The 72,089-nt window shown below is 40.7% G+C and overlaps 3 protein-coding genes and 1 pseudogene across 5 annotated transcripts; 3 read left to right on the top strand and 1 right to left on the bottom strand.

Moving 5' to 3' along the window:
• Window positions 1-12,986: 12,986 nt before the first annotated feature.
• On the top strand, window positions 12,987-14,281 carry LOC119653394 (farnesol dehydrogenase-like). Its single transcript, XM_038057960.1, has 3 exons — window positions 12,987-13,726; window positions 13,926-14,063; window positions 14,118-14,281. The coding sequence occupies exons 1-3, from the start codon at window positions 13,154-13,156 to the stop codon at window positions 14,157-14,159; spliced, it is 753 nt and encodes a 250-aa protein (XP_037913888.1). The 5' UTR covers window positions 12,987-13,153; the 3' UTR covers window positions 14,160-14,281.
• A 23,267-nt stretch (window positions 14,282-37,548) lies between these two features.
• On the top strand, window positions 37,549-61,896 carry LOC119653334 (farnesol dehydrogenase-like). Of its 3 annotated transcripts, XM_038057906.1 has the most exons (4): window positions 37,549-38,121; window positions 38,437-38,574; window positions 61,517-61,654; window positions 61,711-61,896. In XM_038057906.1, the coding sequence occupies exons 1-4, from the start codon at window positions 37,549-37,551 to the stop codon at window positions 61,750-61,752; spliced, it is 891 nt and encodes a 296-aa protein (XP_037913834.1). In that variant the 3' UTR covers window positions 61,753-61,896. The 3 variants fall into 3 exon arrangements, with proteins under 3 accessions (XP_037913834.1, XP_037913836.1, XP_037913835.1); XM_038057908.1 differs by lacking the exons at window positions 61,517-61,654; window positions 61,711-61,896 and adding an exon at window positions 38,629-38,734; XM_038057907.1 differs by lacking the exons at window positions 37,549-38,121; window positions 38,437-38,574 and adding an exon at window positions 60,470-61,256 and having other exon boundaries at window positions 61,711-61,803.
• On the bottom strand, window positions 48,780-50,021 carry LOC119653378 (farnesol dehydrogenase-like). The gene is made up of 3 exons (XM_038057926.1): window positions 49,449-50,021; window positions 48,940-49,077; window positions 48,780-48,878 (listed from the first exon to the last, which is right to left on the bottom strand). The coding sequence occupies exons 1-3, from the start codon at window positions 50,019-50,021 to the stop codon at window positions 48,837-48,839; spliced, it is 753 nt and encodes a 250-aa protein (XP_037913854.1). The 3' UTR covers window positions 48,780-48,836.
• Window positions 61,897-69,000: 7,104 nt separating the features above from the next.
• Window positions 69,001-70,036, top strand: LOC119653419 (annotated as a pseudogene).
• The last annotated feature ends 2,053 nt before the right edge of the window (window positions 70,037-72,089 follow it).

Raw genomic sequence — 72,089 nt, 5'->3', positions numbered from 1 at the left:
ATCTTTTGGAGGAATTAATAAGTGAAAATAGCAAAGTCTTAAGTAATTTAAAAAAAAAGTTCAAGAGCTCTATATACTTTTGAGACATTGCTCACTAAATTGAATGAACTAAAATTAAGAAAACAAAAATTCAACCAAATTTTGAAAGGTATAACTGTAGAGGATTCGAAATTACTAGACCTAAAAATCAAATTTAAAGCTGAAACTGCAATTCTCGAAGGACACATTTGGCTACAGCTAGGTAAACAAGGATATTCAGTGGAAGATATCCAACAAGACGGTATAACCGAAGAGTTAGAAACTAGTTTGCCAAATTTACAAGAAAATTTCATCATGGCTGATTTCAATTTAGAAACAGCAATAAAGATAATTCCAATCTTTGATGGAAAGTATAAGGAACTAGAACCATTCCTTACAATTGTCGAACTACTATATACGACACTAGCAACAACAGGGAAGACTACACTGATAAACTTCGTCACTAATGTGAAACTCAGTGCCACTGTTAGATTATCATTATGTAACGCCTCCATAACAGATTTTAATTCTTTAAAATCCGAATTGCTAGGGAAATATAAAAATAACCGAACAATCCCGCAAATACATTCAGTGCTAAACAGCACTTACCAAAATAAATCAGGCGTCACGGTATACAAAGACAAAATTTTGTCTCTAGTCGATGAGTTGAATCAACTTCAGATTCAAGAATTGGGAAACCAAGCGACTTTGAGCGAAAAAAAGGTCATCACGCGCATGAACGAGACATACGCGTTAACCATCTTTAAAAAGGGATTAAATGATCAGCTCAGAAGTACTGTATTTTCAGCAAGACCCACAACCTTTTCTGATGCTGTATCTTTAGCACAAGAATTGGAGAATGTAGAGCTACAGGCCACATCCAACATGTTGCACATTAAAGGCAACTGGAGAGGTAAAAGGAAAAATCAAAAACCAAATGATAATTATAAAAATGGTTATAATAAAAATAATAAACAACAAAATAACCGTAGCAATAGTGGAAACAATAACTACAGCTACAATAACAATAACCGCAATAATAATAATAATGGGAATAATAACCATAGAAACAGCAACAGTAATAGAAGCTATAGAAACAGAAACAACTATAATGATAGACGAAACGTACACATTACCACCAACCAGGGAAACGTAATAGGTTCCGGAGAGGATATACAGAACCTCCCGGAAATAAATATGTAAATAATATTTTCAATATTAGTGGTAACTGTACTAATTTCATTAAAATATACAGTTACGATGCAAAGAGGCATCTATCGTTCCTAATAGACACAGGTGCAGACGTGTCTATATGTAAAAATAATGTTAGTAGGAACTTAGAATATAGAATAGATAGTGAGAATAGAATTAAACTCACTGGTATAACACAAGAAGTCACTACATCGTTAGGAACTTCTTGTCTAGATCTATTAATTGGGAATCAACAAATCAGGGAATCATTCCACATTGTGGACAGTAACTTCCCGATAAATACGGATGGTATTATCGGTAGAGATTTGATGGTCAGTTTTTTGTGCAAAATTGATTATGAAACGTTTACAATTACCTTCAATGTAAACGATGAAGAAATTGTGTTACCTATGGACACAAAAAAGTACGATCATTCAGAGGTCAACATATCTGCTAGAACTGAAATGATAGTTCCAGTCAATATAAATGTGGATGAAGACAGTATAGTGTTGAACACAGAAATACAAAAAGGTGTTTTTATTGCAAATACTATCATACCTGTAAAAGGTGTCCAACACTTAAAATTTCTCAACACCACCGACGAAGATGTTGTTATCAAACACTTTAATGTTAAAACCGAACCATTAGGAAACTACAACATCTTCAGAGGAGAGAAACAAACATACAATGAAACTAGATACAAAAAAATTTTGGAACTAATAAATAAAGACAATTTAGATCAACCCGCAATGATTAGCTTGCTAGAGATAATTAGAGAATATCAAGATGTATTTCACTTGGAAGGAGAGAAACTTTCCACAAATAATTTTTATAAACAAAGACTAAGGACTATAGACAACAACCCAGTCTACATAAAAAATTATAGACTACCTCAAGCCCAAAACACCGAAATCTTACAACAAGTAAAAGACTTGGAAACAAGTGACATTATTGAACCATCTATAAGTCCATATAATTCACCACTGTTAGTTGTACCAAAAAAAAGTACAGATGGCAAGTCAAAATGGCGACTTGTAGTAGATTTTCGGAGACTGAACGACAAAATTGTCAATGACAAATTTCCCTTGACAAGACTAGAAGACGTTCTAGATAAGCTTGGTAGAGCAAAGTATTTCTCAACTTTGGACATGACCAGCTCTTTCCACCAGATTGAACTTCAGAAAGAGTCTAGGCCATTAACAGCATTTTCGACCAGCGACGGTCACTATCAATTTAAAAGATTACCATTTGGATTGAAGATATCATCCAACAGCTTTCAGCGTATGCTTACTATAGCTTTAAGTGGCTTAAGTCATGAAGCATTTCTGTATGTAGATGACATTATTGTCTTTGGATGCAGTATTAAACATCATAATACCAACCTTTGCAAAGTATTACAAAGACTACGACGGCACAATTTGAAATTAAACCCAAGTAAATGTCAATTTTTGAAATCGGAAGTTGTATATCTCGGTCATCTAATAACCGATGAGGGAATCAAGACCGACCCATCAAAATACAAAACAATTAAAAACTATCCAATTCCAAAAAATTCGATGAAGTACGTAGATTTGTAGCATTCTGCAACTACTATAGGCGTTTTATTCCGAATTTTGCCGAAATCGCTAAAAGTTTAAATTCATTATTAAAAAAAAATGTTACCTTTAATTGGACAGACCAATGTCAAAAGGCATACGAAACATTAAAAAACAAATTGATAGAACCACCAATTCTCCAATACCCAGATTTTGATAAACCATTTATCTTAACTACGGATGCATCAAACTACGCTCTAGGCGCAGTATTATCTCAAGGCGAAATTGGCAACGATTTACCCATTTCATACGCAAGCAAATCACTAGCTAAACACGATATCAACAAACCTGTTATCGAAAAAGAACTTTTAGCTATACACTGGGGAATAAATTTTTTTAGACCATATCTATATGGACGGAAATTCATAGTCGTGACAGATCACAGACCATTAGTTTCTTTATTCACCCATAAAAATCCTTCATCCAAACTTACTCGAATTAGAGTCGACCTATCTGATTATGATTTTACGATCGTATACAAAAAAGGCAGCATGAATACGAATGCTGATGCCTTGTCAAGAATCGAACTAGATTCTGACTCCTTAAAAGCAATGGTACCTCCAGAAATAGACATTAATGCGAAACGCAAGTTATTAGCAATTACAAGGGGAATGGCAAAAAATCAAAAGGATAACAAACCAGAAGTCTGTAATAAGGGCATCCACACAAAAATAGAATCTGATCAACTCTATTGTTGGGATTGCACCAGCTTATCCGACATCACCGGTGTAACAAAATTAAAATTTATCCTGCGCAGTGAAAACAATAAAAATCATGAAAATGATAAAATTAATATCGTACGTACAAATAAAATGGTAGTAGTACATTATAGCGATAAATCTGATGAGAAATCCGTTTCCATCAATGATAAGCGACCAATGGAAAATAATACCAGATATGGCACAAATAATGAGAAGAATAGTGATAATCCACATTCAAAATATGTTTTGATTATGGAGAAACTATTAAAATTCGCGAAACATAATAACATATATGAACTCTCATTATCTGATAAAGATGTCATATTTAAGTCTATAGACAAACAAATATTTAAAAGAATATTTAATAAGTTGCAACAAAAAGAAAGTACGCGTACAAAATTGAAGATAATAATATACAAGCCACCCACAATAATAACTAATGCAAATGAACAGACAAAGCTAATAGAGGAATATCATAACTCACCCCACGGAGGACATTTAGGGATTCGTAAAACTTTATTGAAGTTAAAACAACGATATTGTTGGAAAAATATGAACAATATGATTAAATCCCACATAAGAAATTGCACAGCATGCCAGATAAACAAACAAGTTAGGCATACTAAAGAAAAAATGATTAAAACTGACACTCCATCAACAAGTTTCGAAACTGTACAAATAGATACAGTAGGTCCATTAAAAATCTCGAATGGATATAGATACATATTAACCCTGCAATGTGAATTAACAAAATTTGTTGTAGCATTCCCAATAGAGAATAAAGAAGCAAATACTATAGCTTTAGGCATAGTTAATGAATTTATACTAAAGTATGGACATTTTAAAACACTTAAATCGAATCTAGGAACCGAATTTACTAATAAGCTAATGAGCGACATATGTGCATTGCTCAAAATAAAACAAATATTTTCTACCCCGTATCATCACCAAACTTTGGGAACAGTTGAAAGAAACCACCGAGTACTAAATGAATACATGTGTTCTTTCGCAGATGATAACCAATGGGATAAATGGGTACCATATTATACATTTGCGTATAACACCACCCCAAATATAGATACTAACTACACTCCATATGAATTAATTTTCGGAAAACTACCATGCTTTCCAAATGACATATTGGAAGATAACAACCCGGTATATAATTTAGACAATTATGCCAACGAACTAAAAGTTAGGTTGAAAATGTCAATAACTAAAGCGCGTAAAATTATTGAAAATGTCAAAATAAAAAGGACAAACAAACAAAATTATATAAATCCCTTGAACATAAAAATCGGAGATCAAGTATTAGTCAAAAATGAAAGTAGGAAAAAACATCAACCCCCTTACAAAGGTCCATACACTGTAGTAGAAGTTGACAAATGCAACACTTTAATTGATATATCAGGAAATTTGAAATCCATACATAAGGATAGACTAAAATTATATAATAAAATATAAAGTACAAATTTGGAACATAACATATACCTACATAAGGATATATTAAAATTATATGTATATAACATAAATTTAACACATAAGATATTCATATATGAAATGTATTTCATGATTCGTTTTAAATGCAACACCTATAAACCGAATCAAAAAAGGGTAGAGGTGTAGTGTACTGTACTACAAGGTATCGCAATAATATTTCCGTGCACTGTAAGCTATCAAATCATAAACATTCATTCCAACCCGCGTCATCATCAAAACAATAAATTACGTAATCGAGTAAACAAAACTTTACAAGATATCATTCCAAGGTACTTGAACTCGATACGACCTAGAAATAAATATTCTAAAAAACGCCAGTGTGAATAAATCACATGCATTGCATTTCTTGCATGCATTTCTAGCTCGAATAAAATGTGTGCATATGGATATGAGTAATGCATATGCACACGGAATGAAATGTGAGATTTGAGAGCACGCGCCTCATGAGAATTATTAGTAAGTGCAGTGTTCGAAGTAATTTGGTGTTGAATTACTTTCGAACCAATTAGGTCAATATTGTTGTTGGTAGATTTAGAGTTATTTTAGGTTTAAGAAATTGTATAAAAGAAAATGAAAAGATGCAATATACGTTCTTATTGATTCTAACTTTGGGCAGTTTACTTTCTGCATGCCGTATCCTCGCGGCAAGGTATAGATCATAAGATACCAGTAGTAACCACGGCAAGTGTTCAGGGATGAACATATTGCCATTCTATCTGCGGTCTCACCGCTTTGTTAGGTAAGGAACATTAAATTCCTTTTGTTCCTTTTCACTGTCGAACTCTCTCGCTAGCTCCCTACCAGCATCTGAGGATAACTCAGACGGCTCCATCAACAGCTCTACTACCCTGCAACCTTCAACCTTACATGGCGAACCGACCATCGAACCTTTGTTATTACATGGCGATCCTGCCATCCAACTTTTATCATTACATGGCGATCCTGCCATCCAACTTTTATTATTACAATCTCAACCACGCTGATGGCATCTGTTTACTTTTTCGCCGAGTCATGGACCTTAGTGAAATGGCTCTGGATTTGGAAAGAGAAGCAAAAGCAAGTACAGGCGGACTGAAGGCAAACACCAACAAAATCATGGTTTTCAGCCTAACGTATCGCGGTCTATTTGTACTAATGCAATGCATCGTTGGCGTCGATCAATTTGTGTGGTTTCTGTAGGTGGCAGCACCAAACTGGATGTCGCTTTCGCTGCGTTGTCATGATCAAATTGAGACTATTCCGCGCTAGTGTTCTTTCTGTGTTGCTATATGCTAGTCACAATCCGAGTCATTATTTGCCACGGTGACTGGTCAAAAGGTGTATTAGTTCTCAGCGGAGAAGGCTAGCACACCTTCTTCGGCGCAGTATTTTGTTGTTTCGGCAATCAGGTAATGATCAACGCCTACTGCACAAAGCAAACTATTCGTTAGCATATCAAAGATCCACTTAATAAAAGTATCCACCATTCTTTCTGGCGGCATCACAGAGTTTTTGGGAAGGCGTATACTAAAAGGCTCCTTCAAAGTTCAAGAACCTCACCATCGCGTACTCGCCTTTCCGAATTACTTTCTCTGTCTTAAAAATCATCAAATGGACAAAAGACTTACAGGACTGGCAAGCAGCGTGGGAAGTCGGTTTTCATTTCGTGAGTTTAACCTGAGCATTTCCTCTCCAGATATTTCAGTCAGAATGATGTTAAGCTGATCAGTATCATGTTTTCTGGGTTTCAATGCTCATCTCCCATTTCCCAGGTTTCACAGTGAACTTCAACTTTTTTCATGTATCCCAGGGTAAAATATAAAAAAAAAAATATTTCTTAGAGGTCACTCTAGGCGCCCTACACCTCACTTTGGCATCAGAAGCTCTTTGAATTTCATTGGTTAATACTTCCCTTGCAGTTTCATCCTGAAAGGTTTGCAGGAACCGCCAACTCTCTCCTGCCACTTCTGTTATCTGTTATTCTGGATGGTGTACTTTCTAGAGAGTGAGCACTAATTCTGGATACACCAACCTGGTCGACTCTACCAAGCCTTGAAGTATCTCTTTCTCCGCAGTACGATTTGGAGGAGTCTCGCTTCCAACAGAAAAAAAGAATTCCTGAAGTTTAACCACCTTTCATTATTATAGCTTTTACAAGCACGATTCGGAAGATTTCCCGAGTTTTTGGTTCTACTAGGGAATCGTTTTAGCGTTTGCCTCAGTTAATAGGACAAGCCTCTTAAAAGTCCTCTGAGAGTGTGCAATCCGGAGGTTCTAATTGGGCTTCTATTGCTAAAGGAGTCTTGAGTCGCCCAGTCATGTACCCCTTATTTCCCAGAAGCTTATTAAACCTCGCCCAATCGATTTTAATAGGATTCCGCTTTTATGTCATAATCTGTTTGCCGGTAGTAGTTAGAATAAATTCTCAGCAACGATGGTTCAACCGTGAGACTTCGTCTAGCCACCACCAGTCTGTATTCCAGTCTAACATTCTATAATAGAAGCACAAATCGTTAGGGCAATTAATTCACTTCTCTTTGGCCTGAGGACCTCAGTGGCGCACCTCACATTCACGGTCATGAGACCAGCTGAAGAAAGAGAATCAAATAGTTTCTCTCATCTCGTATTCGGTGTTATTTCTCCAACAAATATGGTATGTTGAGCGTTCACATCACACCCTATTAAGAGTTCAAGACTATTTGAGCATGCGCTCCTAAATCCCTCGGTTCTTGCATCGGGACGTAAGGTAACTACGACACTTTTCCCCTTAGCAATAAAGTGGTCTAGTAAAATGACCGCAGCGAGATCCTGGGCGCAGAATCCACTGACCATAGCGACTTGAAACAAATTTGATATAAGAGCACAGGCTCTTGGTCTTCTGGACCTCTCATTTTAGAAGATCCTGGCCTCCTTTACTGATGCAATGAAAATGATAGAGTAAGTTTGGTTTAATCGAACCTTTGGCTCTTGTATCAAAAAGATATAAGGGTAGTTCTGTAACTTTGTCAACCTTGCTGCATTAGAGAAGAAGAAGTTTTACCATGCTGTATGCTAATTTAACTAGCTTTTGCATTTGTATAATGTAGTCTAGGAAGTTCCGCAAAACTGCCGTTAACTGAAGAATCTGCTGCGCCCAACGTGGGTGTCATCACAATCACCATATTGTCCCTACTTTTCCCCGAGAGTTCCGTTTCTTTGTACCCGATCTCTCTGGATATTGGCACACTTTCTGGTGCAGAAACGTCATACTTTCATTACCAAGAAGCTTTAATTTCTTTCGCATTCTCCACCGCCATCGGCTGGAACCTTCCCCGGTTCTCCAGTTTTCCTTTCTTTTGCTTTTCCTGATCGAGGCGGAAGAGGAGGTTCTGACACGCATCTAGCATATAGTCCCCTCATTTATGGTTAAGGTTTCCTTATTCCAAGCTTCCGTTTCCATTTTCTGGAAGAATTGGAGAACAGTGCGCGGACAGACCGTAGTCTGATTTCGAATTTCTCTTGTTTTAAGTATGCTATACTTTTCTTTCTGCCTAACTACGCCGTGGAACCAAATGCCGGCTTTCTACTGAAAAGGGAAGGAGATTTCGCACGGATTTCTTCGTAGGCGCATGTAAATAAAGGTGAGGCCTCCAAAATCTGTAACTAGACCACACTTTGATTGCTCAAGGGGGTTCGAAGTCCGTGATTCCTTACTACTTGATGAGTCAAAATCCGTAGCTTCCATATTCATGCGCTGGACACACACCTGTCTCAGACACTATCCAAGATTTCAAAATACATCATATTTCGGTTTCCCCTCAAATAAAGTTAATAATGTTATTATCGAAATTTAATAAGAACTCACATTTAAATTCATCCTAGATTTAGAAAATATTACGGAAGTGTAAAATATATTATAAGGCACAAAGTTGAAAGGTTTGAAAGAAATTCTACTGTCATTAAAAAGTGATAATAATTGACTGAAGATCCGTCCCATCTCCTGTCCAGTGTCTGTATGAAAATCGGGAGCGCTATTTTCCTTTTTTCATGAAGGCTGCTAGGGTTTTTGTGCTCTTGAAGTCACCAGAGAATGATAAGAGTAATCCTCCGTTATACTGCACTAAATGTCTTCTCTCGGCTTTTAGCAAAGTCATGGGAGTGAAAACATCCCATCTGCCATCAGACAGACGGCTTGTGAACTAGCAGGCTTACAGACGACGCTTTCATTCGGGTGAAAAAGTTTGCTGTCCGTTGCGGTAACAAATACGTCCTTGGTATCTTTGTAGATTTCAAAGGCGACCGAAGTTAGTTATCTGTTTTGTCACAACTTGGTAAGTATGGCTGCCAAGAATTAACTCTGCTTGTTGGATTTAAAATGCTGGGTAAGCTTAGCTTGGTGGTTCGCTGCGTTCCTTACGCGAATGATCTCCTCGATGTTGTTTTGGGGAACATCCGACTTGAGCTCGGGGCACTGAGTGCAAGGGCATTGTCAATGTGTGGTCTCTTGAAGTCGGTGTCGTTGCCTTGACGGGATAAGCCGTCACGATATTGCTGAAAGGCAACCCTTGTCGTCCCTTGTCCAATGGGTGTCACAATCACACTCAGGGCTCGTTTAATCAAATTCGTATGTATGTTGAGATGTGTGTGTGTCCTCTCACTTTCTGGGTCCTCTCTCTTGCATGGGTATATAATGACGCTGCAGGACACGAAACTGCTCTACCTTTTTCAGCGTGTGGCGTGGTTAGCATATCTTCATAGTATGTCGAATGATTTCCTTTGACGCCATGCAGGTATTGTGGCGTGTTCCTCCTCAAGAGCAAGAGGTAGTTCCTGTGTGCCACGGCATATGAAATAATGACGGGCGCACCTTAAAGGCAAACCAATTTAGTTAGTGGTTCATATGATCAGGTCGAGGGTTAGGACAGCTTTCGGTCAACAAGTTGTTAGATGAGTGTGTTACATTTAAATGACGACTTAAATTGAATGAGTGTTGGAGAGGCCAGATAACATTTGAGAAGGTGAAATGCATGTCTGCCTGAGGAAGTTCAGTTCGGCTTCGGTAGCGTAGTAGCATGATTGAGTTTTTCTAGACGACACGGGCCTTTATATAGTAGAAGGTGTCTTTGATTTTAGACAGAGCCTTGCTGGCACTACTGCCACCTTGACTGGTGGAAAGAATGCTTTGCGAAGTTCGCACCTGCCTAAACTGAGTCTGCAAGGGGCTCGTCTAAAGTTGCTTTTGCCACGAATCTTCTGTAGGCATATGCACCGGGAAAATTCAGGGGCGTGTGGCTAACCGAATTCCACCTATCGTGCCTGCATGAATAAAGATTGGTCCTTTCTTCAATGTAAAGTATTTGGGTATAATCCTTGATTCAAAGCTAAATTGGAGATTGAACATAGAACTGCGGGTTAAGGAAGCCTGCAAGAGAAATTTTGCAAAGAAACGGGGTCTCCGGCCGAGGATGGCTCTCTGGATATATACAACTGTGTTGCGTCCCTTCCTAACGAGTGACTCTATTGTATGGGGGCAAGCTATGCCCAAAAGTACAATAGAACGAAGCTTAATAGGATTCAAAGAACCACGTGTGCAGATGCTACCGGGGCTTTGCAGTCCGGCCTGGCAGATGCTCTGTAGGAGTACATCTACACCTGCTTTTCCTAGATCTCCACATTAAATACATTGTAACGTGCCGTTCCGCATTCTGGAGAGCGAAGCCCTACCGCCATAGTAATATTCTGGATGAAATACCTGGAGAAATATAGCATTCCACACGGACTACGCCACACGCAAACTGAATATCACAAGAAATTTTGCGGTGGACTTTCCAACCAGAGAAGAGTTGAAGACCGGTAGATATTCTTCACCGACGAATCGAAAATGACCTGTGGAGTCGGTGCGGAAGTTTTCTCGAATACGCATAGTGTATCCGAGTCGTACGCTCTTCAAAGTTTTGCCAATGTATTTCAAGCGGAGCTACTGATGATACTAGAAGCCTGTCGCTGGCTGGAGCATGATCCAAACCCCAAGTGAAACATAATCATTCCACCCATTCTCCAGTCTGGGCGGCACGCTCACCTTCACTTTCCTCTGGGTTTTCAGTCATAGGAACATTATGTGGAATGAGCAGGCTAGCGAGCTGGCCAGTCGGGACTCTGATCTTGGCAGTCCTTCGTCGGATACAACCTGTGTCCCGCTGGTGATTGTCAAGGGTGAAATCTACTCACACTACCTAGCAGCCGTAGTCTTCAGATGCCAAGGCTCACCATCTGTGTCAATTCAAGGAAGATTTGCTTCGCTTTTAACAAAACTCGATCGCGAAAGTTACAGAATCGTGCAAATGCATATAAGATTACAGCGGTCTGCAAATCTTCGATAGGAGACGATCTCGCTAGACTCGGAATACCATACAATTCACATTGCCGAAGCTCTTTTGCGGTTGCCCAGCTCTAGGTAGAGCCAGGCTACGGACAATCGGCAAACCATTCTTTAGGGACTTCAGTAAGATCTCTTGCTGCTTCAGTAGATCTCTAGCTGGGCCGAATCGGAAGATCTAAGCCGACTAGACAGCAGTGACGCTCTTAGGAGTTTGTACCTATAAAAAGGCGGACCACAGTGAAGTTTCAAGTCCGAACAGAGGTGAAAAGAATAAAGTCTCGATACGCTTTTAATTGTTTCACGTTATCCGGGCCTTCTATTTACACCGAATTACTAAGACGTGGGTGAAAAAGATTCGTTTATTTCTAAAACCTCAAGCTTGCTAACTAACAATCGTTGGCTACAGAAATCTTTTATAGACTGAAAATGTTATTATTATGAGATCTCTTGTTTAGTCTGCAAGATCACATTGTTATTGTTATGAGATCTCTTGATTCCAATAAGTCGTCTGCAGGATAAGATTGCTATTGTTATGATAAGTACTGGAAAGCTACATCGGTTTGTGTAATTAAATGGAAAACCAAGTCAGCGTTAATTTACTTGTTTAAGATTAGGAAATTTAATATCGCTGACTTCCGAGCACGATTGAAGGGTATGTGAGTCATGTGTGTGTGCATGATACTTAACTCCACAGCGTTAATTGCGCTTCTCGGAGGGGCCACTGATAACTACTTACCTTACCCCTTGGTTATCGCAGAGGTGTGGGATAGGCCTCACATCTACGAATGAATGCTGAATCTGCACTTATACACTAGTACCGCTGTGCCGGCCACGACGGCGGCGGAACAGAACGTTGGGATTATGGCAGCATGGTAGGTACTCATTTTAAACTCCCAGGACCCTGATGTACTTTAAGGCATTATAGAATCTCTGTATCAACTGAAAGTAAATTGTCTGACACATAAGACACACCAACGTACTTTCATATGAAATGCACAAAACCTTTCATGCCTGCGCGGAGAGCTTCCCATATCCAATTTGTTTTTATTCAGAGATCAAATCTAGGAGGATATTAAACTGCTGATAAATTCTCGATTATGAAAATACTATCTTGATTCCTAACAATTCTCTACTTTCCCCCTTGAGGAATCAATGAAAAGGTTTCACGTTATTGTTATTAAGAAAATATGCTATTATATTTAAGGTGATTGTCATTATTGCCCCGAATAGAGATAATTTGGAAACCAGCTGATCCCTCCTTTAATGCTGTCAGCTTATCATCTTGTGAATTGAAATCCAATTATTTTTATCAAGGTCGCTCACTAATTTAAACGCTAGACTCAAGCTAATTAGCATTCTGTGCGCAAGCGATGACTATCAAGTTGCTTTTTACAAACAAAGTGGCTGGATGTGATACCCAACAGAAATGTTCGACCCCACAATAAACATTTTTTACGTATCTAAAAATACTTTCAAAGATGATTTTTTCCGCATCTTATTAAAGTGATCCAAGCATTATTTCTGATCTACCCGTACTAAATCATAGATTGTTCTCTATCGCATAGATAAGGGGCTGCAACTACTCCCCTTTGGTGAAGCAGCTCTGCTAGCAGTTCCAATTCATTTTTCGTTTTGAACACGAGTATTTGGTTTGTGCTTTGTGAGCATGACTTGCTGATTGGTCTCTGTCTGTCTGATAGATATCAAACGCCGTTCTTTGGGTGCTTTTTATATAAAAGAATTATTAGTGAACGGGGTTGCCTCAGATTATCCAATTAAAGCATTTGATCAGTTTGTAAAGTGGAAGCAGAATGGAACGTTGGCAAAACAAAGTAGCGGTTGTAACTGGAGCCAGTGCCGGTATTGGAGCGGCGATTGCCGCGGATTTGGTAAAAAATGGTTTTGTTGTGGTTGCTTTGGCTCGACGTGAAGAACGCCTTCAAGAAAATCGACGTAAACTTCCGGAAAATCTACAATCCCGGTACCATCCTAGAAGATGTGATGTTAGCAATGAAGACGAGGTAAAAGATACCTTCGCCTGGATCGAGGCAAAATTAGGAGGAACTGATGTCCTTGTTAACAACGCCGGAATTGGTACGATTGGTGTGGAGCTTTCAGCCCCTGATAATACCCAGCCGATTCGAAATGTTGTGGAGACGAATATAATGGGTGTCGTGTATTGTGTACGGGAGGCGTTCAATTCGATGAAAAAGCGGAACTTTGACGGACATATCGTAATAATAAATAGTGTCGCAGGACATTATGTTCCTATCGTGCCTTTTGGCTCGGTGAATATCTACCCTGCTTCCAAGTTCGCAGTAACGGCAATGGTTGAGACTTATCGCCAGGAATTCGCGAATGCTGGAACGAAAGTTAAAGTTACGGTAAGTTTTGTGTTATCGAGCTTATTATATATAAACAGTAGAGGGTTTCAATTTTTGCTGAAGGAGGAAGAGTAGAGTAGAAGGAGGGCTAGTTTTAGCAATCCCTATAAGCTTGAATTGTCGAACTTCCCAGAATGCACATATTGCAATCATTTATGGAAGAAATAAGCATAACAAAATGATAACATTTTCATTCCAGAGTATCAGTCCTGGAGGTGTCTTAACTGAAATAATGCCAAATATGGAAGCGTATAGAGATGCAGGTAATCCACTTTTGGACGCAGAGGATATATCAAATGGTGTATTATATGTCTTAAGCACACCGCCCCATGTCCAGGTAAGAAAATATTTTCTAACTTAGGCAAAAGTTGAAAGAAGTTCTTCTTTTCAGGTTCATGAATTGACTGTAAGACCTATTGGAGAGAAACTGTGAGCCGCTAATTATCAGCCAGCTGCACCTATGTTTGTTTGTTGTTTTTTAGAAAAATATTCTTGCATTTATAATTTTTTATTGTTATTGTTTTCGTTTTGAAAATACATATGTGACTAAGCCTTTTTAACTGGATTACATTTTGAGAGTAGCGAGGTCGGTTGTGGGTAATTTAAAGTTAGCGTTACAGTGCGACTCGACTCGACATAAAACAATGAGAATTGTTGCATGTCCAACTGGAGATAGAAACGTTGAGTATAAGCTGAGGAACGGGTTGGTCTAGTTGGTCGCCTCCATATTTAACCAGTCCGGCTGTAATTCTACCAGCTCCTGCGACTAGTGGTTTTTAACCCGATAAATTCTATGGACTTTGGACTATTCTTCCGTGGTTGGCGGTGACAGCATTTATCCGTCGTCTTGAGTTGGTGGAACCAACTTGCTGATATGCTATTTATGCAGTTCATCAAAATATTCAATTCACCGCTCCAATATGCCTTCAGAATACTCCTTCCATATAAAGCCAAGATATCATGAAAAAGGCAAGTATCGTTGACAGAATATATTCCTGCCATACTTCAAAATCCCTTTCAAATTTTCCTTCAATTTAAAGATGAAATTATTAGCTTCTACGGAGCCCTTCTCTTGTCGAAAGCGCTCCAGACTTCTTCATTGTCGAAAGCCCTCTCAAAACCAGCAGAGTCGAGGTAAAACTCCAAAAGAATATGGGGAGTAAATCAGTCGACTTTTCCTCAGTTAAGCTTTTCAGATAAATTCAAGGATTCATCTAACTTCGGTTAGAGGTAGATTTTCTTTGTAAAACAAAACCTTATTAAAATCGGTGCAATGCTCTTTTGTCTTTCAATTGACACGAAATTTGGTAAGAAAGTACGAGCAGTGAATGTCCACATATGCAGTATGTTACACTTTTCAATTTTGAGTTTAAAGAGGGGTGTCATACATACAAAACGGGGTGTTCACCGAATATAATCATTTCGGGTATCAAATGAGAAACTCCGCCATGTTTTTAACATAGTATGGTGGTCCCAAGCCCAGGTATAGGAGGAGGGTTTGAGGCAACGTACTTTGTACTATCATCTGTAAAACAAAAATAAAATGCTGAGATCAGGGAAAGAGATAAATAAAGTATAATTGGAGTTATTCCACTATGCTAAATCCCACCCCCCCTTGGTGACAGGTCCCGCGACAGGCCGACCAAGAAAACGCATCCAATGTCGTTAGAAACAAGATGATCGGATTGAGTAACAAGCCTCGGAAAAATGCTCAGTCGACGCGGCAGGACGGGGCCCAGTCATGTCGAGAAAATGGCAGGGGTTCTTGACGCATGGACGCGTCAGGACGTAAGTAAGTTAGTCCGGACAAACAAATACGTGTCTGCACGCTAAATGTTGGCACCCTAACTGAAAAGACCGAGGAACTCCCAACAGCCCTTCGAAAAAGGCGCATTGATATCTACGCTCTGCAAGAAACCCGATGGTCTGGTGCCAAAAGCTGCAACATAGAACGCGAACGCGATAAAAATGGCTAAAAACTTCTCTATTTTGGTAACCCACACACTCAATAAGGTGTTGGCGTGATGCCATTAACGAAATTGGACGGTTTGATGATCTGCTGATGAAGTGCACCATTATATCAGCTGATCGCACTATTCACTTCTTCACCGCGTACACACCACAGACAGGTCGACCTGATGCCAAGAAAGATGCTTTCTGGTCACTTCTCGATGAAAAGACTGATCATATGCCGGCAGATGACTACATCATCATTGCCGGTGACCTTGAATACATGGTTCATCAAACGATTGCCTCATCTTCCTACATTTTATAGGGGGAACAGTAAAACGCAAATCGACTATATTCTCATAACACGCGAACATTTTCCTACCGTCACTGACTGCAAAGCCGTTCTCTATGAGACCATCGTACCTCAACATTGGCCGTTGATTTTGGCGCATTAAATGGTGGCGATTTCGTGAAAAGAAAGAAGAAATAATCTCATTACGAAAATGGAAGAATTGTGGAACCAAATGAAAGACACGATCCACAAAACGGCCTCTGATAATTTCGCGGTACATCAACCGAGATACTTGGCTTTGTAATGATGATGTTGAAACGATCATGGTCCGTGAAAGAAATGCCTCTACCACAAGTTTCTCAACTATAAAAGGTTGACCAATTGGCAAATTTATAAGAATACCAACCGGAAAGCAAAGAAAATGATCGCTGTCACCCGAGTAGTCCATTACAAAAATCTTTACGATAAACTGGACACTCTGGATGGCTTGAGAGATCTGTGTCGACTTAACAAAAGCCGTAACGAACGCACACAGGATATCGACCACTTCTGTTGCGTTAATGACAAGAACGTTACTGTGCTTACCAACCGTCGAGCCGCACTTGATAGATGGCGAGAATATTTCGAGCAGGTTTCAACAGAAGAATTTGCTCATCTTCCACTTCCATAATCAGCGCAACTGAAGTCGAGGAGACAATAAAACGAATGAAATCGGGGAAAGCCACAGGACCTGACGACATCGTATATGCTCTCTGGAAATAGAAGAGCTGGGACCCAACACTGTGGCTCAGTGAATTCTTTAATCGGGTTATTCAGGTAGGTAGGCATTTCTGGATCTAGAGAAAGCGTTTGACCGGGTGCCACACGAACTAATCTGGTGTGCTCTACGATAACAGTTAGTTCCAGAGGAACTCGTGCGCTGGGTTCAATTGCTCGACCACGATCCGAAAAGTAAAGTTCGAGGTGCGGCGGGTCTATTAAAACCGCTTCGTGTCTCTGTTGGTGTTCATCAAGGAAGCGCCCATGAAATTGCTTCGCGCATTAACGCAACCTGGATGAAGTGGCGTTCCACAACTGGTGTCCTTTGTGATCGACGTATCAACGAACGTCTCAAATCTAAAATTTATCGCAATGTCGTCCTTCCTGTCGCTTTCTATGGTGCTGAGTGCTGGCCGACTATAAAAGTCAATGAACAGAGTCTTGCGGTAATGGAGACAAAAATGTTACGTTGGACTAGTGGCGTGACACGTTTTAATTACATTCGAAATGAGGATATCCATGGTCGATATGGGGTTGCACCGATTTTAGAAATACTGCGAGAGAGGCGTCTTCGATTGTGTGGTTATGTATTTCGCGCTAACGAAAATTCAAAATGCCAAGATTGGTCTGAACATCGAAGTCGATGGTAAACGACCAACCATTCGAAACTACGGTGGCTTGATACGCTGGATGGGGATTTAAAAGCCTCGCGATTGTATCCAGATCAGGCATTTGATAGGGCCAAATGGCGAAACCGATCATGACGAACTGACCGCACTTGTAAACGGGACAAAGGCTGAAGGAAAAAAGAAGGGTATCAAATGAAAGGTCTTGATTATTTTTTTCCGAAGCCGACTAAATAGTTTTGACAATTGTTGGAAAACTTGAGAGTATGGGGGTCGAAAATGATGATTTACGGATTTAACGGATCGATTCTATGAAACTATCGAACTGCAAAATCTGAAGAAAATCATGATGCTACGATAAATACTCTCCATCTACCCAAATCAAGTTAACGATAGTATATTACAATTTTTTTGGGGGAAATTGACTAGAAGCCCTGGAGTTACAAAAAATTGCAGTAAAGCTTTAGTAAGAAACTTAATATTCGCAAGTTGGATCAAAATCGTAATATTACTTCTAAAGTTACAATAGCTCAAAGCGCTGTCTTTTCCATGTAATTTTACTTCAACCCAAAATACTGAATATCAACATCACACTGAAGTAAGTAACTTGACATGCCAAATATATATATACGTTGTGGCACGTTAGGCTGTTTTGTTTTGTTTTTTAAAATCATTTTTATTTTTAAGAAATAGGTAACAATAGTATATAGATTGGAAAAATGAACAATAAAAAAACAATCTTTTAAAATAACAAAAATAACTTAAATCTAATGGCCACTGTGGGCTCTCAAAATTTTTGAATAACGATTTACAGACAGAGAAGAGAAACAGTAAGAAATGAAAATCTAATTTTACAATAAGTTGTCGGGAAATGGTCAAAAACCCGACAGAATTCACTTGGCCTTTGTGGCAAATAAAGAAATATAAAAGTAATAATAAATATTTGATCGCTTCAAAAGATACTTTTAACTTAAATTATTGTTCTTAAAACTATCATAATTATATATTTTATGTTATACATTTTTTCTTTTTTTTACAATAACATCCATACAAATGGCAGAACTGAGCACGGCCACCTCGTGCATCGGTCCACTCGAATCCCGGAGCCCCCACTGTCACATTCGGGGGGTATTCTATCCTTTTGTCCGTGGCCCGTCTATGTATATGATACATAACCGGATCACCGGCAGAATCAAGAATTAGACCATTCCTGTCAAGATACACGAACGCTTCGGGAGGAATGAAGCCTGTCGTGAGAGTTTTCTCGAAATACCCATCATTTGGGTAGAACGGCTGCGAAACCCAAGGGTTCTCACCATGCGAAGCAGATCGTACTATATGATTCCGAATCAATCTGACGATAACTGTGTCGATTCTTGGCATAGCAGCAGCTGCATACATCACTTCATTAGTTATATAGTGCTCATAGTTTGACGAAGCAGTCCTATTAAGCCCCGTGCAAGCACGCAGACATTTCCTTTCAAAGATCCTTATTTTCTCCATTTGGCTAGCACTCAAATTAAACCAGATAGCACACCCGTAGGTGAGCACCGGTCTAACCAAAGTAAGACAGCACATAATCTTAACCTTCTGGCTAAGATGTGGAGCATAAAAGAGTCTTCGAAGAGACATGAATGCCTTGCGAGCGCTTTCTAGCGCGACTTTAACGTGCTCGTTAAATTGGAGACGCTCGTCAAGACGCACACCCAGGTATCTAACGCACTTCTTATGAGGAATGCGCTCAGAACTATCCTCGTTCGCGACAATGTGGAAATCTCTCCAATTCCTTTTCAAGTTCCTACTGGCATACGCCAAGGAATTCCGAAACAGATTCGTTTCACACTTTTGCGCATTGATTTTCATCCGCCAACTGTTCGTGAAGAACTTAATATCATTGAACATCTTCTGAAGTTCAACTTGCACCTCAGTTACCGCAAATACCGCAAAAAGTGTTGGCGGAATCACTGTCCCTTGGTGTAATCCATTCAGAACATGAAATTCTCTGCTAGTAGTGAGATTTCCGTCCGTAATGACAAAGCACTTGCCATACAGCATACTACACATCATCGCTACGAGGTGACTGGGAAACTCATTCTTCAGGAGCCTGAAAATCAGTCCATCCAACCAGACGGTATCAAAAGCTTTCTCCATGTCTATAAGGCAAGCGCCTACGCACTCACCATTGTTAATCCGCCAGTAAATATCAGACGTTACCTTCGTTATTGCATGTATTGTCGAATGTCCAGATCGAAATCCGAATTGCGCGTTCGGCAATAATTCCTTCTTCTTGATATGCCCGTTCAAGGCTTTCAATACCAAAACCACAAACACCTTGCTGATGTTAGGCAGCAAACTGATTGGGCGGTAGCTTTGAGGGCTGGATGAATCCTTTCCTCTCTTTAAAATCGGGAATACTCGGGCTTTCTTCCATTGTCCTGGAAAGAAGGAATTGTTCAATAAATGATTGAACAAAATGCAATAATTACGAATGGCAATGTCTGGTAAATGCCTGAGGACCACGTTGGGAATGCCATCCATACCGGATGATCTCTTATTGTTTACTGTTCTGAATATGGAAGTTAACTCAACACATGAGACAAAGTAATCAAGCAGATTATCACTCGGTATGAGATCAGCCTGCAACGCAGAGCTAAATGGGAAAACTGTGGTGCCGTTCAGGCTATATTTGAAATTGTGGACATCTCGTTCTACAATTTCCGAAAGTCGCGTTGGCTCTAAGTCCGTTCTGGGCCGATGCACCGATTCAAAGTGCTCCCCTATAAGTTCAAGTTTCAGAGCATCATCCATCACGATGTAATTGCCTTGCGCATCAGCAGTTACACTATTCGTGTCTATACCTGAGTCAATAAGGTGTTGTATCTCGCTGCCACCGACTTTAATTCTCGGCACAGTTATTCGTGACTTCTTCCGGAATAACGTATTTATCTTAGTAAACATGGAATTTGGATCGATTGGTGAAATACCCTTCAACTTCTCCCGCCATTGGAAGTTCACTTCCTTTACGTAATGTTGACGTATAAGATCCCGCGCGATCTTTAGAAGTGATTTGAACTCAACCAATATGGGATGATGATAGTCCCCATATCTCCGATAGATTTTGTTGACGCGAGTGAGCAGAAGGCTTTTCACTTTTTTCAACCGTTTTATCGCTGCAGTTTCATATCCTTCCATATTATTGCGAGGTTTAATCTTAGGGACGACTTGTTCAATTGTTTCCAGCGTCAAGTTCTCCAGCTTGAGAAGATACTGAAGTATTTCCTCGTTGCTCAAGTTCCTGTCACCTGGTGCAATTGTACTATCGTTTTCCCCATCAAGAGGTGGGCATTCCTCTCGATATCCCTGAATAAACCTCTTTTGGAATTTCTTCCAATTTGTTTGTTTAAAGTTCAGCCTGTGGACGCCACTGTCCATCGGCAGAAGGCGAACTCTTCGTCCATCAAACAGAACTTCAATAAGAATAGCGTTATGGTCGCTATCGTAAGGAAGAGTCTGTAATTTCCGTTGAGGATTCCTAAAATTAAAGTTCAAGCGCGCGTCAGCAATGCACAAATCCAGATAGGAATTTGCCCTGGGCCAGGTTGGACTCTCTGACCCATATAATTCGCATTTATACTCTATCTGGTATTGCTCTATCCAAGATTTGAGGAATACCCCTCTGGGATTGTTTGTGGCGTTTAGCCACGAGGTATGCTTAGCATTCAAGTCGCCAGCTATAATATAGTAATTATGCAGCCTATTCAGTTCCAGTATCGTAAACAGAGAATGGCATTCCTCCTTGAACTTGGCTCGGTTGTTTCCCACTGCATAGACTGACAGAATGTATAAATTCCCTCCTCTAGGCAGTGAGAAAAGAATACATGAGATTTCGATACACTCAAAGGTTTCAAATTCACGCCTATTAATATGCCTGAAACGATAATGGCGACCCACAAGTATTCCAGTACCACCTCCCCCATCACAATTTCGTCTATCGTTCCTCACGAATTCAAAATCCTTGAATGTTATCGAATGCCTCGGATTGAGGTGGGTTTCTGAAATCGAGACTATGTCAGGCTGCTGTCTGGCAGCGAAATCAAGGAGCTCCGCTCTTCGATGGATTCCTACGATGGAATTCACATTAATCGCGATGATCCGGAGACCAGTGGTACCGCTGTGACTGCAGACCTAGCAGCGGACATGCTGTTTGTGTAAATATTCTGTTATGCTATTTATTTTTGTATTGTGTACGTGTAGCGTATGCTGCATGTTTTCACACATGGTTAGTATTTTATTGAAGATAGTGTTCATCCCGCCACTTGCATCTTGTTGGGGCTTCTTAGCTCCCCCTTGTCGAACTACTTCTGCAAATGGGATCCCCGAGACGATTGGTGCCGAAGGGACGGTACCTTCTAACGCCGCTGCCTTGTGACCTTAACATTGCGGTATGCAGGACATCCACGGTACGAAGCCGGATGCCCTCCGCTTCCGCAGTTAACACAGAAAGTTTTTTCCTTGCCATCTGCTTCAGTCAGCGAACATTCAGCTGCGGTATGGTCTTTCCCGCACTTTACACATCGTAAGGTCATTTGACAGTTCACTGCCGAGTGACCATAGCGCTGGCATCTTCGACACTGGACTATTTCGCCCCTTAGCAGGCGCTCAAAACGAATGGCCTGGTAATTAAGCGACCTGATGCCGATCAGATCGCTTCCCCGGCTCTCCGGGCTTATCTGCACGAGGAAGTGCGGCAGGATTCGTTTTTCCAAAACGGACCTCCTCGTACTAAACCGTGACACTGAGAGGAACTTAACCTCAGTTCCCGTCTCCCGGAGCATTTTGAGCACCTCATCGGGCTCTTCCTCCGCATCCAAGCCTTTCAGAAGGAAGGTTTGCACCTTCTCTTCCTTTGGAGTGTAGGTGAAGTGAGGAGCCTTCACTCGCTCGAGGACCTCCCGTGCTTTTTTGTAATCTGCAATTTTATTGCATTTGACTTGGGCTCTCTCGGCCCCCGTCTTTTTAATAACAAAATTTGAGAGCCCCGCGGTCCTATTAAGTAGAGTGGCTAAATGTCTACCACCTAATTTATAAACATTAATGGGGGGCACCCCAGTCGGACCATTTTTTAAATTTTCACTCGTACTTGCATTATTTTTAACATTATTTAACATTTTTTCTTGAGTTTGGTTTTTTTCTGTAATTTTTTGGAAACATAGACCAAAAACTCACCCAATTTTCCATCTTCACTATTGCAACTTGCCTGGTTAGCATCCTCTTCTGGAACATTTCCATCGCCACCGTTGTCGCCGACTCTCGTATCGTCTGCTTTACTGCTCTCTATGTCCTCCATACGGACAGATTCGCTGTCGAGAACTTGTTCGCCCTCAAGGCAGCCCGGTTCCTCCATGATTGCAAAAGTAGTCGAAAATAGCTTAACCTTTTTTCTGGCTACCTTTGGAGACGGCGGGCCCGCCTCCCCAGCCATTAGCTGCTCTTTAACCTTTCCTTTTTTTGTTATCAATGTTGTCATTTGCTTTTTTAAATCTTCGAGTGTCTTCGCCAGCTCGCCATTTCTTCTTTCAAGATTGGCTATCCTCACTTTGGCTATTTTCAAGTCTGGATCCTCCTCGTTGCGGACTCCACGACCGATCCGAGTGCCCCTAGGCCTTATGGTGGGGGGCCGGTCCGGTCCGCCACCCGCCGGCGGCTCGCCGCTCATTCCCGCCAAGCCAAAAAAACGAATTTTTTCTCAAAACTTTTTAAGGAAAAGTAACTTAGATAATAACTCAAAAGTAAATTAGTTTCAATTAAGTTTTAAATTATATATTATTAATTAAGTAATATAAATATCTTTTTATATTCTTGATAAAAGTTAATTTAATTTAAATTTTAAATTATTTTTATTAATAATATCAATTTGTAGACACGTCCGTTCTCTACAAATGTCAGCCTACTACTCTGGCACGTTAGGCTGCACTTAATAGGTTTTGTTAAGAGATCGGCCTTCAGATAGAGCGCGCTCCCAGCTACTCGCGGAACCATTTTATTATGTACCCGATAACTTCTGTTTGAAATAACAAGCGTTGGCGCAACAAACCAATTGGATTATGGCCTTAAAGTGTGTAAGAGAACTTCATTCAAGACCGTAATGGTTACCTACAGTATAGTGTAGGAGGTAATATGGTCAGCATTGCGCCTTCCCGAGATTATAACCCTCATTTGACTCAGATACTCATTCACAGCTGAGTCGACTGGTAGCTGACATCCAGCCGTGATAACAACCCATAACTTACTGGCATCAGCGCTCTAATCACTTGAGCTATCCGGACACCCCATAACTTTTGCTAGACATTGCATTCATTCCTATCTATATACTTTCTCTATTTTGCACCATGGTGTTATCAGAAGTTCATTCCTCCTGTAAATTGGAAATTCTACAGTTCGTATCCTATCTAAAGCCAGTTCCGAATCAAACAATTGAATAGGATATAGATTCCTGGAAATATTCTTCAACTCACGCCACCCCGATTTTCCTTAAACTAGAACCATAAGGAAATAGCTATTAACTCCTCCGGGATGCTTTTCCTGCGTAGTTTTCTTACAGAATCCCTGGGTACTTGTAGAAGTCTGTCTCGGTCATAGCTTCTATGTGTAGATTATCGATGCTATGTCCGGCATGCATGTACTATGTGTACTATGCACAGCAGACTGCTAAAATTTTCCTAAGTACTAGCATACAACGTGAGGTCATACAAGTATATCAAGGGCGTTAGGTCACACATAGGTCATATTTGGTTGCAAAAGCTTGCCCTCTAGCGTAATTCAGAAACCATGAGGAGACCATTCAAAACAAAAGGGGTCCTATAAATTCTTCTGGAAGATGGCCCTCAGTATGCGGTTGAGTTGTGGTATCCTTGAATGAGTGTAAAGATCTGGTGGTGTGCCACTTTTCCATGACTGTCCCCAAAAATTTTACTGTATGCAATGTGTCTCTCGAAGAGAATGGCGCTAACTTCGAGGTGCACACTGACCCTTCAACTTGCAATTTGTAGAGGATCGGTAAGCAAGTAATCAGTTTGTATCTGCGAGTCCTGTATCGTGTCCTTTTTAGAGAGGACTAGTAAGGAATGGTGGACTAATTACCTGATTTATGTTATGTGCCAACCAACCGTATTTATTGGTGAACTTTTTGCAACAGAAATTCCCAATCCCACCTAACTTAGACAAGAGCCCTCTCGTTCTTCGAACTATTTCTGGTTCATTCCCACCTACTCCCGTCGTTGTTATTTCGTAGTACAAGGGGATGATAAAGAAGTTCATTTCTTCAGTTTACTTCATCCGCTCCCTACGCGAACTTGCTGGTTGTGGTCGTCATAACTTGTGACAGCAGGAGGCATAGTCTTGGTTATTGTGGCGTCTAGATGCCGAACGAATATGAAAGCTCCTCCTTCCACAGCCGGGCGATGGCTTCTATTTCATTAGTATTATATTTATATATTATATTTATATTATAATTATATTTTTAGTCCTTTGATAATAGCGTTCGATTTCGGTGTGTTTTTCAATTGTTTGTCCTAATTAATTCTTTGATCTGGGGATCCCTTTCTCCTCTTTTTCCTAACGATGCCACCCGATTTTCTCCTGAATCGCGACACTCAGATTACGAGTTTTCTGTGCAACAATTCATATTGGATTAGGGCCTTGAAGTGTATTAAAGCACTTCATTCAAGACCGTAACGGTATACTGCAGTAGACTGTAGGAGGCAATGTGGTCAGCATTGCGCTCGCCCGAAATTATTACCCTGATTTGACTCAGATACTTATTCACAGCTGAGTTGACTGGTATCCGACGTCAAATTACGATACAAATACCACTGCCACCAGTGAGATTCGAACCGCGACCTTTCGTATGCCTGCCTTGTCCTCTAAACACGGAGCTATCCGGATACTTTTTGAATAGAAATGTTAAAAATCTTGTTCGCATTAAGATTTCATTTCGGTTCGGAGAACACGTACTAACCTCAAACTGGAAACAAATCTTCTTCTTTTTCTTCAGTCTTTGTCCCGTTCACAAGCGGGGTCGGCTCGTCGTGATCGGCTTCGCCATTTGGTTCTATCGAATGCCTGATCTGGGTGCAATCTCGAGGCTTTCAAATCCCCATCCAGCGTATCAAGCCACCGTTGCTTAGGTCTGCCTTTTGGTCGTTTACCATCGACTTCGATGTTCAGACCAATCTTGGCAAGTGAATTCTCGTTTGCACGAATTGCGTGACCATACCATCGAAGACGCCTCTCTCGCAACTTTTCCACGATCGGTGCAACCCCATAACGATCGCGGATATCCTTATTTCGGACGTGATCTAAACGTGTGACGCCACTAGTCCAACGTAGCATCTTCGTCTCCATTACCGCAAGACGTCGTTCATTGTCTTTTATGGTCGGCCAACACTCAGAACCATAGAGAGCGACTGGACGGACGACATTGCGGTAAATTTTAGATTTGAGACGTTCGTTGATACGTCGATCACAAAGGACACCAGTTGTGGAACGCCACTTCATCCAGGTTGCGTTAATGCGTGAAGCAATTTCATAACGCAGTTCTCCATTGGCTGATAGCGTTGACCCGAGGTATTTAAATCGCTCAGTTCTGGGCAGATCACTGCCGCTGACAGTGATTGTGCCTGTTTCATGGGGATCGGTCGTCAAAAATTCAGTTTTGTTTAACTTCAATCTGAGACCGTGTTGTATGAGGCGATCATTCCATTTTTGAACAAGTTGCTCGGGATCATTTTTGCTATCAGATGCTAGGAAAACATCATCTTCTTAAAGCAGTGTATAGGGCGCTGGAGGTTGGATATCCCGTGTGACGGTGTCCATAACAAGGAAAAAGAGGAGTGGTGAGAGGGCACTTCCTTGATGAACTCCAACAGAGACACGAAGCGGTTTTGATACACCCGCCATACTTCTAACTTTACTTTTCGGATCGTGGTAGAGCAATTGAACCCAGCGCACGAGTTCTTCTGGCACGAAGTGTTGTCGTAAAGCATACCAGATGAGTTCGTGTGGTATACGGTTAAACGCTTTCTCCAGATCCAGAAAGGCAATGTAAAGAGGGCGATGCTTCTGATGGTGTTTCTCCATGACTAACCGCGCAGCGTGTATTGCGTCAGTAGTTCCGCAGTTCTTGACAAATCCGTCTTGATTCACGGTTATTTCAACGATTTCGCGAATACGGTTGTCAAGAATGCGTTCAAAAATCTTCATGGTATGGGAAAGTAACCGGATCGGACGGTAATTTGAACATTCTGCTGGGCTACCTTTCTTTTTCCATATTGGAACAGTGGTACTTTCTTGCCAGTCAGATGGTGTTCTTCCTTCCTGAATAACCCGGTGAATTCTTTCACTGAGCCACAGTGTTGGGTCCCAGCTTTTCGCTTTCCAGAGCTCTGATGCGATCTCGTCGGGTCCTGTTGCTTTCCCCGATTTCATTTGTTTTATTGCCTCCTCGACTTCAGTTGCGCTGACTGGTGGAACTGCTCCAAATGTCGGCAATGATTGTGGAAGTGGAGGATGAGCAAATTCTTCAGTTGAAATCTGCTCGAAGTATTCTCGCCATCTATCCGTTGCGGCTCGACGATCAGTAAGCAAAGTACCGTTCTTGTCATTAACGCAACAGAAGTGGTCGATATCCTGTGTGCGTTCATCATGGCTTTTAGCAAGTCGATACAGATCTCTCTCGCCATCCCGAGTGTCCAGTTTATCGTAAAGATTTTTGAAATGGTTCGCTCGGGTGACAGCGACCGCTTTCTTTGCTTCCCGGTTGGCATTCTTATAAATTTGCCAATTAGCAGGCGTTTTATCGTCGAGAAATTTGTGGTAGAGGCGTTTCTTTTCACGGACCTTCATTTCAACATCATAATTCCTAAGCCAAGTATCTCGGTTGATGTACCGCTTACCCGGCTTGGTGACCCCGAGGGTTGCAGAGGCCGCTTTGTGGATCGTGTCTTTCATTTGGTTCCATGATTCTTCCACATTCGTAATGGTTGGCAATCGTATGAGTGAGGCTGCTTCTTCTTTCTTCTCACCAAATCGCCATCATTTAATGCGCGGCGGGCCAGTGCGTTCCTCACGCCGTTTTATCGGTGGCTTAATTCGCAAGACAGCAATCAACGGCCGATGTTGAGGTGCGATGGTCTCATAGGGAACGACTTTGCAATCAGTGACAGTGGTAAAATGTTGGCTTCTTATGAGAATATAGTCGATTTGCGTTTTATTGTTCCCACTATAAAATGTAGGAAGATGAGACAACCGTTTGATGAACCATGTATTCATAAGTACAAGGTCATGGGTGTCCGCAAAATCGATTATACGCTCGCTACCTTCATTGCACGCTCCGAACCCCTTTCCCCCATGGCACCTGTTACCGTCTGCCTTTTCACCCACATGGCCATTAAGGTCGCCGGCAATGATTATGTAATCGTCAGCAGGCACGTGACAAGTCTTTTCATCGAGAAGTTGCCAGAAGGCATCTTTCTCGGTATCAGGTCGGCCTGTCTGTGGTGCATACGCGATGAAGAAGTGAATAGTGCGATCAGCTGATATAATGGTGAGCTTCATCAGCCGATCATCAAATCGTTCGACTTCTTTAATGGCATCACGGAAACCCTCTGAGATGGCAATGCCAACACCATATTGAGTGTGTGGGTTACCAAAATAGAGAAGTTTGTAGCCATTTTTACTGCGTTCGCGTTCAATATCGCAGCTTTTGGAACCAGACCATCGGGTTTCTTGCAGAGCGCAGATGTCAATGCATCTTTTCCAAAGGGCTCTTGCGAGTTCCTCGGTCTTCCCAGTTAGGGTACCAACATTTAGCGTGCAGACACGTATTTGTTTTGTTCGTTGTGTGCGGACTAACTTGCTTACGTCCTGACGCCGTCCATGCGTCAAGAACCCTTGCCCATTTTTCGACAGGACCGGGGTAATGAGATGTCTGGTTATTTAAATACCTTCTCTAAATATATGCTTAGATGTTTCCGCCAATCAGGAATACTTTCAAGGGATTAACTACCCGTTCTAATTGTAAACTCGAAATGAAGTTGTAACAGTAAAAGATCTAATCAGTTGCGGAAAACCGCCTAGAAAGAACATCAATCTTCCTTTGATTTAGGCAACTCTCCTCCTGGCTGATACTCCCAGATAATCTGAAGATCACCTTTCTTGCCTTCATTTTATGTGCAGATGGAGAGGAGTTAATTCCTGAAGGATCTCTAGGGCTGCCGTTGTGCTTCATTTCCCCATTGATACACATGCACGCCAGTCTTTGAGGTTTGTGTTACATCCTCCTCCGTTCCTGTTGTGCTGATATAAATTCTGTTTGAAGACATTACCTCCCGTTAGGTAATCATTAGCCCTACTATTACAATTATATCCAGTTTAGCATTTTCGGGGTGCATTCCCATTTCTAGTCTGCTATGGATCTGCAAGTCATCTGCTCCCTTGTAACTTTTCGACATATGTTCCCGATATAAGTATATCTTCCAGAGTTATTGTTGGTCTTGTGTAGTGAGTATGTGAGTAGTGTTTGAGTCATAGAATTTGCATCTGTCGGCATTTCTATTCGACTAAATTCTAACATCCTGCCTATCCAGAAGGCCAGGGTGTCTCCTATTCCCTTGCGGATTAGGGCATCTCCTATCTTTGTATGCGATATATTGTCGAACGCTCTTTCTATGTTCAAATCAGAACATAGTGCTGCCATTTGGTTTCTTCGGCCTCCCGTAGTACATACGTCAGCTGATATAGAGTAGTTTCGGTTGACCGTGCCCGTTAAGCATGTTAACAGGGGATTACGCGTTAGAAAGTTAGTTTTGAATATAGTTATCTATGATCTTCTCCATAGTTTTTAGTAAAATCAATGTCAGATATATAGGTCTGGAAGATTTGGGTTGAAAGGATCCTTTCTACTTGTTTTCGGAATGCAGACCCTTTTGCCTATTTCCATGCCCACGGTATATCTTTCAGGACTACGCTGCCTCTTACTGTACTTAGGAGAGCTCTTAAGACGATTTCTGGGCCAAACTGGAGTAGTGCTGGAAAACATCATCTTCTCCGAATAATTTCAATGGTTTAAAGTTTCTCACTGCCCATTTTAATCTAGCTTGTTGAATTTGTTGCCTTTCGCCGCGAGGTAGGACCCCTGGAAAAAAAATCTAAGAAGTTATCAGCCCTGTTTACCTCATGAATATCCTATCTTCCTTATTCAGACAGACAGAAAATATTTCCCTGTCTTTGGTTATATCCTGGACGTTTCTGTGGCTTATTCAATCCCTTGACAGAATTCCCTCAAGTTGTTTCCTTTTGCTTCCCCGGTCACGTTGCTGTATGCCGTCAGAGCATTTTTATACTTCTGCCGGTTCCCGGTTTGTTTCCCGCGGATGAGGAGTTTACGGATTGTTCTCATTCTGGATAGGTTCCTGTTCCATCAAGGTACGGTCCTTGATGACGTGACGCTTTGCTTCGATCCTGAGGTCACCATCCATTTGTAGCAACTACATTGCCAGTCTGTTCTCCTGCGATTTTTTATTATTATTTCTACTTTCGAGCTGCCCTCATGTTGAATCTGATTGAGATCCGATATACTCGTAAAAGGCTCATCCAATACTTTCCAATTTTTGACCAGGCCGTTCATCAGAGTGTCCCCTAGATTTGTATCTAGTACCTCTTGCCTGATGTTAGTCACGAACGTTGGCGTATTTCCTAAATTATATATCTTGCTATTGATAGATTCACCATGGTGCTCACCACTTTGGTAAGTGTCACTGCTACCCCAGATCTCATGTTAGGTGTTGGCACATTAGGCCAGGAGAAGTGCATTCTTTTCGCAGAACTTCTCCCTTCTAACGACTAATTCCGGTGGGATCTGGGTGTTAATTGCGGTCTCGACAGATGTTGACCTTGGCTCCGCTACTTGACGTTCCAAATTTTTTTCGTTGATATAATCACCTGGCTCTCAGTATTGCAGAGAAGTGCGTGCGTCTGATGGACCGGCTGTTTTTTGTTTTGTTTCACAGAAAACCTTACTAAAATCGGTTCAATGTCTGTCTGTTCGTCTGTCACACGAGATTTCCTCCGAAACGGCTAGGGCTATCATCGCGGAATGGTGAGAACATGTGGACTGTGAACCGTCATATGTGCAGCGAGTTGTATTATTTTCTCTTGACTTTAAGAGGGGTTAATTTTTTTCATAGAATATCGTAATGTGCGGTATCAAATGAAAAGACTATTTTTCGAAAATGATCTTATTTCTGACATTAGGTGAACTGCAGGGGAATGTGGACCCAAGATGTGTGCCCCAAAAAGTGAAACAGGTCTCGTTCTCAGAACCTATCCAATCAAAACATCTTGAAAAAATCATAGTGATGCATCTATACAAAATACAAAATATTCTGATATCTGGTCAAATAAAGTTAATAATAGCATATCATTGTATTTTGGAAATTTACTTGAAATCCTTCTCAAGCCGGTTTCACTGTAATCGTATTGAAGTCAGCAAAGTTACAGTACTTCAAATCAGTAATTTGCATGAGAGAATTGCCAATTTCTATACACTCATTACCAATTCAAGTCACACACCTTACAACCGCTGAAACCAATCTACCATGTGCGAGTTGGCGTGGTGTTCCCGATCTTAAAAAGAAGAAAGTATTCATCCAATCCTAAGAGGTACCACCCAATCAGCAAAGTAGCGACGTTAATGACGGAATCTATGAGCAATACAATGACCGTCAGGTTGTGAATAAAATTCGGCACAATATGTTGCAGTTTGCGGGTCACTTAATTCGTACGGATGACGATGGTCCAGCCCGGAAAATCTATAAGGGCAATATTTATGGTAGAAAAAGAAGGCAAGGCAGACCCCGCCTGAGATAGAGCGATGGCGTAGACCAGGATGCCAGACAGCTTTTAGGGATATCGAATTGGTGGACCTCGGTACAAAATCGAGATGTCTGGAATTCATTATTAAGGCAGGGAAAGAACGGATACCGGCTGTTACGCCGTTAATGATGATGATGTCCGTGTAGGTGCTTGTCTTATATACATGGAAAGGCCTTTAATTCCTTCTGGTTGGATGCCCTGATTTTCAGGCTCTTGAAGAACGAGTTTCCCAATCACCTCGTGGCGATTGTGTGTGGCATGCTTTGTCATTACAGATGGAAATCTCTAACTACCTCTAACGGAGAATTTCATGCTCTGGATTGCAGCAAGGAATACTGACTGCGTCTACACTTTTTGCAGTATTTGCCGGCGAATTACTTATCTTGTTTATTAAATCTCCGCAAAGGTTGCTGACGGTTCAACTTGAGTGCTAACTAGATGGAGAAATTAAGGATCTTTGAAAAAAGTGTCTGCGTGCTTGCCCGCGGTTAACAGGAATGCTTCGTCGAATGCTGCTGTGCCGAAAATCGACACAGCTATCATTAGATTGATTCGGAATCATATATTGCGATTCGCTTCTCATGGTGAGAACCCTTGGGTTTCGCAGGCCTTCTACCCAAATGACGACTATTTCGAGAAAACTGCCATGACAGGCTTCATTCCTCCCCAAGTTTCGTGTATCTGGATAGGAGTGGTTTAGTTCTTGATTCTGCCGGTGAGCCTGCTATGTGTCATATATATAGGCGAGTCACCAAGAAGAAGATAGAATATCCCCGGAACTGGAGATATTCTAGAGCGAAAACAATTAATGTTAGGCGGCATAAAAAAAAAGAAATCGCAATACTGGCTGCTTGGGGATACCGGCTAGCGGCAACCGTGCTCAGTTCTGTCATTTATCTCATGGTGGGACTAAGTAAATAATGTAAATATTATACAGGTGTTACTTTCACCTCCGGTCGTTACCAATTGGATATTCCACTATATAGTTTTGCGTTAATTTCGCTGTTCATTCATAAAAAAAAAGAAAAAATATAACAAATCGGAAAATCGGAAGCTGGACGCTTCAGGTACGAAAGATTTTGTTTATTTCTTTTATAAAGAAATTTGAGTGGGCATTTGCCCCATTAGTACGTAGCACGTAATATATGCATATATTATGTGAGAATATCCGCTCTCAGTCTTGAATTACAAAGAAACGACAAATTTGACCTATCATAACTTTGTTATTAATAGTGCGATTACTAGAAATTATAGTAATATATTATTATTAACTTTATTTGGACAGATATCGGTATAGAGGGTATTTCGGAGCCTAGGCACCACATAGTGGCAGCTTCTTGATTTTTTTTAGATTTTTGGGTTTGGTAGTTTTTGAGAATGGGTCCGTTAAAGAAGAATCACTTTGGAGCCGCCGCATTCCCCACCTTTCCAACAAATGTCAACATTCCGGTTTCAGAAAGTACTAACCGAGTCCTTTCATTTGATACCCGACATGATCATATTTGATGAAAAAAAAATTACACCTCCTTTTGTATATATGTATGTATATATGACTGAAAATCCTTCTTAAGGGGGTCATCCCGTGTGTCGGGTTGGAGAAATCATTTTTTTTTGCATGAATTATATCTATATATAGTGGAGAATATGTGGGCAAATGGGATTTTCCGATATTCCGAGTAGTTCAGAAATTACAGTGTTAAATAGGTAAGGAGTTTGCAGCCGCGGCTAGAGTACTCGATGAGAAAGAGCATTGAATCTTTTTTTACCTGTTAGTTTTTTACCTGAGCCTTATAAATTCGAACACAGGTATAAATATAAAAAGATGAGAAACCAATCAATTGTCTAAACTTATTTGCTGTTTGAAATAAAAAGGATAATCCAGTTTAGAGTGAGCACTGAAAGGCTTTCAAGCTATACTCAGTTATATTTTGTTGTAAGTATTGTGCTGTTTGTGTGTTCAGTGATTTTTTTAAATGGATCGTACGAAGGGAGATCACTTCAACGTGTAACCTCATGATCGCACTAGAAAACGAGTATTTCATAGGAATCGATACTTATCAGAGAAGAAAAAGGACTTCGCATCAACATCAGCAAAGAAACTTTTAGCAAGCATGAATATGGATGTTCCAATTGCGGCAAGTTTTCTATATTGCTTGTTGGATTTTGTTGGAGTTTTCTCCGGTATTTTTGCAAATTTCTGCAAATAATAAAATATACGTAGTAGTAAAAAAGGAATGGGTAGGACAAGTCGAGAAAAGAATGGGAACGCGGCTTAGAAATGCAAAGAAGAATCACAAAGCATTGGTGGAAAAGGGGTTGGAAAACTTATTGATAAGGTTATTAACGACCTCACTACATTTTTTGGGCTAGCTATTCGTTAACACGCAAATTCGTTAGAAGGAATAAAGCAAGAAATTTGGGCAACTTTCTTCCATAAATGTTCTACAGACGAAAATCCTCAGCATTAAAATTGCCCAGCAGGCAAGGACAGTTGGTGCAAATGGCGCAAAGCGGAAACTAAAGGAGAACTGGATAGTTTCCACCACGAGAAGGCACCTTTGACTGAAGAAGTTCAATCAAAGGTGCATCAAACCAATCTACGAAGATTTGTCACGAGATGATCTCTTGAACAGATGTTTAGGAGCAGAGACCCAGAATAACAATGAGTCGTTAAATGCATTGATCTGGAATTTCGCTCCTAAACACGTTCATTCTGGGGCCAAAGTCGTAGAAATAGCCACTTTTCTGGCTGTAATTATTTTCAATTAAGGATTCAATGGCATTCTCAAAATCCTAGTGACAATGGGATGTCAAGTTGGTCACATATGTCAGGTTTATGTCGACCGCTGTAATGAAACGCGAATTTGACGGTCCGAACGACGATCGACTGACCTCGCTAAAAGAGCCAGAATTGAAACCAGAGAGCAACAATCGGCTTTACAAGACTTTTTTGAAGAAACGGAGGGTGCTCTCTATGGACCAGGTATAGCAGATTAATAGTGAGTTAAAATTTTACTGTTGATAATCACATTTAAATTTTCAAATGCGTTTTTCTCGAAACTGCATCTTGAAAATCGGCTGCCACCATAGCTCAAAATCTATCCAACCAAATTCTTTGAAATTTTCACGACTTCTTTAATACATATTTCTACGGTCTGCAAACTAGGATAATTGTAATCGGACTGGTAGTTTTTTTTTTATTCATAAAAAAACCATAAAAAAAACCAAAATCCAAAAAATTAAATTTAAAAGCCCACCAAAAATTTACCTTTTAATATTTTCTAATTATCCTAGTTTGCGGACCGTGGAATATTGTCCACATTAAAATGCCGTTGAGTTTTTCTCTCCTCAGATGAACACAGCGCCCTCCAGCGTGGCAGCAGGAAAACACCTTTTTTGGAGATGGGTGCATAAATTGACACGTATTCCAAAAACTAGCCACGATATCAAGCTGAAAAATTTATCACATATACTAGAGGTATCAATAAACGTATGGTGAATCACGTTTCTATCTTCATCCATTCCTCCAAAACAATTTTTCAAAAAAAGGCAAAAAAAAACGGCCTTCACACGGGATGACCCCCTTAAGTTCATCCTAGGAATACTAAATTGCACCGGCCTAGGGAACAGTATTGTGTATGCGTGCTAAGTTTCATGGAAGTCCGGCTATTAGCAGTTATAGCAGTTCAAACTTATTAATTTCGTGGGAGTTAAGATCATCCTAAGCCATACAAATAAGATGCTGACGTCATAATTAACGAGAATAATTGACATTCGAATGAAATATTAAAATTCCATTCATAAAAAAACCACTTCTCCCCAGCCCTTTTTTGTATCTGTTGTAGGTTGCCTTCTTCACATTTGTTAATAATACTGGTCTTCTTGTACGAAGCGTATGAGGTTGGCAGCTATCAATATAGTACTTTACAGATCAATCAGGTTATTTGTGTAAATGGCTTTTTAAAGGTAAACACAAAACCTTTAATACCTGAAGCGTCTAGCTACCGGTTTTCCGACTTGTATTAATTATAATTTGTTATTTAGCATAAAAATTTTGAGTACCCACAATAACACACGATGCCATAACATTTAATCCATTTTTATTAAAGTTTTGTTTCCAAAACAAAACCTGATTGAAATCAGTGTCCGTTTGTCTGTCTGTCACACGCACTTTTCTCAGAAACGACGATACCGACTGACACGAAATTTGGTGAGAAGGTGGAAACTGTGAACGTCCAGAGATGCAGTGAGTGATATCATTCTACGTTGAGATTAAAGAGGGGTCCCCATACATACAAAAGGAGGGTGTAAAATTTTGTTTCCACCGAATATAGTCATGCTGGATATCAAATGAAAGGTCTCAATTATTACTTTTTGAAGCCGGGTTTAATTTTAACATTTGTTAGAAAGGCGGGGAATGGGAGGGGTGGAAACAACCAAAAAATCTGAAAAAAATCATGAAGCTGCCTCTATATGGTGTCCAGGTTATGAAATATCCACCATATCAATATCTGTTTAAACCAAGTTAATAATAGTATTTTACTATTATTTCTAGTAATTCACTGCTTAAGTTCATCCTAGCATCACGAAATCTGCAGCAATGTAAGCTATAACAGAGCATGATCCTACCATGATAGAAGTCGCATTATTATGATACTAACAAAGTTATAATAGGTCAAAATTGTCGCTTCTTTGCAAATTCAATATTTTGAACATCAATATCACCCGACAGTGGATACTCTCATATAATATATGCATATATTACGAGCGGCGTACTAATGGGATAGTTCTACACTCAAATATACTCACAAAAAGCAGACAAAACCATTCATACATGAAGCACCAAGCTTCCAGTTTCCCGACTTGTTTTTTTGTTAGATTATAAGATTGTTTTTGATTCATTTTTCTCAATCTGCATTATTACTGTTCGACATTTATTCTGAATAAAAATGGCGTTGAAAGTTAAGACTAAGTTGACTTTTTGCGAGTTGTAGTATTTTGATGATGGTCATATAAGGTTTCGATGAGAGCCATATATAATTTTTTTTTGAATTTTTTTTTGCTTTTGCAGTAGCACCAAGCTTGATATGAATTCTATTACTCTTAGGAAAGTTATCAGAAATTTGAATTTACTGCATTCTAAAACAACAGGAAATATCAGCACCACAATGAAGTCAATATGCTGGAATACACTACACCAGGGTCCTATTCCTATATCAGCGGAACGTGTTCTTTCTACTGTAAACTATTGGAAAATTCCTTTAAAACGCTTTTCGCTCAAAATAATTTACTAAATGCATTAATTACCAATTGCAAGCTAATCTTATGGTCTGACGTGCAAAATGTATAAACATTACTAGCTAGAATCAAATAACGCAAATGAATACTAAAATATTCTTTCATATAAAATAAACGAAGCTTTTCATACCTGAAGCGTCCAGCTTCCGGTTTCCCTATTCTTTACTGGTTTGATTCCCCTGAGTGGGGGATAGGAGGTTCGCCGTGTCATGGCCAGATTAAGTTTACCCACTGAGGGCACCAAGCATCAATGAGGCTCGCTTGAGTACAATCGGTTACTCCCAATTGCAGAATGGGTACGGTTTGCACGGCTCCCGTGATTTGGGTGATGTGTTTTTCGACTCCAGAGTCTAGATCCGTAGCCTTTTCTTAATAGTAGCATCACCTCATACAGGGTGTTTCTGTCATAATCCGTTAACGGTTGTGGAAGACGAGAGGATTGGCTCCTGGAGTGTCACTTATTAGGTTGGCTACATTCCACGTCAGACTGTCCTGCAGCCATTCCATGCAAGTGTTTTTAAAGAATTGGTTTTATTCATCTGAACCAAAATTCTCCTGAAGACCGGCGAGTGGTTACAAACCGGGCCTTTTTCCTTAAAAAAAGGTCGCCGGTGAGATAATGTCACGATTACAACTGTTAGTTGTAGCAATAATTATCTCTTCTGTGCCTAAAAATACTTCCAATCAGGGGGAATGAAGTAAAGCTCAACTAATTATCAGATTATTTTTTAGCTGGGGAACAGGTAAGCGCATTGTTGCAGCTGCTCTCCCTTGATGAAACTGGAATACTAGTTAACTTGCCAGTTTTAATTCATATTTGTAGTGGTCATATTGATCATAAAAGCATGATAAAGCTTATGCTCCAATTTTTTCATTCCTCTTTTTAAGATTGTTCTGAATATCTCTGACTTAATGGAAGTTATTGATCAGTTTGTCAGTGATAACTGAACAGCCAAGAAAGCAGAATGGACCGCTGGCAAAACAAAGTAGCTGTAGTAACAGGAGCGAGTTCAGGTATTGGTGCAGCAATTGCCGTAGATTTGGTCAAAAGTGGTTTGATTGTGGTCGCCCTGGCTCGACGTGAGGAACGCTTTCGAGAGAATCAATGCGCTCTCCCAGAAAATGTACAATCCCGGTACCATCCTAGAAGATGTGATGTTACCAATGAAGATGAAGTGAAGAATACTTTCGCCTGGATAGAGACAAAATTTGGAGGGACTGATGTTCTTGTTAACAATGCCGGTATTATAGCTATAGGACTAGAGCTATCAGGCGCAGACAATACTCAGCCTATTCGGAATATCGTGGAGACGAATATCATGAGTGTGGTGTATTGTGTTCGGGAGGCGTTCAATTCGATGAAAAAGAGAAACTTTGATGGACACATTGTTATAATAAATAGCGTGCTTGGGCATAACGTTCCGATGTCAGCTGTAGGGTCTTTGAATATCTATCCTCCTTCCAAGTTTGCAGTGACAGCAATAGTTGAAACGTACCGTCAAGAGTTTGCGAATGCATTAACAAAAGTTAAAGTTACGGTAAGTATTATCTGCTATGAATTTTATTGTATTCGATTGTTACAGGTTACAGACTCCACAGTCCCCATGTGTTGCAATCTAGAATGTAAGCGAACCTTCCGGAGGTAAACATTAATGAATCATAATTGTTGATTCAGATGCAATACAGTTTTATCTGAATTGAACTTTGTAGATACAGTCGTATTTGATATTTGTCGAAAACTGTTTTTAAACCTATTTGATTAATGAAAAATCAATTTCTTTCGTGAATTTGGAGCTACTTTAAGAAAAGGCAAATTGCAATTGTTTCCAGAATAGGGAATTTGCTTATTTCAGAGTGTCAGTCCTGGGGGTGTTTTAACGGAAATAGTGCCGAATATGGAAGCATTTAGTGACGCTGGTCATCCATTTTTGAATGCTGAGGACATATCCAATGCTGTATTGTATGTGTTGAGTACGCCGCCTCATGTCCAGGTAAGAAAATATTTTCAAGAAAAATGAGAAGTTTGAAGATGCTCTTTTTCTTAGGTGCATGAATTGACTATAAAACCTATTGGAGAATAAATGTAAAAAACTACTTCATAAAGTTTTGTAAAGCTACTAATAAATGAATATATGTCCAATGCTGAATTCACTCTACTTTTTGTTAAAAGTTAGACGGACAACTGAGGGTTTGGGCTGTCATAATGTATGATGACCGTTGAAATTTCACTGATGGCAAAGGGATTAATATTCGTAGCTGGAAATAAGTACCTGAGCGCATATGAGTACAAACTGGGGTAATGATCCTTTGCGAACGCAATGCTAAGCACATTACTTCCTAGTACACCGCGGTAGTATAGAAATAAAGGACCTTAATTTCAAATTGGATTGTTGCGCAACCGATTTATCATAATACGGAATATGTCGGCTTTTACCTTCTACTTGTATTAAGTAGCGGGACTGAAACGTTTCGGTTATCAGCCCATATTTGCATGCCAGGTTGAGATAAACCTGTTTGCATATAGGACTATACCTTCTTATGTATTGCCCCGGCGCCATCATAAGTCCAAAGTTGAGAAGGCCTAATGTCTCTAATGCCGATCCGCTTGTTCTGGTCGTTTATTAGTTCCCCTTTCCTTGATATTGAAATTGTCGTCTCTGCTTAAGGTTTGACCTATTACTCACTACTGAATTCCGACCACATGGGTGTCAGGCCTGTGCGCCTATCAAGTTCTTCGTTTGAAATAGTATCGGGCCAACGTAATACGATGATACGACACAGGTGGTCACTTTCTATTTGCTAGCCTCATATTATTATCATCATCAACGGCGCAACAACCGGTATCCGGTCTAATAAGGAACTCCAGACATCCTGGTTTTGCGCCGAGGTCTACGGTTATAAAGTTGGTTGTTCCTCAGTTTTGCTAAATGGTAAAGAGAAATGCAGGAGTAATGCAGGAGCAGAAATTATGCATGATTAATACCTCAGACAAATTCACATTTTAATAATAGTAGCTCGCAGGAATATCTCCATATTCGGAGCAAATATTATATTAACTGTGTTATCACTCCCTTTCTTATAGGTTAAATCTGATGTTGTCTTATAAGAGGGTAATGAAATTTACCCAATATTATTTACAGAGGCAGGATGAATAGTTACAGAGAGAATCGATACCACGAAAATGACTGTACAAGTGAATAAATGACTACGCTTTCGTATCTGGGAAAAGTTACATCACTGAACAAATCTAGTGCTGTTACAGACCTACTCCAACACGCCAGTAAACTCAAGCTGAGGATTTTTAGAGTATAGAAAATGGATTAAAATTGCTCCGAGATAACTAACAGAAGGTCGGAAACGATCTTCAAAAGTGAGAAGCTATCAGCGAAACGTGAGTTTGGAATCGCTTTCATTATGGATAAGGACAAACCAAGGGTTATCGAGTTCAAACCTATGCACGGAAGGCCCTGACTCAAAGTAAAGTTTCTTAAATATAAAGGCGCTTGTTAACATAAACGCCTCAACTGAAGAGGAAAGGAAAACCAATTTTACCATAGTCTGGAAAGACTGTACGGCTCATTGCCTCCGAATGATGCCAAAATATATAAATCAAGATATATAGATGAGATGGTGGTTTCAAAGCCAAGGTTGTGGTCGAGGCGCTAGTGCTTCATTGACTTTGCAAGTAGTAAACATTTAATTATAAAATCACCCAGATAATGTACCCAGATGGCATTATCTTCAACCCGATAACGTGAGATCTTATAGACGAGCAAACTACGACTTCAATCACAACATGCATTACAGGTACCGAATCTCATGGAGATTGGGAAACTGCAAAAATTATTCAATAGTGGAAGAGTACAAAACTAGAAGAATGATTAGGTCCTATTCCATAGACGACACCTGGTACAACCTAAAACTTGCTATCAAAGCAATAGTGGAAGAACTGAGTGGATATGAATCCCTGTGCCGGGGAAATGGGGGGAATTGGTTTGATGATGAAAGCTAGGAAACGTTCAGCAAGAAAAACAAAACAAGGCACAGCGTACAGACAACATACAGAACGAAGCACAAGCATGAAGACAGAAAATTATGAAAATCTTCGACAAGCATTTTGACATTTTGACGAGGGATTAAAGAAAATTGTTGACGATGGAGATGGACGTCTTAATTCAAACAACTCCTCAGCCTTCGCATACAACTCAACCGCTAGAAAAAGAAAGAATTATAGTCGAGGATAATGGGAACATTGATCCGCTAATATTGGAAGAAACGGAGTCAGCCATCAGATGTGAAAAAAATTAACAACGTGCAGGTTATAGATGATATTCGCGCTAAACTCATCAAATCAGGGGGTCCACTAAAGTTATCAATAATTTGGTTCTCTCCATCTGAAACCAAGAACAAATCCGAAGAGCAGTTGAAAAGTGTGACATCCACAAAAAATGGTAACAAATTGACAAGCGACAATTAATACTTTCACTGCTTTTCACTTCACGAAATACGAGAGAGAAGAATTAGCCAGCGTCGTTTTCAGACTGGAAGATCGATAATTGACCAGCTATCTATTGTCAAACAGTTGCAAGAAAAATGCAGGGACTTCAACATCGGCGTCCATCAAATATTCGTGGACGTGACTTTTCTTCTAAATTGGTAAGCCTTATCATGATGACACCTTTGCTTTTCAACCTGACACTTGAGAAGGGTATACGAAAGTTGCATGTGTATACCTGTTATGCGATGAGAGAACAGAAGGACGAAGACCGGCGGGAAAACGCTGAATGCTCTGAACAGATTCGGATTTTCAAATTTGAGGATGCAATCAATGGATCGAGATGGGTGAAGGAAGAACACCCTGAAGGCCAAGGCTCGAAACGAATTGTATAGCCTCGACGACAACGATAATTCATTTTATTCCCACCTTTTTTCGTTAACTTAGTTTAAAAGTTACAATTTATTTTTCGAAAATTGGACGAAAACATTAATTCTTGAATTTCTATGATTGCCATTCACTTCTATGTTGGATATAGTCTGGCCTGTTAATATACTTCAACTCAATCTATGATGCGTGGCTACCAAGTTCAGTCCATAGATGGCTAATTTGAAGCTTGTCCTGTTCTACGCTAGATATGGGGCAATTCATAATACCACTACAATTGTGGCCATTTCTCGGCCATGAGTGGATGGTCCAAACGCCGAACACAGGGAGAACATTGGGACGCAACTTGATTTTAATGGCGAGATACTTGCGCTTTGATGTCGAGATAGTTGCGTTTTCGGATTGTGTGTAAAATGGGGAAGACGACTTTAGCTCTGCTAATATCCTGAACGGTCTACGACAAGGGATGCGCGATCATGTGTCCTCTTTAACCTGGCCCTCGAAAAAGTGATCCGTAATGCTGAGGTAAATGTAAGAGGTATGATCCTCTTTAAGTCCACCCAACTACTGGCCTATGCTGACGATATCGACATCATGGGAAGAACTACCCGAGACGTACAAACTGCCTTCATCCAGATCGAGCAGGCGGCGCGAGATCTTGGGCTGCACATCAATGAAGGAAAGACAAAGTAGATGGTGGCAACGTCAGCACCAAAAACCAACCAACCAACAACATCAAACCGCACTGGTCAAACAGGAAGAATAATGATAGGAGAATACAACTTTAAGACCGCTGATAATTTCTCCTATCAAGGGTCGAAAATCACAACCGATAACAGTTACGATGATGAAATCCGCGCACGGTTGTTGTCAGCCAACAGAGCCTATTTCAGCTTACAAAGACTGCTCCGCTCGAAACGTCTCACCATAGGGTCGAAGCTCTTACTGTACAAAGCAATGATCTTACCAGTCCCCATGTATTCCTCGGAGACTTGGGTTCTTAGCAAGAAAAATTGCGAACTCTTGGCCGCGTTCGAGAGAAGAATCCTCCGAAGAATTTTTGGCTACACAATGACGAAATCTATGAGCGATACCATGGCCGTCCGGTTGTGGATAAAATCCGGTTCAATAGATTACGGTGGGCGGGTCACTTAATCCGTATGGATGAGGATGATCCAGCCCGGAAAGTTTATAAGGGCAATATCTATGGTAGAAAAAGAAGACGATGCAGACCCTACCTAAGATGGAGCGATGGCGTAGGTCAGGACGCCAGACAGCTTTTAGGGATATCGAATTGGTGGACTTCGGCGCAAAACCGGGATGTCTGGAGTTCCTTATTAAGGCAGACATCGACCGGATACCGGTTGTTGCGCCGTTGATGATGATGAATATCCTGAACGATATTTTGCCCATTAGTGCAAATACAAAGAGTGCAGCGACAAGCCAGAATGAGAACCAACAACGTTTATCTTGTGTCCGACTGGCCTCTGTCAGTAATCCAAAACCATTTGAACAAGGTCTGTGACTCAGTGAGGGAGCAAGCAGTTGCCATGAGCGTCATTGAAATGTCTGAGGAGAGATGGCATCCTTCATTGAACCCTTCCAGGTCATGCAATCACAGCAGCATGAAAAGTGTTACCAGTAGCGAAAGCAAAATTCATCGTCGACACGGCTTCAGGCGTTCTATGCTTTAAACGTCAATTTCCTCCAGGATATTTTTCACCCTCATATGATACCCTGATAACTGCCTTTCATTTAATCTGAAATAAACTGATTGAGTTGCCCGAATTTTTCAAGGACAAGGATAACGTGGACTACTCCATGAAGAGCATGGCGAGACCCAAGTGATAACAGATAAGAAGGCCATCATTCATGGGTTGACAGTTGACACCTTTCCACCAAATTTCGTGTAACAGACATAGAGACAGATAGATAGACGAACGGACGCTCAGGTAACCTCAGTAAATAATAAACTGACCAAGGCTCACTGAAAAGGGAGGTATGACTCGGAAGAACTGCATTTCACCTAGCTGGAAGTAAATTTGAACTGCCCGAATTTTTCAAGGACAAGGATAACGTGGACCAAACCATTAAGAGCATGGCGAGATTCAAGTGATACTAGATCGGATCGATTTTTGTTCATGTAAAAGAGTGCGAGACAAGGAGACGAAAAAAGTTATTTTGATCAGTCAAACAAACTGAACCAAAAGTTCGGAAGGTAGGGAAAAGCTGCCCCAGTTTCGGCAGTATCATGCTTTATATTTCAGCTCATTTTGTTGGATGATTTTAGGATGAACAGGATGAAAAGGTTTTCCAAGTTTCCAAAAAAAAACAGAGCAATATAATATAAGTTAACTTTATTTGTGCATATATCAGTATGTACAATATTTTGAGTTCTAGATACTGTCTAGTGGCAGCTTTATAATCTTTCCCAGAATTTTTGGTTGAGTAGGTTCTGAGAACGACACCTTTGAATAAATGCTCACTTTCTACTCCCCAACTTTAAAATGAATGACAAAAGTAATACCGGCTTTGATTTGATACTTCGGTGGTAAAAAAAAATGTACACATATATGGGGACCCCCCCCCCCCCCGCTTCTTAAACCCAAAGTAAGTAAGTTACTGCGTGGGTGGGCATTCACAGTTCCCACCTTCTCAAAAAGGAGCGAATTCGCCCAGAGGCATTGTAATCTTCAACAAGGGTAATCTATCGAACGCTTCAATTCAATTTGCGAAGATGTCACTGATCGGACCCAAAACCAGGAAATTTATAGTGCAAGGATCTTGAAGATGTGTTATCCGAGGAAGAAATCTGTACTGATTGGAAGCAACAGTTCAAGGAATTCTAGGAAGAATCCGTCGTAAGTCTGAGAAATGCCAATAGCAATTTTCAAATGGCCGCAATGCGACTGCCAGTGGAGGCACCTTATAAATTGTTGGCCATTTGATAAATGAGGTGCTAGAAATGCCTTATCTTAAGTTACATTAGCGGCATTGATCAGGCCGATTGAAGGAAAGGATAAGGGGTGCAATAAGGACACCAAATACCCTTTTTTGCGAAGGAACAGAGGGGCGGGATACACAACATATTGCTGGAGGAGCTAAATGCCAGGAATTCAGGGAGGCGTTAATTGAAATAAAAAATGAGGTTAATCCAAATAAACCATTTGTTAAACGGCTGGTGGTATTATGTGGGCAAAATAAGCGGTGTATTCATGTACAGCTGCTACGCTCCACCAAGCTCCACTTTGTTTGAATTTGAAAACATTCTGAAAAATCTTGTTTTCGATGCATGTAATTTTAACTCGTGGACCTTCGGATAAAGAGTAAAGAGACTAGTGGAATGGGGCGTAGTTTCTTAGAAGTGTTTACTCAGAGATACTACTGGCCAACGAAGGTGTAATAAACACCTGCCGGAAAGGGGGGGGGGAAGCTAACTAACACCTTTGCACTATCGAAGAAGCCACAGGTCAGGAAATCCACATGACGAAAATCAAAATTGAAAAGAACATGGGGATGGTCTACACAAACATTCCTAGAGGTATCGTTTGACCAGTCTAACAAGGCAAGCACTCTCTCTCTAAAGCCCCGGGTCTAGACGGCATATCAAATAAGACCCTGAAACGCGCCGTATAAAGTAGAAGCGGTAGAACATGGTGCTGCTGCGTAAATCTCCAGATGGGTTACCCGCCTACAGGCCTGCATGTTTTCAAGACACTGTACGGAAAATGGTGGACCGGGTAATTTACCATAAATTATCCCCAGTTATCAAGAGCCAAGGAAGCCTTTCATATCGACAGTGAGGGCTCCGTAAAGCCAGATCAATCGTTGATGTTATAAAATTGGTTGCTACTTTGATGACAAACAAAATTCAATTCTAAGCAGCACATGGAGTATACCTGCGAAAAGGCGACCTTCCATCATCAGTATGGATGACTCTAGTTAAAATGGTGGCGACTGTAGGAGTGCCGCGTCGCACGCTGCTCACAACCAGGGTACCGACCACATTGCTTTATGTAGTCTAAGTTTGAGCAGCATGTTTAATATACTGCGCACAAACTGAGTTTAGTCTGCAGAGGAACAGCGCTAATGGTGTTCAGGACCATTTCGCATATTGTGGTATTTATGGGGAATGATATCGATTGACATTTTGGCAGATGAGATGACGAACCAATATAGCGTTAGGTCCATTTCTCCTTTATGACAATTGAAAAAAGCCGAAAGAAGGAGATCCATAAGTAGATGGTAACAACGGTGGGACCACTGAGAAGAGGGCCTTTGGGCACTTCGGTTAATGGTTACCAACGGGAAGTGGCTGAAGAGAAAGTATGGGAAGATCAATTATAATCTTGTCTAGTTTCTCACAGGCAATAAAGGATACAATCAGTACCTCCACAGGTTTAAATTGGATAGCTCACCTTAGTGTCCAAGCTGTGATGGGGTCGGGGTCGACCCGGCACACGGATTTTTCTAATACCTATGATTAGTGGAAGAAAAGAGGAAATTCGAGGTGAAAAGCTATGACTGGAAAAGTGTGTCCGGAGAGGCAAGTTAACGCCAGGATGGTTGAGATGTGATCAACTCTAGAATAATAATAATAATAGTTGGCGCAACAATCCAATTGGATCAGGGCCTTGAAGTGTATTAGCGCACTTCATTCAAGACCGTAACGGTACATTAGAGGATTATAGTGCCCTCTAGGAGACAATGTGGTCAGCATTGCGCTCACCCTGATTTGACTCAGGTATTCAATCATAGCTGAGTCAACTGGTATCCGACGTCAGATCACGATACAAACTCCACTGCCGCGACCTTCGGTATAACAGCCTTGTGCTCTAATCATTCAGCTATCCGGACACATCAACTCCATAATCGCAGTTATAAGGCCAACTAAATGTACAGGGTGCGGCAGCATAACTTCCTTTTTTCAAAACTCAATAAAACTATTGTATGCATCGGAAAATATTTATTTATTTTTTATAATGTAGGTACATGTCTAAAGTTTTCATTTACATTGTTTTGAAGATCAAATCTGCTAGGTGACGTCCCCCATTCTCCATACATTGCGCAAACCGATTTCTGGCGTTTGTTATGACTCTTGTTAGCATAGCAGGTGTTATATTGGCAATTGCTTCTTGGATGTTGGTCTTCAAATCTTGTAGGGTTCTTGGACGGTTCACATAAACACGGGATTTCAAAAAACCCCATAGAAAAAAATCACAAGGGGACAGATCGGGAGAGCGTGCCGGCCATTCCAAATCGCCTCTAATTGAGATAAGGCACTCTGGAAAGTGTTCCCTCAAAATAGCCATCGATGCTCTTGAAGTGTGTGCTGTTGCACCGTCTTGTTGGAACCAAGTGTCCCCCAAATCCAAATTTTCTAGCCGTGGGAAAAAAAATTCTGTAGCATGTTTACATACCGGTCCGAATTCACTGTCACTGTAACCTCATTTTCCTCAAAAGACCAGGGACCAATAATTCCAGCTGAGGAAATTGCACACCACACTGTGACTTTGGGTGAATGCAAAGGCTTTTGATGCAATTCTCGAGGGTTGGTGTCAGCCCAGTAGCGCATGTTTTGTTTGTTAACCGACCCACACAAATGAAAATGGGCTTCATCGCTAAAAAAAACAATAGCACCCTCGGGAACGACATCAAGAAGAAGCTCACACGCGTTCATCCGAGAATTGAAGTCACGTTCTGAAAGTTCCTGCACTATCGCCATCTTATAGGGATGAAAATGAAGATCATCACGAAGAATTCTTCTCACAGAACGATCGGATAGTCCAAAGGCAGATGCGTGTTTGCGGGCAGAACGCCGTAGCGATCGCAACATTGACGCTCTCACTGCTTCAATGTTCTCAGGTGATCTAACGGGCCGAGGGACTCCAGTTCTTCCTTTTGTCGCACTTGCAGTTTGTCTGAATGTAGTGACCCATGTAACAATTGATTTGCGGTCTGGGACGGGAGCCAACGGGGCTAAATTAAAGCGATTTCAAAATGCACGCTGTGTTGCAATAACCGAACATCCGCTTGAAAAGTAAACCTCAACGGCAAAGGCACGCTCCTCACTATTCCAACGCATGATGGCGACTGAACCGTGTCGGGACAAAACTTTACAGTATCCCCTTTTGAACAAGACTACTAGCGCTCCGTTATGACATCAACTAACTAAGTGGCGCGCATTTTAAAAAAGGAAGTTATGCTGCCGCACCCTGTACTTTACTGATGTCAATGGAGCAACACGACAATAGGATAGAAATGCCCTCTGTAATCAGATTATTGTTTGATCGTGTTTGACATTTGGTATAGACCGACTTTAGGAAAGGGATCCCATGGGATGATGCCGCTATTTGCTTTCCTATTTTTAAAAGCTAATTGCTTATAATACGAATAAAATATTTCATGAGCATTTTGAAAAGTTTATCTCTCCTTTCTGATTGGGAGCTTAAAAAGAAGCTGAAATCGTAGCAAGCAAGCAAGAAATCATCTCATTTCTGATATTTGCAATTTTAGCCCTAAATTTTTATGTAGTTGTGCTGGCAAGGATAAGGAAAAGGTCCTTCTTCAAAAATGAAATCGTTTAGTTTAGATTGCAACGGAAAATGGCACCAGCTAATTTATAGATTTTAGTTTTAAAACCCACCATATAAGGGCGCGCAATTTTGTCAACTTTCCTGCCAATAGAAATACAAAGGCTCTGCATGTTGCAAGTTACTATTTGTCACTTTTATCTTATATGTGCTGAAAATCCCCGACAATGAAAGAGTCTACTGGGTCCACTGTGGATCACATAGGGGTACCAACTTGTTCCCACTTTCAACCGCTTGCTCTGTTTCTTTGTATTTGTTAGGTGATAAAACAACGGTCATGTCTCAAATCCCAAGGAGTTTTCCTTTTCTCGCAGTGCCCAATACTGCCGTCCTTCCTAGGTTCATGGTATCCGCTCTGCATGGATCCGTTTCCAAATACATTTTGGCGAACTGTGTCGTAGATATTAAGTGCAGACGTTCCACTGAAGTAGACAGTATATATTCCGCAGAGTTCTCCGTGGTGAACATGGATCTGATGAGCCTTCCAAAAGCTATGCCTCAGTCACGGCTTAAAGTTGGGGGCGGATACGAAGTCCGTGATTTCTTACAACTTGGGGAGTAAAAATAACTAGCTTTCATATTAATAATGTGGACACTTTTAGTACAGTAGTGTACTATTATAGGCTACCCATCAACGACAAGATGGTCTTTTAATGGAGGTGACAGTTTAGTCTTTTATCAAAACTCCATCTGAATGTTGTGAATATATAAAAAAGTAAAATACATTCAACATTGCGCATATGATCATTTACTTAGAACCCTTATACAAAATAGTTGTTTATATTTTTTCTCCAATCGGTTTTATAGTCAATTCATGAACCTGTGGAAAGGAATGTATTTAAAATCTTACTTTTTCTACTTGTTCGGAAATATTTTCTTACCTGGACATGAGGCGGAGTACTTAATACATATAGTATCGCATTACATATGTCCTCAGCGTTCAAAAGTGGATGACCCGCTTTTCTAAAATCTTCCATGTTCGGCACTATTTCCGTTAGGACACCACCAGGGCTGATACTCTGAAATAAGGGTAGAATCTTAACCATTTTATTGTTACCCCTACTTTAAATAACTGCAATCTGTGTTTTTTAAGAACAAGTGGGAGAAGTATTATAAATAGACTTTTCAGTCATCAAATATTTTTGAACTCAGCCTTCAACAAATTTCAGATAAGATCCCATCTATTTTAGACCTTTGATAACCATATTACATCTGAAAAGACAACGACTACTCTTCGTTCAACGGTTCAGCAATGTTTACATCTGAAGTGCTCATGGTTTACTTTGTGGACTTGGACTACAACATACATATACATATATATACTGCCTACATTGTAGCTTTTAAACAAAAACGATCTAAGGTAGTTAACTCACAAGTAGATAATACTGACCGTAACCTTCACTTTTGTTCCAGCATTCGCAAATTCCTGGCGATAGGTCTCAACCATTGCCGTGACTGCAAATTTGGAAGGAGGATAGATATTCAGCGAACCCGCAGTTGCCATCGGAACTTTGTGGCCAACCACGCTATTTATAATAATAATGTGTCCATCAAAGTTTCTCTTTTTCATCGAACTGAACGCTTCCCGAACACAGTAGACGACACTCATAATATTCGTCTCCACAATATTTCGAATGGTCTGAGTGTTATCTTTGCCTGATAGTTCCACTCCCATAGCTATAGTGCCAGCATTGTTGACAAGAACATCGGTTCCGCCGAACTTAGCTTCGATCCAGGCGAAAGTATTCTTTACTTCATCTTCATTAGTAACATCGCACCTTCTGGGGTGGTACTGGGATTGTAGATTTTCTGGAAGAGCGCGTTGATTCGCCAGAAGACGTTCTTCGCGTCGAGCAAGGGCAACCACGATGAAACCATTTTTCACCAAATCTGCGGCGGTTGCTGCTCCAATCCCGGCACTAGCTCCTGTAACTACAGCCACTTTATTTTGCCAACGTTCCATTCTGCTTTTGCGTGTTCAACTTTGACTCTGCGAATTGATCAAAAACTTATGGTATTTCTCAGCCTGAGCTAAAAGGCACTTAAAAGAATCTTAAATAGAAAACTCTGAAAAACCGGAGTGCGAGCTGTTTCAGTAAGTGATTCTCACTGAGGACTGAGCGAATGCTAAGTCTGCGCACGACGAAAAATGAATTACAACTGGTAATGGAGCGAGTATTCTAGCTTCGTCAGATGGAGCGTTTCAACATTTTGTTTATGTACGAGTAAAAGATTAATCTGAGAATTAGCTGAGCTTTAGAGCAGACTAGATGCGTTTGGGTCAGAAATGAAGCGTCATTCGTTTTGATAGTGACTAAAAAATATTCATGTTCAGGCGTATCTTTAGACATGGAAAAGATATTCATTCAGTCGTTCAATACTTTTAATTGAGTTGTTGTGGTAACTGGCAGCTTTGTTTATGAAAATCGGCATCATGCGTGAGAAAACGCAAAATACCAAGCAACATTCTTCCGCTTTTAGGATATAAATTAAGTGATTATCTCTACAATGTAAAATTTACATTAAATCTAGGATCTGGGAAAGGCAGGACTTCCGGCAGCAATAAGAGAATACGTGACTTTTCGAACAACTGCTATTTATTAAGTCAATTTTACCCCATAAAACAGACATTTGTTTTTCATAAATCACAAGCTGCTCAGATGAAAAAGATAAATTCATTTAGCTATAATTATCGTTATGGAATTATACGACTGCTTTCAGGTAAAATAAACAGATATTCATTCATACTATATTAACCTTCCATCCTTTTAGAATAGCTGAACAAGCATGAAAATGCGGTTTCTCACATTATCAACAAGATTTGGCGTAATCTTGTTTCGGTAGTATTCTGCGAATATTGTTAACTTAAATATTGTGATATTGTTGTCTTAAGGTCATCAATATTATGATTCTGCATGCTTTTGTTCTGAATACGACAAAAGACGATTGCCTAAAGGTTCTCCATTCCATTTTCGCTTTATCAACAAACAAGACAATGCAAAGCTTCAATTTGTTAAGCGTCAAGTTAATGACTAGCTAAATGACCTATGTGAATTCGGACATTATATTCTTGAATTATAAAGCGAATCCGAGGAAAACATTCAGTTCCCCATCCTACAATATGCAGTTAAAGCCGCCCCATAAAACTAAATCTTATTCCAACGATTACTAAATCTCTAAGGAGGCTATGCAAATAACTGGAAAAGCTATTCAAAATTGCTGAGTTAAGTCTGTTTAACTCCAGATTGTAACCTCCAATGAAAACAAGCCGGGAAACCGGAAGTTAGACGCTTCAGGTATGAAAGGTTTTGTGTATTTCTTTTATAAAGAGATTTGAGTGTGCATGTGTCCCATCAGTATGTAGCACGTAATATATTATGTGAAAATATCAACTTTCAAGTGATATTGACAATCAAAATCTTGAATTTGCACAGAAGCGACAACTTTGACCTATTATAACTTTAACTAGTAATAGTGCGATTTTTACCAAATTTGGTAGAATTATTCTCTATGCTATAGCCTACATTGCTACAAAATTTCGTGATGAACTTAAAGAGGGTTTCCTGCCAATTACTAAACGTTATAGTAATGCGCTATTATTAACTTTATTTGTACAGGTATCTATGTGGACAGTATTTCGGAGCCTAGGAATCATACAGTGGCAGTCTCTTGATTTTTTCCAGATTTTTCGGTTGTGTAGTTTCTGAGAATGGGTCCGTTAAAAAATTATCACTTGAAAACCAACCCCCCCAACCCACTCCCCACCTTTCCAGCAAATGCCAAAACTTAGATCGGCTTCAAAAATTACTAATCGAGACCTTTAATTTGATACCCCACATGACTATATTTGATGAAAAAAAAATTTTCACTTCCCTTTTGTATGTATGGGGACCCCTCCTTAAATTCGACGTAAAACACAAAAAACCTTAAAAAGATGGTGCGGACTCAAATAAGGGGTTTCTTTCAAAGCTTGTCAATGAACTGCTCAGTTCATTTATGTGCAATAAGGTTGCCACTTATTTGATGTGTGCTGTCGCTTTTCACGAGTACCCGTCTCTGTGGGTCCTCTCCCAATTATGGTTTTAGGTTCCTTAGCAAGAAAAGAAATGGAAATCATTCCCGTGATCACCATCACGGTCGGTTCAGTGGCAATGTGATAAGCAAACGCCGCCGACAAAGCTCCTCATCTTTCTACTTGCGCAATGCACTTCCTTACCAAGAATATAAGCCTATACCTACGCAGACGTTGAGCACGTTGTCAACTTAAGGGGGTCATCCCGTGTGAAGGCCATTTTTTTTGCTATTTTTAGAAATTTTTTGTGAAGAACTGAATAAAGATACAAATATGAATTTTTCACCATAGATGGCTTGATGAATGAATTTTCCACTATAGATTTACTAATGTCTTGAGCGTGCATAGTAGTTTTTTCACCCCGATCGCACAGTTCGTTATTGAAATACTTAGCAATTGATATACCCAACTCCAAATAAAGTGTTTTTCTGCTGCCACGCTAGAGGACGCTACGATCATCTTAAGGAAAAAAGTAAACGGCATTTTAACGTACAGACTTAATTAATTAATTAAGTCCGCAAACTAGGATTATTAAAAAATATTAAAAGCTAAATTTTTCGTGCCGTGTTAAACTTTTTGTTTGTGAATTTTGCTGTTTTTTCACGGCTTTTTCAATGAGTAAAAAAAAACTACTGAATGAATCGCAATTATACCAGTTTGCGGACCGTAGAAATATGTTCTGAATAAGTCATAAAAATTTCAGCGAACTTCGTTGGATAGATTTTGGGCTATGGTGGCAGCCGATTTTCAATATGCAGTTTCGCGAAAAACGCATTTAAAAAGTAGAATGCGATTTTTAGCCATGAAACCTTAACTGACCATTAATCTGTTATACTTAGTCCATAAACCTTAGGTTTCTTGAAGAAACAGATGTAAAGTCTTGACTTCAATTCTTGTCCTTTTAGCGAAGTAATTCGAACGTCGTTCGGACCGATAAATACGAGCTTTATTACGGCGATCGACATAAATCTGGCATGTGACTTATCACGTGTTTAACACTATAATTTCCGAACGACTCCGAATATCAAAAGATCGCTTTGCTCATATATTCTACATTATATCTGTTTGGGAGTATCAAAATATGGCACAGGTCATCCCAAGTCCAGCCTAGTATTTTACTAAGCGCGCTTATTCTTTTGGAAATGACGATCTCCTGTCCCTCGCTGCTGAGTTTAGATGATAGCTGTGGAAATAATTGTTCACTCTAACACCGGGGAGTGCTTTGTTCTTGATGAAGGAAACAACATTCTTATGCACATTTACCACTTTTTATTAACTTTTATTTACGTGCTAACTAAGCCCGATAATTAAATTAACCTACTCCTAATACTACTCACTTCGCAACTCATTTGCTACTCCAACTATTAACTCACGGAACACGGAACACGGAATCGCTTGCAAAGTTGCATATTAGCACATGGGCAAGGTTACTAATGTTTGTTGTGTAATTTGAGAATTTTACGACGTACGCTGCCCTTGCAGCAATTACTGCTGGTGATTGCTGACGATGTTGACGTGGACTTAGGTGGTCGATGGCTTGTGGGAAATCGCTCAAACAGTAACTAGATACAATTGATGCCAAAAAAAAATTCGATTCCCAGAATCCGACACACAGGATGACCCCCTTAAGGCCACAACCCCAACTGCAGCCTTCTTTGCTGCTGCTTTGATTTGATCTTCGAGCCGAGCGTTAATTTTGAACTTACCATTGGGTTTGACTGTATTTTTAATTCGCCGATCGGCATTAATTTGCCAAGTCTACTTTGTCCTTATTTAAAAATTTACCCCGCAATAAGTGCCGCAATATCGTCTGCATAACTTTCTTGACGCGACTCTTCTGTCAAGTCGAGTTTTAGCAGATAATGGACCCGGAACTAGAATGGATCTCTATGGTACACACGACGTGATTTCTGCCGGACTTTGGCCCTCAAGCATGCCATAGCCAGGAAGCGGTTTCTCAGATAATCCTTCAATACTATTAAGAGGTAGGTAGCCTCATCGGATAAATTTTGTAGTGTGCCTTGTATGTATTTCTATTTTACGAAGTTAAGCGAATTTCTGGCATCAACTACGACGAGAAGGGCTACTCGTCAAAATTGGCAAACTATGGATCTCGGCTTCGAGACAGTATTCACTGAGGACTTCACTGCTCTAAAACCAACTGTATTGTAGATAAGGCGCTTGTAACTAGTGCCCGCGATGTCTTAGCAAAAGAGGGTTCAATTTCTGCCTTGCCGACCCTGGAATGAGCAAATGGAGTATCAGTAGTATTTGCTTATGTTGCTATCAACAACTGGAGTCGAAAGCCAAACTTTTCCTATTAAAACAAAACCGACATATTGCAAAGTTTAAACTGTTGAAAAGCATGAGGACTTGCAGAAATATTGCTGGCACCCTGGCTAATCATAAATCGCTAGTTAGCGATATGTTTAGAAGAGGATATCTAGAAGATGATCCGAGTGTATTCGCAATAAGGAAGTAGAATTCACCGAACATTTTCTACGTGAATGCTCCGCCTATGGGCGCATCAAATATCACATTTTTGGTGTTGATGGTCTCTAGTTACACTGCCCTCAGCTAACCATTATTTCCAAGACAGGAGATATGTTTACGCCGATCTCCTTCGGAAAGTTGAAAAACTCGGAGTTGACAAACTTGGACGGTAGTGTGATTTGTATCAGGCATATGCAGAAAAGGGATCTGATGTTTTGAACTAAACAAATCCAGCGAGAAGAGAGCGGAAGTTTTTGCGGGCAGTTAGAAAAGATGTTAGATGAGCAAACAAAAATTAAAGCTCAAAAGCAAGAGATAGTAATTGAGTGCAAGCACCTAGACGAGATTACATCATGGGAGGATATCCCTGTTGCACTAGGGAGATAATTTAACCCTACCGGAATAGAAGAGAGTGCGATAAAGAGGATGAAGAAGGTGTGGAATCGAGGGTTAAATCGATGGTCGATCTGACTTATCTCCGTATATCGTTAGTGGGAAGAACGCTCTGGCGGATGAAAACTATACCCACAAAGCCATTTATCTCGACATTAGAAAACATGCGACACTACAATCCCGCGACAGCCTTCCCACCAAAGTAGGGAATTAAACTACTTGAAATTTCACTGTTGAGTTCCTGGTGTCTGCGGGCGGGGAGGCTTTGCCAAAGGACAGGAGCGAAGCTAGAACATCAGCAGATGAAAAGGGAATTCCGACATTGTCATCTTAAGACGTAAACAGAATCCTACATGCAGTTGAGCTTTGAGGCAACTACGTACACAGGACGCTGCAAGGTTGTAATGAACGAAATTCGTTGGCAAAAATCACTCACTTTCAAACTGCCTTCATCCAGATCGAGCAGGCGGCGCGAGATCTTGGGCTGCACATCAATGAAGGCAAGACAAAATACATGGTGGCAACGTCAGCACCGAAGACGAATCAACCAACAACATCAAACCGCACTGGTCAAACACAAGAACGAACAAGAATAAGGATAGGGGAATACAACTTTGAGACCGTTGACAATTTCTCCTATCTAGGGTCGAAAATCACAACCGATAACAACTACGATGATGAAATCCGCGCACGGTTGTTGTCAGCCCACAGAGCCTACTTCAGCTTACAAAGACTGTTCCGCTCGAAACGTCTCACCATAGGGTCAAAGCTCTTACTGTACAAGACTATGATCTTGCCAGTCCTCATGTATTCCTCGGAAACTTGGGTTCTTAGCAAGAAAAATTGCGAACTCTTGGCCGCGTTCGAGAGAAGAATCCTCCGAAGAATTTTTCGCCCCCTACATGAGGATGGACGATTCCGTAGCCTACACAATGACGAAATCTATGAGCGATACCATGACCGTCCGGTTGTGGATAAAATCCGGCTCAATAGGTTACGGTGGGCGGGTCACTTAATCCGTATGGATGAAGATGATCCCACCCGGAAAGTCTATAAGGGCAATATCTATGGTAGGAAAAGAAGACGAGGCCGACCCTGCCTAAGATGGAGCGATGGCGTGGGCCAGGACGCCAGACAGCTTTTAGGGATATCGAATTGGTGGACCTCGGCGCAAAACCGGGATGTCTGGAGTTCCTTATTAAGGCAGGCCTAGACCGGATACCGGTTGTTGCGCCGTTGATGATGATGATGATGAAAAATCACTCCAGGTAACAGGCCCGCAACTATTGTTCAAATTAATCGGAATTCTTTTCCCACAATAAGAAGAAAGTTGCCCTCAGCTAACCCTTGAACAGGACATCTTTTCGAAATCTTGAGATACCTAAGGAAGAATTGAGATAATAAAGCTCCGAAATTGAACGGAATTCTGAACAAAGCTCTGAAGTTCATTGCTAAAATCTGGCCCGCATGGTTCATAAGCACATTTGAATAGTGCATTTTGGAAACATATTCTGCTGCCGAAGTCCCAAAAACCACCGTGGACCCTTTTCATACCTGACTGTCTGTCTTTTATACACTATGGGGAAGATGTTGGAGAGGTTGATATACAACAAGCTGGGTGTCCATGGTTACTTAGCTCACATACGACAGTCGGAGAGACTTCTTTGGTACGAAACGTATAGCGGGCGGAGAGGATATATGTGACAGCAGGTGCTCCCCAAGGGGAGCAACGCTGGGATGTTTCCTTTATTTTAGGAACTTTTATATTAATTTTAAGGTTATATTCTTGCCTTCGTTAGCAATTACAGATGTAATGCTAATGCAGCAGCCAGTTCTATAAAACAAAGGACAACAGTTCCAGTACTCAGACCTTGAATAGACCCAGTGCACTATCCACTTATCCATTATAGACAACCACAAACATCCATGACTACGGCCAGAATTTAGTTGTCGTCCTTTCTCAATGTCTAACCTGTTGATTGCTTCCAAATCGATGAAGAGCAGGCAAAGTGAGAATTTAAACTCCACAAACACAGTGGTTTCGTAACATGATATTGCTAAATATAAATTTAATTTCGGATAAATGACTTGGCTTCACATAATGAGGTCTGGATACTCTTAGAGATTATTATACACCAGCGAAATTCCTGAAAAACCAGTGAATAGAAGCTGAGGAGGAAGCAAATTGTAAAACTATCACTAGCTGCACAAATTGCGGCACCCTTAGCTCTCTAGAAGGAAATAGGCAACTGTTTCATGCAACTGTTGTGGGAAAATAAAGATCGCATACGTCATTTGTACGAGAAGCCCTTCCAAACCGATCCTTTAAGCGCCGGGCCTATGGACACATAGCGGAGGTTTGTAAAGGACAATATAGAAACACTCTCTGTTATAAGTGTAGCGACCCCGGGCATAAAGCAAAGACTTCCGCGTTGGAAAAGTACTGTGCTTTGCAAGGATTGCGGTATGCAAAAAAGAATTAGCTTGTCGCTCCACTGCGAGCAGCACCGAAATAAAAGTTCACTATCGTAGTGTCTGACACTCAGGAGATCCGGAAAACTTGCAGGATCCGGGTCATGACCGAGGTTCTGGTTTATTAGCGTTTCGAACGAATCTACATCTGATTTTCGTAATAACTTAAATTGGGAGTTGAAGTTGGAGGAGAGTTTAACTTGAGAGGATTCCGGTGGGAATGGCTCAACCAGATGCCAGGGACCTACAAAATTTGGAGTTGGCTCGCCGCATTGATACGAACATCTCAAATCTAAAATTTACCGCAATGTCCTCCGTCCTGTCGCTTTCAATGTGCATTTGGGTTGGTGATGCGGCTAGTCAGCAGATGGATGCCTCAGCATAGATTCTTTCTAGTTCTGGCGAAAACTGTCCGCGCATCCTGGCCAAAGAGTACGTTCCGGCATTCTCCCTTCTCAAGTGGGTTTTGGCTTTGTCGAAATCGGCGCTCAAATATCTCGGCATTATGATGCGATTTGACGGCTGATGAGCTGATCAGTGCTTCATGCAGCACGCATCATTTGCTGATGAGTGAGAGGAGATGTAATGCAAGAGGCTATTGCAAATACAACGATGAGGAGTTTTGCGAGTTACAGACACAATAATGGTAATAGTTGAAATTATTTCCATCGCCCATCATACTGCAGAGCGGAGGTCTATATACCTGAGGAGAGAGAGCCCGCAGTCTCCGCGCATGGCTGCTATCATGGAAAAGATAATCAAAGTGGACTGAAGGCGGACCCCGTATCTCTTAACAAATGTTCGGCCATGGTATAATCAAAAACACGGTTAGGTTGACTATTACCTAATTTTGTTGCTTAGCTTGGAAATCACTCCATTTACTGTAAGAATTAAGTGCATGCCGTCCGACACACCTTTTTCTTCTGCAGAATGTGGAGAGTCGCAAACACCAACGTTTGTCGGCAAGGGTATCAAGTGCCTCCGAACATCACAATTGAGATCGTGCTGCAGAGTGAGGACACGTGAAATGGAGTGACGCGTTACATTCAGGATATCCTTAAGGCAGAATAGAAGAAGGGGAATAGGAGAAGTCTATGTTCTTACACTAAATATACTTGGTATAAAGTATAAATTCGAACGGATGCAAGTTAAGGTCTTAGACCCAACAAAGGGTTATTTAGTTGGTAGTCTGTCTGACACAGGAGCCCGGCACTTTGTGCGCAAATACCATTCACCTCCCTGGATCTTCAAGAAAGCTCTGGGCACTCTGGGTTACGGACCATATTGGGCTAGAAGTCTATAAAACAAGAGTTTACTAGGAAACAAAGCAAAATCACCGCTATGCAACAGTCCCAGGTGTTTGTTGCTCAATTAAATTCAACTAAAAGAGTCTTAGGATCATGGTGGAACTTTTCACGGGTTACTGTAGGCTAAACTACTTGGGGAAGCTACAAATTCTGGACGGGAGGTGATAAACTTCTGTAGATATTCTGAGACAATTTTCGACAGTTGTTCGAAATAGGTTAGGGAATCTGAGAGAATACCTAATACCAGATGCTAGGCTGAAACATCTAGAAATAGGTAACAGGCTAAACTTCCTACCTATTATAGGGATAATGGACTTATTCTAATTAATGGGTAAACCATAAGTATCAAAGGGGTATAGTAGTTATTTTAGGAAGTAGTGTAACTTTCCTTGATAAAAGTGTTATTAAGGAAAACCTTTGAAACAGAGAAACTATTGGCAATGTGCCTAGAGGTTCATTATCAGAAACACATATTCCTGAATTTAGGAATAATTCCCGTTAAAATTCTATAAGACAACAATTGAATCAAATATTATTGGTTGAAGAAATTCGAAAGAAGACAAAGTTTACTTGTGAAAGATTGAGGAGTGATGTCGGATCACCTCCTACCCCAGATGAAGCAACGCCAGGCGGCCAGATGGCTATTAGGGATTCGAATTGGTAAGTATGAACGGTGAGTCGAGATATATAAAGTTTCTTATCAAAACAGGTCTAATGATTATTGGGTCGTTGATTATCATGAATATTGAAGGCGGTTCAAAATGAAAATTAATTAATCAATAATGAATTAATACATCCGAAAATTGACGAATATTGAAAGGCGTCAATAGAAACTTTATATCTGTTTACTGAATATTAAACAGAAAAGGCTGGATGATGAAATATTCCAAGGCTGGTGCAATGCTTTTACGCTGAGGTCGAAACATTTGCACAGGAACGAAAGTCTTGCACTGGTTTCTTCATGTGGTTAACTTTGAACTAGAAGCAACTTTTTGTAAGGCTGGTATGACCCTCTTTGGCTAGAGGATAGAATAACCACAGAAAGGTGGAACCAGGGTCTGTAGGTTCGTCTCGTCCCAAAATTACTTGAATGTTTTCACGAGACATGGACATGGTGGCGTTTTGTTGTTTTAATTTCAAGAGTTGATGTTTTAGGACAAGGACAGCCCAGTAAATCCAAATGATACTGCACATAACACCAACTATATGTTTGATGAATTTGAGCGAGTTCAAAACGAAATTAGGGCCACAGCGTGAAACTTTCGTGGCTCACATTGGGTACCTTCAGTTACATTATATTTTTCTCCTCACATTTAAAGTAGGTATCCTGGCATTAGTCAGATAACGTTTTCGGTATTATACTGGTTTTTCTCTGCAAATGCTCTTTAGGGACAATTTTCCTCTTCAGAAAAAAAAGGAATCATCAAAGGCAATGAGCTGGTGAATTCTCGATTCCTTTTATATTCGTTAAGATAATGGTTGCCTTTTATTTTGGATGATGTCGCGCAGCTTCTTCATTCACGCATAGCGTTTATCATAAACAAAGCGGTCAGCTATGATAATAGCTCAAATAAAAGTGCTCATTGCCCCAATGAATATTTCTTGCGTGTCTAAAGGTACTTTCAGTCACGAACAGCAGATAGATAAATTGTTGCAATTGCTCCCTCGACGAAGCCGGAATATTCATTCTATTACCAGTTCTAATTGACCATACCAAGCGAGTACGCGGTGTCCACTTAGTGTTCAGCAAGCACTATTTGCTGAAGCTCGCATACTCGTCTCCTAGAGCCTTCTACATAAGACTATTTTTAGTGTTCATTGGATCATAGTGATCAATAAAATCTTAAGTTTCAGTTCAGTTGGTGAAGTGAAGCCTTAAGGAAGTAGAATGGAACGTTGGCAAAACAAAGTGGCTGTAGTAACTGGAGCCAGTGCCGGTATAGGAGCAGCAACCGCCGCGGATTTAGTAAAAAATGGTTTCATCGTGGTTGCCCTGGCTCGACGTGAGGAACGTCTTCAGGAAAATCAACGCGCTCTCCCAGAACATCTACAATCCCGCTACTATCCGCGGAAATGTGATGTCACCAATGAAGAGGAAGTGAAAGATACTTTCGCCTGGATCGAGATCAGGTTCGGAGGGACTGATGTTCTTGTTAACAATGCTGGTATCATTGCTTTGGGCGTGGACTTATCAGCCGAAGACAACACTCAGCCTATTCGGAATATCGTGGAGACGAATATCATGAGTGTGGTCTACTGTGTTCGGGAGGCATTCAATTCGATGAAGAAGAGGAACTTTGATGGGCATATTGTTGTTATAAACAGTATAGCTGGACATAAAGTTCCGATGCCAATTGTGGGTTCGCTGAATATCTATCCTCCTTCTAAGTTCGCGGTGACGGCAATGGTTGAGACCTATCGCCAGGAGTTTGCGAATGCTGGAACAAAAGTGAAAGTTACGGTGAGTTCTTTTACAGTAGATACTATTCCGTTTGATTCATATTGTAATTCAGAAAGCGAACAAAGAAAATCTTGACGTAAGTATTTTAGATGTAAAAATTTTCTTATGCTTGATAGGAGACATGATTAGCAAAAGTCTAAATTAAGTACGGTGAACTATCTGGACAAACAAAAGTAATTTTTTCTATCGATTCAGTGTCTTTTAGAAAAAAAGATCAAATTTAATTATTATATTCACAGAAAACTTTACTCCATTTGCAGAGTATCAGCCCTGGGGGTGTCTTAACTGAAATAATACCTAACATGGAAGCTTTCCAAGACACGGGTTATCCACTTTTAAATGTTGAGGATATATCTAACGCTATACTGTATGTATTAAGTACACCGCCTCATGTTCAGGTAACTAAACAGTTCTGAAAAAGTTTATGGATTAAAAGTCATTCGTTTTTTTACAGGTGCATGAATTGACTATCAAACCTATTGGAGAGAAAGTTTGAACAACTAATTCGCATATTGGCTGCGAATAAATAAACATATATAAAGTGCTGCATCTACCTTGGATTTTTCTTCCTTAAAGTTTCTGCGATTACATATTTTTCATTTTTAGGATTTTCTGGAAAATAAAACCTAATTATAGAATAGAATCGGGTCACAGTGCGTCTGTTTGGCTGTGTTTTCTTCTGGCTGAGGGTGGATAGATTCATTCTCCTTTTTAAGGTGTTGTGTAAAACAAATTCTGTTTATAACCGATTTAACGTCTGTTTGTCGCAACCGATCTACCCGGAAATGGCAAAACCAAATGTGATGGAATTCGGTGAAAACGTGTGATCGGTGAATCCTTTTACATATAACGGGTGGCATCATTTTGTACTGAGTTTAAGGGAGCTCCCCAATCATGCAAAAGCTGGGTATACTTTTTTCACAGAATATTATCATGTCGGGCAAGAGCTCAATTAGTATTTGTCAAAAGTGATGATAATTTCGATACCGGTGAAACATAGGGTAGGGTGACCTAAAAAGTGAAGCAGGTCTCGTTCTCAGAACCTATCCAACCAAAAAATCTGAATTCACAGTGGTGTATCTCTACGAAATATAGGACTCAAAAAACATTTCGTTCCGATATCTGCACAAATAAAGGTGATAATAGTATATTAATATATTCCGGAAATTTTCCTGAGAACACATCTAAAGTTCATCTTAGAAGTACAAAATGTGCTACCGTTATAAATATTAATATAATGCACAGTTTTGAAGCCAGCTGTTATTAGTAAAGTTATAAAAGGTCAAAATTTTGTATTCCAGCTGAATTTATCGCACTCTAAGACGTGGGTGATGTCATCATCATATAAACTGTTATATGAACGACGGAATTGGAGTTTGGAAATATACATATCAAGAAATATTTTGAATTGGAAGTATGTACGAATTTATACCCGGCGCATCTATCTTCCGGCATTCTGTCTTGTTTCATACAGACAGCGTGGCCCAATTATGAGAATGTTTATTGGGACTATTCCCGGAATAATATACGCTGCCTCGCTTGATGCGGTAATCCAGGCTTTACACACCCTTAGGACGACTGTTACATTGTGCCGTAGGTTCTATAGGAGAAGACCCCCCCTCCCCCCCGGTACTCCTGGAATTACGCTCAGGTCCCTACTCTATATTGCACCACAATTTTTTTTCCGACAGGTAGCGTTCGAGTAACTTAGTGAAGCATTTAGGGACACCCGTTTCAGCCGCCGAGCTTGCTGTTGCACTGAGTAAGCGTGACGAAACGGAAATTTTCACTCTGATACCTATATTATATATTCTATGCAAGGGGGAAGTTCATTGTAGATCGTCCATTCTAGTTTTCGTCCCTTCCACCGAGATTTTTTATCGAAAGCATGCAGCCCCCAACTGTGTGATTGTTTCGTTCCAGTAATAGTTCAATTTTCTCGGCGTGGCAGCATCGCATGCTCTCATTATGCGTCTCGTCTCTACGTTTTCTTAACCGCGCTATCACCATCATGGTCATAGCAACTCTATGAAAACATCTTCTTCAAAATTTTTAATAGAGTAGCGCTGAGTTTCATCCAGGAACGCGCATCGCTGTATATTCTACCAACTTTTCGAAGAGGCTGAGACGGGAGATCTGTTTTTTACAATAAGTGTCTCGATCCTTTGTTGAGACATTTTGTGCAGAGCAGTTTTTGTAAGTTTAAATAGATTCTGTTGACGGTCAACAATCGCCCGCCCCGCCTGCTCGATTTGGGTGAAGCCAGTTTTTACCTTTAGAGGTGTCCTTCCTATTATGTCGATATTGTTGGGATAGCTCAGTAGCTGGAAGTCTTTAACACCAATTACTAAAAACCTGTCAATTTTATTTTGAGATTGACCGCATGATAGCGGTCTCTCGCCATGATCTTAATTGACCCGGAGATTTTATTCTCGGCTCTTTTGTCACTAGTCGATGAGAGTTAGTATTAGGCACATTTATTCTCCACATTTTCGTCAAAGGAAATGTAGTTAGGAAGGGCTTTTGTTATAAGTTTGATTAGTCGAAGTTGCTACTTCAGAAATCGTTATAAGAGGTAGCGCTGTTCAGTTCCAATTTGGTTTTACTTTTATTTGACGGTGCGATGGTTGAGGGGGAAGAGCGTCAGCTTTTCAATTTCGCTGCTTTGGGTTCGAATCCTAGTCGTCAATGGTGTCTGTTTTCGTCTTGTGTTTGTCCCGCTGCTATGAGCTTATCACTTACAAAACGTTAAATGTGATGAAAATGAAGCAGAGTCCCATCAGACACAGTGGATGCCCTATATACACTCAGAAGTGAACAGGAAGTATACCAATATCCGAGAGGACGATCTTCGGCGAGGGTGGATCATGCTAGTAGATAAAAACGGCCGTAATGAACCTAGGGAAAATGGTATTATCAAACGACCATCCTGAACGGCCGAAAATGATCTAGAGGGAAGATCTATCCCAGAAACCTAAAACGTTGGCGAAATTGATCGTGAATGTTCATCACTCAATCTATGGCAGTGCCAGCTGTAACGCCGCGACCACTAAATTAACTCAGAATGTTCCAGTAGCTTCAACGAATTTGTCGATATTCAACCTCGCGATGTTTAACGGCCAGCGAGACTCCTGGACTAATGCATGCTGACAAATAGAATCAATTAGTGAATTTGATGTTGAGCATAAGTTGTTCTCACCGCCATTTCCTGGTTTTTTAAGCCCATAGGGAATTGTGACATACACTTTTGGGGTTGTATTAAAGAAAGAAACTTGAAAGTCATGCGAACTTTTCAAAAATTGACAGATATTTTAAGTATAACGAGACTACTGAAAAGAGCAGCAACCGATATTCGGTCTAGGCCTGCCTTAGTTAATAACTCCAGATATCCCGGCTCCTCCAATTCCAAATCCATAAAAGCTATCTGGCATCCTGGCGTACGTCATTCCTCTATCTGAATTAGACTTTCCGGGCAGGATCATCCTCACCCATACAGATTAGGTCACCCGCCCACCGCTACCTGTAGAGTCAGTTTTTATCCACAACCAGGCGGTCATGGTATCGCTCATTAATTTCGCATTATGTAGGACGAGGCCGTTCTCATGTAACGGGCTAAAAATTCTTCCGAGGTTTCCTCCCTCGAGCTCGCAGTTTTGATTGCTAAGAACCCAAGCCTCCGAGGAATATATGAAGGCAGGCCTGTACAGAAAGAGCCTATGGTAAGACGTTTCGAGCGAAACAGTTTTTGTAAGCTGACCTAGGCTCTGTTGGCAACAAGCGTGCGCTGATTTCATCGTCCTATCTGTTATCGGTTATCATTTAGACCCTAGATAGGAGAAATTATCAACAGTCTCCTATCTTTATTGTTCTCATTTGATTTCTCTGTTGTTCATTAATGTGCCACCTGCCACCTGCTTGTTGTGGATGAAGGTAGACTATACTTCTCGGGTTGTTCTTCCCATAATGATAATGTCGTCAGCATAGACCAGTAGTTGGATGGACTTGCACAGGATGGTACCTCTCGTATTTATCTCAGCATCACGGATCACTTTTTCCAGGGCTAGGTTGATGATAGGGCATTCCCTTGTTTTGGAACCTTGTTGGTGTTGAATAGTGTCGAGAGTGATATTACTGCATTTATCCGGTCTCGCACATTGGGCAGGGTCCGCATATCCGATCATTTTGTCGCGGCTCATGTTCGTGTACAATTTTATCCTGGTTATGCTATCATAAGCGGCCTTGAAGTCAATGAAAATATGGTGCAACTGATGTCCATACTCCAACAGTTTTTCCATCGCTTGCCGCACAGAGAAAATCTGATCTGTTGCTGAAGCCTATTTGGCAGGGCCTATGATGTTCTGGGCGTATGGGGCTATTCGACCTAGCAAGCAACGTGACACCTCTATAATTGCTACACTGCGTGATGTCTCCCTTTTTGTGTATGGGACAGATAATGCCATGTTTTCAATTTTCAGGCATTGATTTGCTGTCTCAATGATAATGATCCGCTTGGTGTAGTTGGTCGCCTCCATATTTAACTAGTTTGGTTGCAATTCCTTGGGCTCTCGGTGACTTATGGTCTTTAAGCAAATTACACGGACTATTTCTTCTATACTTGGTGGTGGCAGTATTTTTTTGTCGTCTCGACCGCAAACTCGCTGATATTCTGGTTATTGGGTAATTCATCAAACTACTCAACCCATCGCTTCAATATGCCCATTCTGTTTGGAATCAGATTTCCCTCTTTTTCTTGGCTGGATGGGCATCGTGGTATATAAGGCATCGTGCTGACTTGTTGGTACAACTTCGCGCCTGATGCGGTTGCACTCTGGAATTTTCGAGCTCACAGACCTATTGGTTTTCGGAGGCTTTCTTTTTCTATCGGTGAAGTCGGTTCTCCGCTCGACGAAGTTCATTTTGCTACTAATTCATCGTCGAATCAGCTGCTCCGACGACACGCAAATCGTTATTGTATTTTCGTTGCCGGGTTCGTGGTTGTGTTGTCAACTGAATCTGAGGCTCCTTTTGTAGCTTTGTAATAAATTGTTTTCTGTGTAGGGTTGTCAGCTCTACCCGACCCCCAACCTAGAGTTGGTACAATTTGTTCCGTTTCTTGGCGCGGTAGACTCGCCTTCAGCCTTCTCCATCTGCAGTTTTTCATTAAGAAAGAATCCCCAGCGATCACCACGTGGAGGTGAAAATAGGGTTTGGTAGTAGAGCTGTTGGTGTTGGTTGAGCAGGCCCTTCCCAGGTTTTATGTACTTTCGTGTGTATCAATCCATGGTTCGCCCTGAGACCTACACTGACGGAAAAAAAACATGGTCAACGATATTTTCTGTTAAAAAACGAATGTGTTTTTAATCTTTATGTTTTACATTATATTATATATGATTTTGTAGCATATCTTATATAGAACTAGATATATAATTTCCAGTTTTGAGAAAATTGTCATAAAATAACCACTTTACCATTTTCGTCAATTTTTTGGTCGGAAATAAAACGTGCTCAAGGTAGTTTTCTTAGTTAGAAAACAATTGCCCAAAAAGCTGAAGTCCTTTGTCGTTCAAGTGGTACAAGAAGGCTTTAGTCAGAGAGTAGTTTCTAAGAAACTCGGTATCTCGTCGTCCGATTCTGTAACATGAACCCCGTTGCAAAAAGGAATTTTAGCGAACATCCGAGGAGATCAATTGAGGACTGTCAGCGTTTCCTTCTCTACTAGGATAGTGCACCCTTCTAATTTTTTAGTAGCGGACCATTGTTGCTTTGCCTTTCTTGGCGATTTATAGTATAATCCATAATTTTAGTTGATACAAGTTAACATGACGTACAAACTGCCTTCATCCAGATCGAGCAGGCGGTGCGAGATCTTGGGCTGCACATCTGTGAAGGTAAGTCAAAATATATGGTGGCAACTTCAGCACCGAAGACGAACCAACCAACAACATCAAACCGCACTGGTCAAACAGGAAGAATAAGGAGAGGAGAATACAACTTTGAGACCGTTGACAATTTCTCCTATCTAGGTTCGAAAATCACAACCGATAACAACTACGATGATGAAATCTGCGCATGGTTGTTGTCAGCCAACAGAGCCTATTTGAGCTTACAAACTGTTCCGCTCGAAACGTCTCACCATAGGGTCAAAGCTCTTACTGTACGAGACTATGATCTTGCCAGTTCTCATGTATTCCTCGGAAACTTGGGTTCTTAGCAAGAAAAATTGCGAACTCTTGGCCGCGTTGGAGAGAAGAATCCTCCGAAGAGTTTTTGGCCCCCTACATAAGGATGGACGATTCTGTAGCCTACACAATGACGAAATCTATGAGCGATACCATGACCGTCCGGTTGTGGATAAAATCCGGTTCAATAGGTTACGGTGGGCGGGTCACTTAATCCGTTTGGTTGAGGATGATCCCACCCGGAAAGTCTATAAGGGCAATATCTATGGTAGAAAAAGAAGACGAGGCAGACCCTGCCTAAGATGGAGCGATGGCGTAGGCCAGGAGACCAGACAGCTTTTAGGGATATCGAATTGGTGGACCTCGGCGCAAAACGGGGATGTCTGGAGTTCCTTATTAAGGCAGGCCTAGACCGGATACCGGTTGTTGCGCCGTTGATGATGATGTCAAGTTAACACATTAGCTTCAGAGCGGCTTGCACGGGGTGTCACTATAATTTAGTAAGGCAACAGAATGTTTTAGTTGACAGCTAAAATGCAACCTGTTCCCAATTATTTGAAAAATCATAAGCCCGTGTCATGCCGGGCTATTGTCGTTGCCGCTCAAGTTAGTACGCCACTAGGCTAACTGCTTGTAATCCGCACCTACCCACTGGGAGGTATGAGTCGACTCTTTTCGGAAGGAGCAAAGATTGTTGCCATTCCAGCAACTTTATCCTGTCTTTTCGAGCCCATTATGCACCGTTCTGCAACATATTTGTAATAGATTGCTGCCTACCCTGGCAGAATCTGAACGAAAATCAACTAAAAATAATGTTAGTAATATTCCTTTTTACAAATGTTATGTTTCTAATCAGTTCCGAAAACTTTTTCCCTAGAGCTATGCCAGTTCCTATGTACATATATTGTATTTATACGTAGAAAGATCGAAGACAGCGTTCTAGCTGATAAGAAAAACTGCTTGTTCATGCTCTTCCTTCTGAAGAATCAATAGTAAGGTTTTCCTCAAATAATATATTCTAGTTGTTATGAAATGATTGCTGTTAATTATGAAATTGTTTTTAATTCAACGTATACGTGCGGATACAGATAGAATGGAAACCAGTAGTTCTGTTTTTCGGTAATGTGTACAGAGTTAACTTCAATTGTCTTGGTGAAGATCATTTTCCAATTTAAACGCACAGTTACCATTCATTGGCATGACAAGCATATTTTACGAAGCTAAAAATACTTCCAAGCACGGGTATCTTCTGCTTGTTATCAAAGCAACCGAAGCTTTATCTATGTATGATCCACTCGCATCTAACAGTCTCGCGGAGCTCAATAAATTCTCAGATCAATTTCTAACTCGCGGATTATCCATCCATTCATTGGCAGTTACTTTTCGGTTTCTGCGGGCCAAGTATGATATTTTGTTAGCACTTGGTAAGCATGACTTGCTGATATAATCGAGTCCATAATTTGGACAGTGTTTTTGTTAATATCTAAGGTTGTTTAAAGTTCAGAAATAAAATCTTAAGTTTCAGATCAGTTTGCAAATTTTAAACTACAACCCAAGGAAGCAGGATGGAAAGATGACAAAACAAAGTCGCTGTAGTGACAGGAGCTAGTGCTGGTATAGGGGCAGCAATCGCCGCAGATTTAGTAAAAAATGGTTTCGTTGTGGTTGCCCTTGCCCGACGTGAGGAACGCCTTCGAGAAAATCAACGTGCTCTTCCAGAAAATCTACAATCCCAGTACCATCCCCGGAAATGTGACGTAGCCAATGAAAATGAAGTGAAGGATACTTTCGCTTGGGTTGAAACTAAATTTGGAGGGACTGATGTTCTCGTTAACAATGCTGGTGTTGCGGCAGTGGGTGTGGAGCTATCAGCCGCAGATAATACCCAGGCCATCCGGAATGTTGTGGGGACGAATGTCATGGGTGCGGTCTATTGTGTTCGGGAGGCGTTCAATTCAATGAAAAAGAGAAACTTTGATGGGCACGTTGTGATTATAAATAGCGTCGCGGGACATTATGTTCCCATTGTCCCGATAGGATCCATGAATATCTATCCTGCTTCTAAGTTTGCAGTAACGGCTATGGTGGAGACCTATCGTCAGGAATTTGCAAATGCTGGAACGAAGGTGAAGGTTACGGTAAGTGCTCTACTGTCAAGTTTCTTGCTAGTTAGCTTTTGAAATAAGATAAGACCGCTTCCTGAATATTATCTGGAGGAGTAAAAAGCTATCTAGAACCACTTTTACAAAAATCAAATTGATGTTATTTACAGAAAAGACAAGGATAATGAATTGACCATATTTTGATTGCTAATTCCAGAGTATTAGTCCAGGAGCTGTCTTAACCGAAGTACTACCCAATATGGAAAGTATGAAAGAAGCTGGCCATCCTCTTCTGAACTCAGAGGATATATCTAATGCTGTATTGTTTGTCTTAAGCACACCACCACATGTTCAGGTAAGAAAGACCTCTTCGAGAAAGCCAGAAGTTTAAAGGCGTCATTTTCCGTAGGTTCACGAATTGACTATAAGGCCTGTTGGCGAGAAACTGTGAGCAAGTAATACGTAAATGAGTTGAAAATAAATATACATTCATAGTGTGCATCATTTACTTCAAATTTTTTTTTTGTATTTTGTAATTCTTTATTGTTTATGCCCAAATTCAGAAAATAATTTGCGGAAATACACGAACGTGGATTTCTTTGTTTTATTTGTGTACGGAGGTATTCACTTTGGTTCCGCCCCATAGCATCTTCGGAACTAACACGGGTACATATGAGACTGGCATTCATTAACAATCACCGCCAGCCACTCTTGTCTTACAATATTAAACCACCATTTCAGGATTGCTTGGCGGTATCAGATGCTTTGCGTCATTTAGTATGATATCGCATCCAAGATGCTTGTCCGCCTGCGTCCATCGACCGTTGGAGGACTCTTCCAATCTGTTTCGCCAGCGATCATTTAAGTTTGAGTTTGCTTCAACCCAGCGTTCTCTACGTTCAACTATATGTGCAGCATTCTGAACTCCTCTACAAGTATATATGTTGATGGCAGACATGATCCCGCCATGACCAGCACCATCTATTTCGATGCGGTTGCAAGACCCCAGCAGCCATCAGGCGCAAAATTTTTTAGCTTCCGTCTTTGCGAGTTGTCAAATATCCATGCCCAGATAGGCAATATATTATATATGATTGCTATCCGCCACTTAATGGGGTATAGTGCATGAGCCATGCTTATGTGCCACTGTTGACAGACACTTCAGCTTCTCTCAGGATTTTCCAAACCCCTTGCACTCCTTCTTCGTTGTTCCGCGTGATGCATTCCTGAGGTGATCGGAGGATAAGAGATTTCACTGCATGACATACCCAGCAATCGAGTTGTTCATTATCATCAACGGCGTAAAAACCAATTCGAAATCCCTAAAGCTGTCAGCGTCCTGACCTACGACATAGCTGCATCTCTGGTAGGGTCAAAAATTTTTCAAGCAATTTTTCTCTCAAACGGGAGAAAAAGTTCGCTTTTTTTGGGCTAACAATCCAAGTCTCCGAGGAATACATGAGGACTGACAAAATCAGTGTCTTTTACAGTAATAGCCTTAGCCCTGTGGTGAGACGTTTCGAGCGACACGTTTTTTGTAAACTGAAATAGGCTCTGTTGGCTGCCAATAACCGTTTCATCGTCATAGCTGCTATTGGTTGTGAATTTCGAGCTTAGATAGGAGAAATTATCACGGTCTTACAATTGTAGTTTCCTATCTTCATTGTTCTTGAGTTCCTTGATGAACTCATGTGTCGTTTTTGCCTTCCTGATCAACACCGCCCACTGCATCGATAAAGTTCTTCTTCCGAAATTGTGCCAGGTCAGCGCATTTCAATGACACGCCACAAACTTTTGGGAAACAGTGGCGGTCAATTTCCATGCATTACTCCTACACCTATAACAAAATAGAAAGGACAGTAGCACAAAACAAACAATTTGAAGTTGTCATTGAGATTTTAGACAAACTAGGCAAGCAGATCTTGCGTTGTTAATGCGCCGATTGACATGAAGTTTGGTGCAGTGATGCTCCTCTTAGCGGTAAAGATTGCATCCTCCCTAAGGATTATACTATGTTTTGAATCGGTAGGTGCATACTGTACAATGCTACGGATAAACTTTGACGACGAAAGCATGAACGAGTGGCAGAGAGAGTACCGCTCCTCCTTCAATAATCTGTCAGAGGGTGCGCGACTGACCCTAAAGAAGGTTACCGAGCTTTCCCTGGCTCCCGGAAGATGAGTGTAATGGTGCCGAAATCGAACAGATGGACTGCTCTGCTATGGACTTGGGACCGTTACATTACAAGTGTCGGCTACTTAAACAATCGAAGGGGAGGAGTAGCCCCCGGTATCTTCATATGAATCATAGATGAGATGCCATATCCCCTTAATAAATTTTTAGTATTATAAAGTGGCGACCGCACTTATTAGTCGTCTGATCAATAGCTACAAGACACGTTTATACCTTATACAAGAACGTGTGCCCGACCTCCTCAGGCCTCAAATTGAGATACTTTAGTAAAGTTTTCTTCAACGAAGGGTTTGCGTATTCTCTGTCTCTGGAGGATGTTCTCAGATTCACGAAAACCTGCGAACGCCTTAGAGGAGAGG

This window comes from Hermetia illucens, chromosome 1 (genome assembly GCF_905115235.1).
Source record: "Hermetia illucens chromosome 1, iHerIll2.2.curated.20191125, whole genome shotgun sequence".
Taxonomy (NCBI): domain Eukaryota; kingdom Metazoa; phylum Arthropoda; class Insecta; order Diptera; family Stratiomyidae; genus Hermetia; species Hermetia illucens.
The sequence above is the reverse complement of the archived record's forward strand: the minus strand, read 5'-3'. Positions and strand labels throughout refer to the sequence as shown.

What these genes read in the sequence shown, in the direction of transcription:
- LOC119653334 (XM_038057906.1), top strand. Translation starts at nt 37,549, where the DNA reads ATGGACCGCTGGCAAAACAAAGTAGCTGTAGTAACAGGAGCGAGTTCA. An exon ending in GTACGCCGCCTCATGTCCAG is followed by an intron (nt 38,575 to 61,516) that starts GTAAGAAAATAT and finishes CTCCATTTGCAG; the next exon opens with AGTATCAGCCCTGGGGGTGT. An exon ending in GTACACCGCCTCATGTTCAG is followed by an intron (nt 61,655 to 61,710) that starts GTAACTAAACAG and finishes GTTTTTTTACAG; the next exon opens with GTGCATGAATTGACTATCAA.
- LOC119653378 (XM_038057926.1), bottom strand. Translation starts at nt 50,021, where the DNA reads ATGGAACGTTGGCAAAATAAAGTGGCTGTAGTTACAGGAGCTAGTGCC. An exon ending in GAACAAAAGTGAAGGTTACG is followed by an intron (nt 49,078 to 49,448) that starts GTCAGTATTATC and finishes CCCTTATTTCAG; the next exon opens with AGTATCAGCCCTGGTGGTGT. An exon ending in GTACTCCGCCTCATGTCCAG is followed by an intron (nt 48,879 to 48,939) that starts GTAAGAAAATAT and finishes TCCTTTCCACAG; the next exon opens with GTTCATGAATTGACTATAAA.
- LOC119653394 (XM_038057960.1), top strand. Translation starts at nt 13,154, where the DNA reads ATGGAACGTTGGCAAAACAAAGTAGCGGTTGTAACTGGAGCCAGTGCC. An exon ending in GAACGAAAGTTAAAGTTACG is followed by an intron (nt 13,727 to 13,925) that starts GTAAGTTTTGTG and finishes TTTTCATTCCAG; the next exon opens with AGTATCAGTCCTGGAGGTGT. An exon ending in GCACACCGCCCCATGTCCAG is followed by an intron (nt 14,064 to 14,117) that starts GTAAGAAAATAT and finishes TCTTCTTTTCAG; the next exon opens with GTTCATGAATTGACTGTAAG.